This window comes from Passer montanus, unplaced genomic scaffold, assembly GCF_014805655.1.
Source record: "Passer montanus isolate IOZ18808 unplaced genomic scaffold, ASM1480565v1 scaffold2, whole genome shotgun sequence".
In the NCBI taxonomy this organism is placed as follows: Eukaryota; Metazoa; Chordata; class Aves; order Passeriformes; family Passeridae; genus Passer; species Passer montanus.
Window position 1 is genome coordinate 3,221,816 of NW_024366591.1, and position 52,427 is coordinate 3,274,242.

At 40.1% G+C, this 52,427-nt stretch overlaps 2 protein-coding genes across 4 annotated transcripts in view; one reads left to right on the forward strand and one right to left on the reverse strand.

Moving 5' to 3' along the window:
• Window positions 1-142, reverse strand: part of PIK3C2A (phosphatidylinositol-4-phosphate 3-kinase catalytic subunit type 2 alpha) — a 51,714-nt gene extending 51,572 nt beyond the window's left edge. Inside the window, exon 1 of the mRNA XM_039707048.1 lies at window positions 10-142. The gene's annotated coding sequence lies outside the window, so the exon portion shown is untranslated. The remainder of the gene's footprint in view (window positions 1-9) is intronic.
• A 17,171-nt stretch (window positions 143-17,313) lies between these two features.
• NUCB2 (nucleobindin 2) lies at window positions 17,314-45,503 on the forward strand. 3 transcript variants are annotated; one of them, XM_039707418.1, is made up of 12 exons: window positions 27,574-27,735; window positions 28,342-28,449; window positions 29,166-29,292; window positions 31,983-32,086; window positions 33,699-33,884; window positions 34,524-34,615; window positions 36,686-36,743; window positions 37,856-37,948; window positions 38,951-39,040; window positions 39,573-39,743; window positions 40,049-40,130; window positions 41,856-44,619. In XM_039707418.1, exons 1-12 carry the CDS (start codon window positions 27,592-27,594, stop codon window positions 41,966-41,968), a joined length of 1,368 nt encoding a protein of 455 aa, XP_039563352.1. In that variant the 5' UTR covers window positions 27,574-27,591; the 3' UTR covers window positions 41,969-44,619. The 3 variants fall into 3 exon arrangements, with proteins under 3 accessions (XP_039563351.1, XP_039563350.1, XP_039563352.1); XM_039707417.1 differs by lacking the exons at window positions 34,524-34,615; window positions 36,686-36,743; window positions 41,856-44,619 and adding exons at window positions 17,314-17,438; window positions 44,976-45,503 and having other exon boundaries at window positions 27,592-27,735; XM_039707416.1 differs by lacking the exons at window positions 34,524-34,615; window positions 36,686-36,743 and adding an exon at window positions 17,314-17,438 and having other exon boundaries at window positions 27,592-27,735.
• The last annotated feature ends 6,924 nt before the right edge of the window (window positions 45,504-52,427 follow it).

Here is a 52,427-nt window from a genome sequence, read left to right on the forward strand (position 1 = left end):
CCGCCTCACCTGAGCCCGCACCGCCGCGCCCCGGCCCGCGCGGGGAGCCCGGCCCGCCGGGGCGGCCGTGGGGGACCGGGTGGCGCTGGGGTGACTCTCCGTCATTTCCTCCCGTTATCGCCCGATCTTCCCAGGAATGCTCGGCATGACTGGGAACTTGCCCAACGCACCAGAAACGTCCGCCGAGGGGGCTGGGGCCGCGCCGCGGACACAATGGACTTCCTCAGCCGCCGGCTGCGGGGGAAGGGCCGGGACGCGGCCGAGCGCCCGGTGGGGCTGGGGAAGCCGGGGAGCCCCAGCACAGGGACTGAGCTGCGGGACGAACACCAGCAGCGCTGGCCGGTGCACGACCCCGGCGGTTTCACCAACGCAGAATTTTGCTTAACTAACTTCAGAAATTACTTGGCCGGCAAGAGCAGATTCCTGTTGTCAACTCCAACCTTCCTGACATACCAAGATGTTTCAGAAAGACCAAATATTTTGGTTTGACCTTCACAATAGCTTCAAAAGAACGAAAGGCTTTGGGTATGCCCAAAAGCATTGCATGTGGGATTTCTTACAAAGTTTAGACAATGGGCCTTTCATAAGATCACATTAAAAGTTGTCATGGACATTTAAATGTAGCAGTATTATTTTTAATGTAGATGTAAAAGAATTCCAGCGGGAATAACTTTATATTCCATCCACTCAGAGATTATTTAAAATAAGAAAAGTATTCAGTTTATACCTATTGGTACTTTATTCTGCACTTTTAGCACACTGAAATTCTGAAAAATACAGAACACTTAATGAAGCATAGAAGACACATGAAAAGAAGACACATCAGTTTAGAAGCTACAATATAAATGAATTCTCAAAAACTAGTTAGGAATACATTATTGGCAGTTAGTTACATTTTTACTGTGGATATACATAACCCATCATTTTAGCATGTAAGCATTTCCTACTAGATAGATCTTGACACCATTAAGGTCAATGAAAGTCCTTGAAGGTGACTTCAACATGAGCAAAATGGGGACTTGGAAGACTGACACAAAATGTGTTCCTGGAGAATTATCACAGACATGACTGTAATTACATAGATTAAAAAAAATTACCAGAGTTCTTACTATCTTTGTGATCTAAGCCATCAGGAATTTTTCAGGGTGACAGTTATTAGGAGTAGAAGTCAATCCTTTCTAATGCCATTCCAGTTTTGACAATCATTAAGCAAATTCTGCTCCAACTTTGAACACAGAGTGAGGCATCATCAGAAGAAATCTACTCAAAAAAAGAAAGCTTGAGGTTCCTTTCTAGATGCTCTGTCCAAATCCACCTTCTTTTCAGATTACATTTTATACTTTTTGTCCTGGCAGTAGTGTCTCCTGGCCATCTCCTCTGCTCTGGTGATCCTGGCCAGGAGAGTGCTGTACTTGGAGCAATTAGTGACCCACATAAATGATGCTTTACAGAGGCACAATGTCCTTCTGCCTGGATCCTGCTGCAAAGCAGCTCCATGGTGTTTGTGCTGCTTTCCCCTTCACGTGGTCACAATAAACTGCTCCCAATTGCACCTATGACTCACTGGCTACAGGGTTTAGTCCTGGGATAACCATTTGTCGGTGTTTCATCCACTGCTAAGTAAAGGAGCATTAACCTGCTTAGTCTGAACAAAGGCAGTTGCCACACCCAACAGTTTCAACAAGATCGTGTTGGATTGAGGTATCTTTAAGGTCCCTTCCAACCCAAACCATTCTATGATTCGATGATCATGGCTATTTGATTGACCAACACTATGTTATTACATCATATGTGACAGTAGATCAAATATGAATCTTACTAGTTGAGATAGGAAAGATGACTTGGTTCATTCTGTGGATTAGTGAAGAATTTCAGTCTATTATCAAGCCTATCAGTGTCACTGTCACTGTCATATTTTCTGGAAAAATCCTTTCGGCAGGAAAAATCCTTTCTCTCCTGGGAAGCTGAAAAGCCTCAGAGAAAAAGGAAAACAATATTATCTCATTTGCTGCTCCTGTGTTTTGATGCTTTGGAATGTGGTTTGCACATTGTTTACCAACAGGTGATTGTTTCATTGGTTTCATGTGAATTGTGTTTGTTTTATTGGCCAATTTCAGCCAAGCTGTGTTGGAGTCTGGAGAGAGTCACGAGTTTTCATCAGCCTTCTGTCTGTATCCTTTCTGTATTCTTTAGTATAGCATTCTTTAACACAATATAGATCATAAATTAATAAATTAGCCTTCTAAGAACATGGAGTCAGATTCATCATTTCCTTTTTTCTTCTGGGAACCCGCAAATGCAAGATGTCACTCTAACTGTAAGAACTGACTGTGCCTTTACTTGGAAATTATTTCCTTCTTGTCAAGAAATTTTCTTGCTATTCCACATTTAAAAATAATAACTTAAGCCCATCCTTTTTAGCACTATCTCATTTTTAAAGGTACTCTGAAGGTACTTCATGTTAAACAGGCGCTGATTTCATATTATCACACTGAATACAAACTGAGTGTGCTATTACTTCCTTTGCTTTCCCAGAGTCACAGAATCATTACAGTTGGAAAATACTTCCAAGATCACTGAGCCCAACCTTTGACCAAACACCGCGCTGTCAACTAGACCGTGGCACTCAGTGCCATGGCCAGGCATGGCACTTTAACACTTTAACACCTCCAGGGCTGGTGATTCCACCACCTCTCTGGGCGCTCTCTTCCAGTGCTTGACAACACTTTCAGTGAAGAAATTATTCCTAATGTGCAGCCTGAACTTCCCCTGGCACAACTCCAGGCCATTTCCTCCTGTCCTGTCGCTGAGAGAAGAGACCCACCCTCACTTGGCTACAACCTCCTTTCAGCATTGTAGGGAGCAATAAGGTCTCCCCTGAGCCTCCTTTTCTCCAGGGTAAACAACCCCACTCCCTCAGCTGTTCCTCAGACCCTTCAACTTCCTCACCCTTCTCTGGACTAGCTGCAGCACCCCAATGTCTTTCCTGAATTGAGGGGCTCAGAACTGGACACAGGATTCAAGGTGCCACTTCAGCTGTTTGTGGGCTCCAGGGGGGACAATCACTGTCCTAACCCTGCTGGCCACACTACATGTGACACAGGCCAGCATGTTGCACTGAAGAGCAACTCCAACACAAGCACTTTTGCCTCTGCTTTCATTGTTTCTCAGCTATATCCACAATACCCAATACCAATTATCAGGTGTACTCTGGAAGTGGTACCAGCCAGTTTTAGAAACAGCATTTGTACGTCAAATGTCACATAGCCTCTCCACAGCTGGGCAGCCACAGCAGCTCTCCTTCAAGAAAGACAACTGGTTGGCCTTGGAAGCTGAGCTTCCAGGCAAAGTGACACTATTCCCTAGAGAGCTGACTCAAGAAGGGAACAATGGCATAGCCTGCAGACCTGCTTAGGAATGGATGATTACAAGTTAGCCATTCCCACATGCAGAAGTGATGCCAGTCTGAAGTATTTCTCACACAGGAAGTTACTAATGTGCCCATGTGAAAGCACTGCACAAGGTGTGTGTCTCAGCAGCCTCACTGTCTTGTTCCTGTGTGTCTTCTCTGTGATACACAGACCAAATGCCACAGTTGCCCTTGGCAGTTTTCAGGAGATAAAACTATGATAAAAATGATATTTTCACTTGGTAAAACTATGTCTTGTAAAAAACACTACAATTTATTAAATAACATTTTAATGGCAATTTAAATTGCATACCACAGAATAAATGAGAGAATTTGTTTAGTCAAATATTTGGATATTTGGTCAAATATTTGAATTATCCCATATCAAGTAAAGTGCTGTGCTCACTATGCTGATAGTCAAACATCCCAAAAGAACTGACACACAGCATATGCAAAGACCAAATCAGCTTGTGTAACTAACAATATTGACACTGGTATTAACTGGAAATATGACAACCTGTCACTGGTAGATCCTTTTTTAAACAATATCTAGGATACAAGGAAGCCTGAAATATACCGAGATCAAAAGGACGCCTACACATAACAAAGCTTAACAAATGTGTTGTGGTGACTATAACACATGGGAAGTAAAAAACAAAACAAAACCAAAACACACAAAACCCAAAAAACAAACACACCCCATCAAAACAAACAAATAAACCCCCTAAAACAAATCACTTTAAAGCAAAAATGTCCTTAATTTTCTTCTCAACGTAAAATGCATTTATGTGCCCCCCAAACTTAACAGGTGAGTACCTTGAGCTACTGGAATTGCTGCTTGCCTTTAACTAACTGGAAGGAAGAAACTTGATGTCTATTGTTAGAGTGTCCTTTCTGTAAATGACAAATTGTTAGTAGGAGCACAGGGATTATTAAAGGACAAATGTGCTTCCTGTGACAATAGGAAGACAGAGAATATCCTACCAAGGACAAAGACCTCTTCACAGAATCCATGCCATGTACCAGAAGATGGTAAAAACCCCACACCCACTTTGTGCAGCGTGGAAATTCCCAGGATTTCGTTCACTGGGGTGTGGACTGCAACACAAAGTTTGGATTTGAAAGCAGACCAACTCAGACTATGCAGGAAAAGAAAGTCATGCAACTACATCTACAACTCCAGTATGAGGCTGCTCTTAGCATAGTTGCTAGATTCAGTGGTGTTTGAATTAAAGACAGAACAGCTTTTATCTTGTTATATTTATCTTGTTATATTTTCTTAAAGAAATTGTGTTAAATATGCTGAGAAACTAAGCCTAAACAGACTAACCACTAAAAAATCTACCAATCCTCAGCTAATCAAGACACTGACAGCCTCATGGTGACCTCTATAAATTTAAAGGCAACAAGTTTTAAGAGCTAATTTTGGAACAACTGGTAATTTGTATCAAAATTACAGTCAGGCAGTTTTTAGTATCTATAAACTTTTTTTTTTCTCTAAAGACCAGCAGAGGGAGACAGGTTCTGTTTTACTCTGCAAGAAAACAGAAGATTGTTTTACTTCAAAACCGACACCTTCTGAAAATTCACTATCATTTCCTGTCTTAGGCTTGCAATGCCTTTTCTTGGTCATTTTGAACTCTATTATTAATACTCACTTCTTTTTTTTTTTTTTTTTGTTCTTATCCAAGCTTAAAAAGCTATTGCTTTCATCTGAAGATGTTTAGCCACAGCATGTTCCTGTTAATACTTCCCTATGGATTCCTCTCAGGGAGAAAGGAGATATCACTGTGAGTAATGACTGAAAGAAAAATTAGGCTGTGGTTTTGTTTTTGTTGTTTCACTGTCATGCAACAGTTTGCATGTGTTTGCAGCATGTCTAAAGTCTGCATATGGCTCTCAAAATCTAAACAATAACTCCGGCTGGCTTTACATATGTGTTCCATATTTAAGGACTAAATATAAGAAGAAAGTTCTGTTCTAAAGTAAAAACCACAAAAACAACTCCTGGTGGTTTCAAGTGCAAGTAAAATGTTCTCATGGGTTAATGTCTTAGGACCCAGGTCTTGCTTCAGGAAATGGGAATTTAGGCATTACAAGCCAAAATATTACTACAGATCTTGGCACAGAAACTTAGGTATGTCTCATATGGTTTAGGGAATATTCTCTACAAAATGACATAACAGGGCATACATTTGAAATTAATAAAACATTTTTCATATTTTTCTGTAGTTTTGCAGATAAGTTATGTCCAGAAGAGCTACTAGAACAGGGACCTGAACAGAAATAATTTTACACATCACTACTTGTTTCACTGTAAATAGTTTGTGCTAGTCTGTTTTTGTTTTTTTTTTCATAAACTCCCTTTTGCAGATGGTTTATTTACTCAGAGAAGAAACCATAAGAAATGCTTTTTGGATAGAATGCGTTCTAAGCAATATGCACGACTGCTATCATTTTAAATAAATCTTAAAAGAAAAGTTTCTGAATATTCCTAAAATAGAGTGGAAGCAGAAGAGTTAGAAAATGCATGCAAAAAGTGTGTCAGTGCTGCAGTGTACTCAGGAGGTACTGTGAGTAGTTTTTAGTCTGTAGTGTGCTGTGCTGAGGGCTATTCCTGTGAGAAAGGTGCCAGAAAAACCTGTGTGAGAAACTATGGGCAACAGGATGCGTGCCTGGAAATAGCAATCATTCCTGGGGTAAAGATAATTGAGGTAATTGGGAAGCCTGCTAGTATTTAAAATCCCAATCACAACCAGTCATGCTTAATCAGGCATCCAAAGGCAGAGGATGATAAAACTGCATATTGAATACTCACTTGAATTATCCCATATCAAGGAGTTCAAACAAACCAACCAGTACTACCAGGAGTCTTACACAGGAGAGAGACTTCCCCAGGCTAAGAAAGGGGTTATAAGGTCTTCTCCCAGCTGCCCATATTCCTTGTAGCTCCATGAAAGATCAAAGCCCTTCCCAACAAAATCTGGTGTTTCCTTTCTGGTACAAGCTAATTGCATGAACTCCTTGTAGCTACCCTATATTCCTCAGTAAAAAAACTTCACATTTCTTTAAGCATTGCAAGCCCATGAAAATATTCTAGTATTAAAAAAGTATTGAACAATTCCTTATGTCATGCTTTTCTTGTAGTCACACAGTGTATATGGTAAAATGAAATTTTCCTGTCAAGTACATTCACTGAGGTGTTTTCATATCCCTGTCAAAGTCTAAATAAGTTGTGGGTCTGGCTCTTAATTCTTGTATTTTGGTATAAAATTTTTTTGTAGTTTTCATAGGGGAAGTTAAGTACACAACATGTTCCCTCAAGGACATTTGTAAAACCAGTTTTCAGGTTAAGGGTCAATGATCCAAGTTCTGGAAGCAGCAAAATTATTTTTAAATGCCTTAAATCCTTGCCAATATTCTTTAGTTGCTAAATAGGCATCTACTTAGGGATGACAGTTATGTAACAATGGAGCACTGGCACATTATTCAAAGGGATTTATTGCTTTCCTTTGCTGCTTGCATTCATGAGTAGAAAGACACCCATGCTTGAGGGACTAAACTGGAGAGAGCTTTAATGAACATTATCTCTGAGTTTGGTGGAAAACTTTCCAGAGAGATTGCTGTGGTCAGCCCCCAGAAAAAGGAACCAAATAACATCAGAGGCCAACAACATTAATACGTGTCACAACTCACTGAACAAGTCACCACAGAGTTTGTGTGCGTGGGAGGGAAAAAAGGCAGTGTGTGGTCATGTGTGCACAGCTCACTGAGAAACTTCAAGGGAGGGGGGACAGCTGATGGACTTACCTCAGGGTTCTGGCCTTGTTACAAACCCCATCTTTGTGGATATGCCATCCCATTGAACAGCTCCACCAAGTGTAGCAGAGCTCTGTCTGGATTGAGCTGGAACAGCCAAGTGTGGGTGTGCAGAGCACATTGGGAATGTCCCTTCTGATCTTCTAGGGTGCCAGAGAAATCACCTGTCAGATCATCTTCACACTCATCCTCCTGCAATGAAGCACTGACACATCAGGCTGTGGAGAAATACATCCCTTGTCCTAAGAACACAGGCAGTACTGAAGCATTTGGAAATATTAATGTTAAGAAGATTATTTATTTTCCAAACGTAAATGCAGTGTTAAGCCTTAAACAGGAATGGCCCTTTGCTTGAGACATATGTTGAAGAGTAGCTGAAGGATGTGTTAGAGGATATGCATAAGGAATGACACCACAGTATTGGTTAAGTCTGCCTATGATACCATACCTTCAAAACTAAAACCTTCAAGCTGAAAGAGAGTAGGTTTAGATTAGGTATTAGGAAAAAAATCTTTACTGTGAGGGTGGTGAGGCACTGGCACAGGCTGCCCAGAGAAGCTGTGGATGACCCATCCCTGGAAAAATTTAAGGCCAGGTGGGATAGAGCTCTGAGCTGCCTGCTCTAATGGAAGGTGTCTCTGCCCATGGCAGGGGGCTGGAGTTAGATGACCTTTAAGGTCCATTCCAACCCAAACCATTCTATGATTCTATGATACTTAGTTTGCCACATGAAGCAGGTATTCAAGATTATGTGTGTGGTGAAAGTATAGAGTGGTTTAACAACTGTTAGAAGCCTCTAAATCAAATCAATTTTAGCTACCCTGTTTTAACTAAATCCCAGGCCTTTCAGAAAAAAAAAATTGTGTATATGTCACCTGCAAATGTTACTTCTACTGGAATACTACATAGTCTTCTGAGAGAGTTAGAAGCCTCTAAATCAAATCAATTTTAGCTACCCTGTTTTAACTAAATCTCATGCCTTTCAGAAAAAAAATTGCGTATATGTCATATGCAAATGTTACTTCTACTGGAATATTACATAGTGTTTTGGGAGGGCAGAAATTCATTATCCAAGTCAGGAATCACATCATCCAGCATGATCTTGGTTTTGTGTTTAAATCAATGGAAGTTGTGCTCTTTTTTTCACTGAAAGAACAGCATAAAAAGAACAAAACTATCTTTGCCTTATTCCACAAAAAGCTGTGGATGGATCCATGTGCAGTGTTTTGGCATCCCCAAAGGTACCTGGCTGAATACTTAACCCATGGAAGCTACACATTAAAATACCACACTAATGAAAAGTTACATCCTCCAGCTATTTATCCATTCTCTGTTATCAAGGGCATCATGTTCTCCTTAGTATCACATCATTAAAAACAAGTCCAACTCCTGGTATGAGGTTGTGATACAAAATGCCCACCTCCCATGTAATATTAAAAACCTTTAAAAATCCACAAGGTTTAAGTCAGAAAAGCCAGATTTTTTCTAAAACCTGGTAGTCCTTGTGAGATTTAAAACCTGAATAAAGATTAACTACATTTTTCTGAAGCAGCAGAGAATACACTGATCATCCCTGACCTCTCTCTAAGGTTAAGAGATACTTTAACAGCTTGTTCTAAAGACAGACAGAAGTATACTTTTTTGAACTCTGAAACATTTTGAACTCTGAAACAAAATACATGAAACATTCCCAGCCTTTTAGATAATTCCCTGGATATTTTTGAGGATGCACACAGCTTTCACTAAAGGGGGAAAGTACAGATTGGAGACAGTTGGAGTTCTTTTTTTTCTTTTTAAAATAAATTGATTTCTATCACAAACCTTACAATTTGGAACAATCAGTCTAAAAATCCTGCTCTCAATTATACCACTTCTCGATCCTTATTTTTTCTCATCTCCCAGTTTCATAAGCTCTGCAGCCACTGCACAGTTTTCTGAGGAACAGGACAGATAGCCTGACAGCTGTAGAGGGCTTACCCTGGAAGCATTTAAAGAATCCTTCCTTAATCTGATTTTGGTGGAAATTAAGCTTTACTCATGTTCTATTTGCACTGAAATTAACAGGCTTGATCTCAAGGATGACTAAAACATCCCTGGGACTTTGGAAAGGGAAGGAGGGAGGGAAGGAGGGAGGGAAGGAAGGAAGGAAGGAAGGAAGGAAGGAAGGAAGGAAGGAAGGAATTCGGTGACACTGTGTACCACAATACAATTTGTTGAGATTCCATCCAACCCCTGAATAAAGGGGATTTCCAGCCACCCCTGGAGTATTTTCAGCCACTGAAAATCAGGCCACATGGTGGGATGTGGTTAAGACCAGAACTGGAGTATCCAGCTTACCACAGGCTTTACCATAATTATGAGATTGTTTCCAGATAGTTCCTTTTAACACTAAGTTTCTTTAGAAATACTAATAATGTTTTAATTTCTATTCAGGTATCAAAATTCAGAGAAGTCACTAACCTTTTTGAGTTAGGGAACAACATTCTTCCACTGCTGCCCTTTCCCCCCTTTCTTAAATAAGCATATAGGTTAAGGAAACTCAAATAAACCTGATAGATTATGTCACCATATACAGTTTCAGTGACCCAGCCCAAGGTGTTTAGGGTGAAAACAGACTAAGACTCTGGAACTCATTAGAAACCACAAATTTAAAATTAAAGAACAAATATTGTGTTACACTCTTAGCTAAGTGCACACATGGAGATTAGAGAGGACTAATAGAGCATGACTGGCACCTTTGCAAACACAGGACTTCAAAGATAAATACATTGCCTGCTAATGGCAAAAGGCAGACAGATGTGATGACAGAGGGAAGGCTTTTTTGAAAAAGCTTTATTGAAAGCTTTTTTTTTTCTAACCCATGTTTAAACTGGATATCCTTCTGTGATCATTAGCACTGGAAATGAATGTTTCAGACTGTTGTAGTGAAGGAAGATTTAAAAGAATATGACACCGATATCTTCACTTGCTTTGAAAACTCTGAAATCATTAAATAACCTGACTGCTGTCTACTACTCTCCCATAGTGGTACACAATCAGAATATTTTGATGCAAGATATCAATTCTTGCCCCAAATTTGAGTCCTATGAGGGACCCAGTGCCTGCAGTCGTTAATGTGAAGGGAGTTTTGACTTGACCATATGATAAAACCTTAAGACTGTGAATATCTGAGAAAAATTTGTGCAATCATTTCAGTGGGTAAAGTTCCTTAAAAGCTCAGAAAATGGTATCAATTTAAAAATAACATGGGAAGCAGTATTTGTTTCCATGTGTGCAAGTAAAGCAATCCATTCAGCATGCAGACCACATGATTTGTTGGGTAGGCTGGGTAAGATTGACTCTTCAGGAGGACTTGCAGTGTTGTCCCTGTGTTCCTTTGGACAAGAAGTTTTGGGAAGAGGCTTAGAGGGAGAGATGAAAAGGGACTGTTGTGAGACAGGCCTTCCAGTTCCCTTGTAATGAGACAACTGAGCCTGCTCTATTTCTAAAATGCAATTACACACCTGTAGCCTGAGGCTCATAGAGTCTGATAACACTTTTACAACAAGGAACAATTGCAGGGCACTTTCAGATAGCCTGATAAAAGCTTTTACTTCATATATTACACTTTTATTGGAGGAGGATATAAAATATGGAAGGATGTGGGAATCAGGCCAGGAGATAACATCAGCAAAGAAAATAAGGTCTGGAAGACCTGTTAGAACAGAAGAACTGTTGTTGTCCTGATCTATTTTATAACTCATTTCCATCTCCTCTACGTTCCATGACTTCAAACACTGCAGCAGTTGCAGCAAATACCATAAAGAAGGGCAGCATTAGCTGCCTTTAATCCAACATCAACACCAGAAAAGTAGGCAGCAAGCAGCTAACCAGTTCTAGGAAGTTCTTAGCTGCTGGTTCACAGGGCAGTTTTTTCACTTCTAAGTTGTATCAACAAGTTGAAATTTGACTGGCTTTTTATTTCCAGTGTTGTTGCTGCTCCATGATCTGGAAGAACTTCTCTGCTTCACAATCTACGGAACCCTTGGCTTAATATTTCCCTATTTCACAGAATCAGTATGAACACTAACCACCATAAAATATTTCATATTGAAACTGCCTTTAAGAAAGAGTGAAAAATTATAATGTGATGGTCATTTAGTTGCACAATTGATTTGATGCTTGTCTTCCAAAATTATTTCAAAGGTATTACTTTGCCTTTCATATAATATTTCATTCTTGCTTCTGCAAAAACATATTCTTGAGAATAATTAGTCGTAGGATTCTGTGGCAATCTCGGTCTTCTTCCTCCACAAGGTTTTCTGTTCCCTTTGCTTCAAACTGTCCTTTCCCTGCTTCCCCTCCACCAACCCGTGGCATGAATTGATCAGGTCAACCACATAACTTTTCATCCAAATTAGATACATTCAGTAAAAGAACTAGTTAAGATACAAAAGCAAGTGTCTATATGGAGTCCATCTTTTGAAATAAAACTCAAGCTATGCAACAAAGTGTTTTCCTGATCTGAGATACTCTAGGGCACATAATTTCTTTTGCATTATGATTTATTTCCATTCCTCTGCAGCACAGAGAAACTTCTGTTTCCACTTTCTAGACACACAGCTGTGCAGAGGCAAGAAAATTACAAACAATGCTCTTTCAAATATCCTCACCCAGCCTTATTTTTATGAACAGTTTTGGATGTGAGGAAAAATATTTGCAATGCTGCATTAAACATATATGAATTAACAAAGAATAAAGATCAGTGGTTGGTAAAGTACAAAGGGTGACAGAAGCAGAGTGAAACAACTTTTAATCTGCTTTTATGTTCAACTAGGGTTTATGTAGGTCAATGCAAACCTTGCAAATTCCCCTCTGGCACATCGTTTGTAGAAATCTCCATTTAAAATTTCGTCAAAGAAAGGAAAAGTTGGGATGATGTCCCTTTCTGTAACAAAGTCACTGCTTGCCACAGATTATTTACACATCTTGCTCATAATACTACTTCTGAAGAGAAAGTGTTTCATCTCTGAGATAGACTAAATGTTTCCTGATGGCCAGGGTCCAAAACAACACAGGATGGAGAAGAGCTTACAACCATATCCTCCCATTCTTGTAACATTCAAATTTCCTCAGCAAGTTTTTCAGGAATAAGATAATGTCAGGGTCCAACAGGGACACCAACAATACTTTTTACTAAATACTGCTCTTTTTTTTCAGTGTGAGAAACAAAAACATATCCAGTCTATAACTCATTGTTCCAATGAGCACACAGATATATTTTGGGTGTTTTGTTTTCAATTTCCCAAAACTGTCAATATTGTCAGCTCTGGTCTACAGATGTCCACAAACATACATGTTTCATTTCAGCACAATGGGATGAAACAGTGGACAAAAGGGTGCTTCACGCTGGGGACAGTCTAGAAAGGCTGGGGAAATGGCTTCCAGACCAAAATACTCTTATTACTCTCTGACTCAAAGATTCAGCCTTCAGCACTTCATTCCCCATGGAAGCACAGCAGGGGAAAATTACTCAGACAGGAAGGGGACTGGGGAGTGAGAGCCACTTCTCAAACAGCTCTGTGGGGCAGAAAAACGAAAGGCCACAAATCCTCGTTTGAATCCTCCATTTTCTCATTTTACAAAGGGTGTATGTTTAAAAACCTAAAGGGAAAGGCAGACTTTTGGCTTGTACAATTCATGACAACATAAGGCAATAGCAGTTTTCATCCACAATGCTTAAAGAGCAGAACTGTACCTTTCACAACACACATAGGAAAGGGAAAAGAGTGCCCTAAACTTTAATCTCTTAAAATCTCTTTAACCTCATCTTTCCCCAAAACAAAGCAGTTAATAAGCTTAAACTTTTATTAACAAAGCAGTTAATAATCTTATACTTTAATTTGCATTCCAGCCCAAAACGGGGGATAACTCTTCACAGAGCAGAAGAGAGTTGAGACATTTCAACATGCAATACCAATGAAAGACATGCACCCATGTTCAGCATGTACCACTGAATCTGCCACAGGATTTCATTGGTTTTTTTCTTGTTATGACAAACTGTGACCATTTCTCTTTTTTTCCAGCATGCCACTCTTCATGGGAATAGACCTGCATGTCATACTTACCATACAGATGCACAATGGATTTATGCTGCAATGCTACAATTCCTTTCATGACATTCTATTATTTTCCTAGCAATTCTATTATTCCTAGCACTTGCTATTTTGATCTCCACTAAGCATTGCACTAACAATACCACAGAACCTTCTTATTACACATCCACAATCTGAGCAAAAAGAGAAAGAGATTAAAAAAGCCAAGGCTGCCTTTTCTTCAAGGCAAGTCAGTTTACATTACAGACATATCATTTACTGCTTCACCATTCAGCTACTGAATATCATGATATATTCTGCAGATATGAAACAAAATGTTTTCTTTTTGTAAGTAATTTCTTCTAACCTTCATCTAAGTAATTCCTTAATTCTAAGTTATCAGCAAACTTTCTCACATCATTTTGTACCCTTGTTTGGGAATTTTATGATAACATTGAAGCACAGGGGCCAGGTATAAATTCCTAGGAAATACCACTGCTGACTCCTCCTGCCATTAGTCCAAGGTTTATAAAAATAATAGTAAATAAATTCACTCAAACCCCTAAACATCACAAGAATAAGTCCCCCATGCTGACTGCCCCTTTTTGCCCATCAATAACTGGGTGATAACCACATGCAGATAGACACGACTAGAAAGCAGCTGGTATAATTTTAAAAGATAGACATTTAAAAAAAAATTACTACCACTGTAGATGCTTAGCCTCTGCCAAATATTTAGATGCCACTTGTCTGCTTTTTAATGAGAGGGGCATTTATAAACTGTAGATAAGTTGAAAGAAAAAAGTAATAAAATATTGGTTTGCATGAGAAATCAAATGAAAACCACATCAGGAATTAAATGCTACATTCTCCTTTAAGGAGACCTTCATATTCTTTCTTGTTGTGTGTGAGATCTGTGAGATGCACTGTATGTCTGTTACCACAAGCCTTTTTGTTCTACTTCTAAAAAAAAAATTACCATTACTGGAAATGAGAAGCCAAAAAATTGTTGTGATACACTTCCTGCTGCAACCACAGCAGGAAATGTACCTTTTACTTCCTGCTCTTCTTGCTGTTATCTCATTTTCAATGCACCCTCTCTTCAGTTAAAAGTACCAAAATCGATCATAACAACTTAGATGTCTCACCTCCTTCTTACACAAGGTATGACTCCTCTTCTGCCTTCTTTTTGTGACTTTTTCATGTGGCTTCAAGTATGAAATTATCCTTGTGTCCTGTACCAGTATTAATACTTTTCTACACCTTCAGGACACTTGTCCCTCAACTTTGCTCTTTACTTCCATATATATTATGGGTTCTACCTCAGTTCCAACCCTAACTCTCAGTTCCCTCTTGTTTTGGAGGGAACATCATGCCTGTTTCTCTGAACACATGTCCTTCTGTGTTTCTACAGCAAATTTTTCAGGCATGATTTGCTGTGGCGAAGCCAGGTTTGGCCATCACCAATCACCTCCTTATTTCCCATGTGCCTTAGCACAGTTTAAGAATTCCCATTGTCAGAGGGGTCATTGACACAGTCCCAGAAAGGTGGGGATGCACCTACCCAGAGGTTTTCCACCCTTCAGTTAAAAGTTTCCAGACTGACATGAAAAAACCATGTAAGTATTTGGGGAGAAAAATAAGTAGCACAACTAACTAGGCTATGGTACTTATCAGCTTGTGATTGAGAGAGAGTCAAAACAACCCTGAAACAGTCAAAGCTGTGATGGAAATCTTCTCCAGTCTGAGCAGCAGCCTTGACAACAGCATGGGGCCTGTGAGAAGAAAACAGAAATGACCATCTTCCAGCTGATGTTTATTTGTTTCTAAAACTACAAAATCATAGAATAAGAAAGAAAAACAAAAACCCTTACACATTCTTAGGCCCTTTAGGTATTGAAAGCTAGTCTAAGATCTCCATGGAGCCTTCTCTGCTCCAGGCTGAGCAATCCCAGCCATTTTAGAGGCAACAGCTAGCTGGAAAACAGCTGCAGCTCCAGGAAAACCAACTCACAGCTGCCCTGATCCTCACCACACCCACCCTCTGCTCAGACACGAACACATGTGCACCACACCAACCCTCTGCACACCTGCACTGCAGTGGCCACGTGTGCTCGTTGAAAATTACATAAATGTTCTAATCAGTTTTCAATTAATTTTTAAAATCAGTTATAATCAGTATATTTATTATGAGCAGCATGCTAGTCTTAAATCACTTTTAGCCAGCACATGACCCTGATATGCTTCATTGAACAAGGCCTGGGAGAGAGTGAAGGATTGTTGAAATTGGATACAATCACAGAACCACAAAATAAGCTGTTGGAAGGGACCCACAAGGATCATGGAGTCCAACTCCTGGCCCTGCACAGCACCAAACCCAGGAGTCATACCACGTGCCTTGAGAGCATTGTCCAAATGCTTCTTGAACTCTGCCAGGCTCAGTGCTGTGACCAGAACTGAATTTATAGACTACACAGACATTTTGCAGAAAGAAAATCCAACAAAGACCCAGTATATGTGTGTTGGAAAGTCCCTAATGGAGGAAAAAGATACTAAATATATGGACTAATCAGCATGAGCAGTGAGAAATCAATACCCAGTGGAGGATAGAATACTAATGAAGGACTTGTGCTTTGCTCTTCACACCAGCAGAGAGTGAGGGCACAGGTGGTGTGCTGTTGAGGGGACCCCACAGGATGAGGAGGCTCCTGAGGGGAGGTGGGGGACAGTCCCTGTGCCCAAGGGACAGCCTTCTGTGCAAACAGGGAGCCCCAGGAGAGGGGCCCTCACCCCCCTGGCCTCCCCCTTCTCCCACAGCTGGGCACAAATTAGAAAAGAATGCTAAGTCACAAAACTGTTTCTACAGTGAACTGTAGTGTAGGAAGACAATTTTCTAATCTGGAGCAGTATCTCTGTGAGAGAAAGGGAAAGCTCCAGTCGGTGTCAGCCCTTTTGCTTTAACAGCTTTGTAACCACAGATGTCACCACAGACACCTTACATCCCCATTTTATTTTCACCTGCAGAAATTACAGCTTTAACCACCACTTTGCCCTCATTATAATTAACCCCCAACCCCGTGGCAGTTTTAAGTTTCTTCCCTTGGCTGAGCAAATCCCTCAATAATTTATTTTAGTTTCTGATTTGTATAAACTATTGCAATAGTTTCTTAAAAAAAAAACCAAAAAACCCAAACCTTACCTTGTACATACTCGTAAATCAGAATAACAGAAATACAATGCACAAAGTTTTTCAATTATTGGTACACATTAGTACATCTCTTTAAATAGGAGTAAAGGCTTACAGTCTTGGGATAGCATTAGAGGTTACAAGTAGAATTTATACTTATTCCAGAAATCACTATATTATAGGAAGCGCAGTGCGTTTGCTGTAACAGTGGTACTTACCTATCCAATAAAATAAATTGTAAGTATTTTTGAGCCCCTTTAGTGCTGAATAAATGCTTAAAGCACACAGAAAGTAATAGCCAAAAAAGCCGCCAGGTAACACACCTTGAAACCAGGTGGGAATGGAAATCCACAAATCAAACCCTAAGCTTACACCAAGCATTAACAAATGCGAAGGTCGAATATGATTTCCTAAACTCTTAAACCTGGGTTATGGTTTAATGGGGGTCAAGACATTTGTCCTCTGAGGGGAAGCGAAAACCAGTCTGAACACAGCAAAAGCTCAAATGAGCGAAAACAATTAGAAGCAGGAAGGAGCAGTCCTGGGGAAGGACTGCCTGGGAACTCATTTTCAAATTCCCACACGGCAGCTCACGACCGGACACGGGGCAGTGCCCGGTGCAGCTTTGCAGAGGAGGAGCTGGGGACAGGGAGCGAGCTGTCACCGAGACACAGGGGCACGGGGCAAGTAGCCCAGAGGGGTACGGGGTACGGAGCCCAAAGGAGCCCCGTGGCCGCCCTCACGCCGGGGCCGCCCTCACGCCCCGCCCCGTCCCATCCCCGCCCGGGGGGCGGGCGCTGTGCCCATGGCAACGGGCGCGGGACCGCCGCGGGGCTGTCGCACCGAGCCGCGCCGAGCCCAGCCGGAGCCCCCCGCTCGTACCCGCCACCGGCGCGCACCCAGCCCGAGAGCAGCGGCGGCTCCTCTCGTGCCGCAGCGGGACCCGAAGGTAGCGCCGCCCGTCCCACTGCCCCCGGCGGCGGCGCGGGCGGAGGCCTGGCGGCGGGGCTGTCAGGGTGGCGGCGGGACGCGGGGTCGCGGCCGGGCTGGGGCGCGGGGGCTGGCGGTGGAACCGCAGGGCTGGCGGGCGGGAGCGGGGCGCAGCTGAAGTTCTCGCGGAGCGGGCGCCGGGAAGGGCTCCGGGTGTGGGCTGTGTGTGTGCCCGTGCCCCCGGCGCTCGCCCCCCGTCCGGCGGTGCGGGAGTGACGGCGGGCCGAGCGGCGCCCGCAGAAACGAAAGCAGAGCTGGCGGCGGCTGAAATGCGGAGCGGGCTCGTAATTGCACAACCGCGGGGGAAACTTGGGCAGGAGGCTCGGCGGGTTTCACTGGAAAGGGCACAGCTCTCGAGCGTTGCTGTCTGGAGGCGAGGAGCGGTTCGGGTTGGAAGGACCTTGACGATCATTTCGTGCCACCTTCCACTATCCCAGGCTGCTCAGAGCCCCATCCAGCCTGGCCTTGAACACTGCCAGGGATGGGGCATCCACGGCTTCTCTGGGCAACCTGTGCCAGTGCCTCACTGCCCTCACAGGAAAGAAGTTTTTCCTAATATCTAATCTAAACCTGCTCTCTTTCGTTTTGACGCTATTCCCTGTTACTACATGCTCTCTTAAATAGTTGCTCTTCATCTTTCCTGAAGGCTGCTTTTAGGTAGTGAAAAGCTGCCATTAGGTCACCCTGAAGCCTTGTCTTTTCCATGCTGAGCAATCCCCATTCTCTCAGCCTTTCCTTTTAGGAGAGGTGCTCCATCCTCTGATCAACTTGGTGGCCTCCTCTGGACTGGGGTCCCAGAGCTGACCACATCTTACTGTGCTGTTGCTCTGGTACCCCTGGAGGAGCTCTGGAAGGTACTGCAGTGCCAGGCTGGCTGCTGCACTCAGATATAATTCCAAAAGTGGATGTGGCTGCAGAGAGATAATATTTTTTGCTGAAATTAACATGGCTAAGGCTTTCAAAAGAGGGGTACTGCAGTGCCAGGCTGGCTGCTGCACTCAGATATAATTCCAAAAGTGGATATGGCTGCAGAGAGATAATATGTTTTTGCTGAAATGAACATGGCTAAGGCTTTCAAAAGAGATTGCATTTGGCAACATTATTTAGTAAGCCCGTATGAGAAAAAAGCCTTCGTTGTTTGACTTACAAGTATTTGCTATGGAAAGATAACATCCAGTAGTTTCAACATGAAACTATCACAGTATCAACAGTGAAGTGCCTGTGCACCCATGGTATCAAGTTCAGTGTGGAGTTCTGTGTTTTTTTGTCATTTTGTTTTCTCTCAGTGTCAAGTCCTGTAGCTGACTCAATATTAGTGCACCTCTGCTCTGAATGCTGAAGTGACTGTCCCTGTCGACCAAACAAAGCTGCACAGGGAAGATCCCTATTGTAGAGACTGGATAGGACTTAAAAGACCTTGAAACCAGGATTTGTTGTAACCTTTATACTTAAAACTCACAGAAAGTGTACAGGAGAAGCCCACATTTCTGTGAGCACTTAAGATCCTGTTATGTTTCTCACTGTCATTTACTGCACAATGATCTTGCTCAGTCACAGTGGGCCACAGATTACTAACCTGGTTACATACAGTGCCTCCTAACTCTCTTCATCTATTTTCCCTTTTACTTGCTTCTGTAATCTCCAGGATGGTAGCAGTATTTTGTTTCAGAATAAAAAATATAATTATACAAAAAAAATAACATAGGTTTAAACAAATTGTGTTGATGTAGAGCAATGTGAATCTCATTCCACTTCTAACCAAGACAAACAAAGAAAAGGGAGAAATAAAACTATAAATTTATATTGCCTGTTGGGTCTGCTTAAAACTTATATTAGCAATTGGATGCAAAGGCATCTGATGTAAGTTTGTTATCACACTACTTGAGATACCATTATTTGGTGTCTGAAATTGTATTCAGAAAACCCCACTAGGCAAATAAAACAGAGCAACAACAACAACAATAATTATTTTTTAATAATACCAACACAAAGTTTTCATACCTTGGCTGTGCAGTACTGGTAGTGCTGCTGACATAAACGTTCCGTTCATATAGACCAAATTAAAGATTTTCTGTCAAAAACTCCCCCCTTCCTGCCAGACATACCTAACTGAAATTGCAGCCATGAAAGTGGAGAGCAAGTGGAGTGCAGGTAATAAAAAATGTAGAATATATTGACTTAACTGTCAGAGGTGTGGAAATATTGACGCAGTAGTTTCAGAGCCGTGCTGACTAAACAAATGCGCTTTACATAAGAAAGATAAAATAATTTATTGTTCAGTTTGAAGCCGCTATCAGGGCTTCCTGTGACTTGAACTCCTGTGTGGAGGTGTTTGATCTAGTGAGGCATTGTGCTCCCTGTAGTGATTGCTCAGTAAGCAGAAAAGATTCCTCTGAAGTTGCTGTCAGATACGTAGCAGACACGAGCCTTTTGCATAGGGGTGTGCTTTTATGTAGATAAAGGCATGACCAGGTGCTAATGCCAAACCAGATGAGATCAGTCAAAAGTCATGTTCCTTTCAATAGTCTTTGCTCTTCCATCTGCGTGTGATTTGACAGTTGGAAGAGCAAAAGAAACTGCATTTCATTAGAACTATTTTAATAATATTCAGTTGTAAATATTATTCTTCATCGTAGGTAATTCAAGAGAAGTGTAGACTCTTTTTATGATTGCATTTCTCCTGCTAGTCTTTATAAAAGTAGAATGGGATGTTGATGTGTGTTTTTGTTTCTAAGCAAGTAGAAATCAATGGGAATTAACAAATTGTGAACATAAATCTCCTTAAGTACCTAAATATTTTTAAATCTGGCTCCACATCATTAGATCTAGATTTACTCTGGATAACTATTTTGTATAGTAATGTAACTATGTAATTTGTAACTATTTTTCCCCCCTTTTTTTTCAAAGGTGGGGAAAAGGTACCTTGGACTCCTGGGGCATTCAAGGCTTGCTTTAGCATCATCACTTGTTGTTGACTAGAGCAAAATGCATATTGTTAGAATAATTGAAATACTTTTTGATTTGAGTTAGAGTTTAAGCTAATTCATTGTTTGCATGTAGTAGCACTTTTGAGGTTGCTGTTGACGTCAGCACTGACAATATTACCATTTGCATTTATGAAAAATGAGACTCCAAGTGTACTGTTGTATTATGTTCTGTGTGAGAACTGAAATTAGAGTGAGCTATAGTTGTAGCAGCATTTTTTTAAAATTTCCTTTTGAAGCTGATAAGATTTTTATAAAGTGTGCATTGAATTCAGTACAAGTTTTTGCTTGACTATTGGCTTCATAAATCTTCTGAGGCAATCTTGTTGCAAAGAGTTAATAATACCAAGCAAGTTGCTTTGAAAAACAAGGCTAATATTTCAACATTCTTCCGTTACTAAGGTAGCTTTATAGACAGAAGTATTTATTTTTTTGAAGCAAGGAGAGGGAAATTCCTTGGAGGCAGGTAATATTATAAATATATATATGTGTGTGTGCACACAGGTTTTAAATTATGAACCATTAGCATTGCAGCAAGAAGAAAAGTCTTCAGACTTCCCTTAGGACTGAGCTAAGCACGTGTGTAGCATCAGCCATACAATTTGCTTCTGTGCCATCTTTCTTTCTGGACACAGTTGTGTTGCTTCATGATGTTATCCTGTACTGTGTGTGGTTTGAACATAACATTGCTCTTTCCCACTCGAGCTTTCATAGTTTGTGTTACTATTGGATGACTCATTTAATAAAACAGCTGAAGTGCATTTTTTAAAAGGAGGTTCTTTCAGTAAATGTTGTACGAGGCGCAGCTGAGGCATGCTGAGTTTTCTGGGAAGCTGAAAAAAGCAGCTCTTCCATCAGCCAGCTTTTAGTTGTAAAGAGAATTAAGTAGCTCAAGTGCAGTGAAAAGGTAACAAGTACAACTCAAAAGAATTAAAGTCAAATAAACAGGATGAGAAAAAAGGATTCTGCTGCCTTTATGTACTTAAACAGTACTGTTTAATAAAGAACTATTTCCATGCAAGATTAAAATGCTTCTTGAAAAAATAAGGAAGGTCTCCTGGTGCAGAGAACTGAGTGGGATGTGCTCTAACAAAAGATTAGGACAGCATGGCCAATGTGAAACCTGTTGGCTGTTGGCCAGGAATAAAAAGCAACATCTGAATCATACAGTTAGTGAACGGCATTGACAGAAGAGAAAAGAAAAATACCTGAAGGATAATGAAACTTTATATATGTATAATTATATAGCAATAATAGCTGGCTTATAATAGTTAGTAGCTTGCACATTAACTTCTCAAAGGATCAGTTTTCACTTGGGAAGGGAAGGGTGCAGGTGTTTCTGTGTTTGGAACATTGACTTGTATGGGAAAAGCTATTGCAGCTTTTAGCCATTTCCTCTGCATGGCATTTCCTGCTCATGTCTTCAAGGGGCAAACCCAGTGTGGGGGACTGGTGACCAAGAGAAGGGACACCCTCACCACAGCCAGAGGCTTATGGCTTAACAGAGTGAGTGCAAACAGGTTTTTCCACTTGCTTCTCAAAATTTCTGCCACATGTCAGCTGTGCTTATGCCAGATTAACTCACTGGACAAACAGAGTGAAGAAGATGCATTAAGTATTGGTTCATGGACTTCCATACCCTGCTTAAGGTATGATAGCTTAGGGTGTTTGTGCAGCAAGACAGACTGAGAGGAACTAACACTGGTGTTTCCAAACAGAATATGGCAGAAGAATAATCTGTTTCTGTCTAATTTCAAACATTTAATGTAGTTTTTTTAAGGTTCTGTAAGTGGATCAATTTATAGATTTGCAAATAAAGAAATGGAAAAAGCCAATGGAATGAAACATTTCCAACATTTCCTATTTAAACTGTGATATATGGACAGGTATATTGCTGTTTCAGAGAGGTGAAAACAGATTGAAGATGTTAGGTGACTGGAGCAGACTGATGAGAGAATACTTTACATCTCATTCCAGTACTGAGGGTGGAATATTCTTAGAAAAATAAAAATCAGTAGGTATATTTTGTATATTTCCTGGCTTTTTTTTTTTTTTTTTTTTTTAATTCCGCACTGCCTGTGAAGATTGTTCATTTCTCCAGTGTACAACATAAAAATAGAAAGTCACATTATGGTCATGACTGTAGAGAACATTACTGTTATCCTGCACATCTGCACTGTGTCTCACACAGGTTTAATTACTTCCATATCAGATAGAGCAGGCATATGTGAAATCTGTGAATGGGTAGGTTTATTGTGTATTATGTGAGTCCAGATTTATGTTTTCATTGCTCATCATGGTACACATGGGTTTGGCAAGTGCAAATGTGTGATGTGACATTTACAGTGTTGTGCTGTCCTGCATCATAACCATCCATTGAGCTTCTATGTGTGCAGACATTGCATCCTGATTTTACTGTGTTGTTTTGCCTATCTCAGTTTTAGAAACTTTGACATTGGGTATTACTTCTTTAAAAATATTTGTGCTTTGCTGGGAAGGTGATAGAGATACCAGTACCTGCATGATGCTGTTTTCTGGGCAATGGGTGCTACGTTAATGAAAAGTAATTTTTGAGTTTGTATAGGTGTTTAGCAGCTTCTGTTACTGTTGCTAGAACAAACTTTAGAAGTCGCATTTTGAAGTTACCTCTCAAAGCCTGTAGCTCTTTATAATTCAAGTATTCAATCCTTTTTCACTGATGTTGATAGGAATTTGTGATTAACAAATGATCAGGATTGCTGACAGGCAGCCTGCAGCTTTTCTTTTCCAGCTGTATTTTTCTGTTCATGCAAGTACATTGGTGGCTCTGTTTTCCGCTGACTGTCTCATACTTTTAGCTCTCTGTTTTTTGAAATACTTGGAGAAGTTATTTTTCCTTTTCCCTGAAAGCTTAGGATATTGGCTTTGCTTATACACTACAGTATTTATCAGTTCTAGAGCACTATTTTTATGATTAGTTCTCTTTATGTACAAGTGGGAATGTTTGTTTTTCCCTCTTGTAAAGATAAGATTGATTTCTGATACCAGCAAATTACAGTTATGCTACCTTCACATCTAGGTGGGCTACCTGTCTTTGACTAAAATCTCTTAATTTCCAGATGACAATTGTAACATTAACTCTCCCCATCTGTCTTTGAGAAAGCAGTCAGCTGGCAGATCCATAACAGTTTATATTTCTATTAAAGCTTATAGAAGTAGGAATAATAACAATAATAGTAATAATAATATGCCACATGGCTGTGCATTACGCACTGCTGATGACAGTGAGCAAAGTGACACTGCCCCTCTTCTGCAGCACCCCCTGTGATTGCTCACTTGGTGGCTCTAGTGCAGAAAAAAGCCACAGTCCTGACATGGATGCACTCTGGATGCCTGGGAAGGGATGGGCATCCAGGATTGGGTCTTCAAAAACCCAGAACTCTTAAAAGCAGCTGGTAGCAGGCTGAGAGTGGAATGAACTCACTTGGAACAAAAAGGGGAGCCCCCACTTTTCTTCTCATCCAGCCTTTTCTCACTCTTCCCTACAGTTGCTGAATTTGAGAATTGTGCTGAGTTTTTCTGGCAGGTGATTAATGTTAGATTTTGCAATGGGGCTGGTTTCTCTCTTTTAGTACACGTCAGAGTAGAAGGTGCCCAGTGACTCAGGTGACACTGGCACACTCTAAAGGCTGACTCATGCCTTAGTCACCTGCTTTTCTTAAGGAAATTTTGGTGAGTATAGTCTTGGACTAGTAGATACCTAAATACAGTAACTCTGTCTTCACTAGGTAATTGTTTTTTATTCTAATAAATGTATTTCCAATTTACTTGTTACATCACAGTTGGGTTTCTCAAAATACTGTGGGGAATGCTGTGTTAGGCATAGTTGTCTGCAAAGTCAGCTGTGATGATAGAGATATTGTTTACTTACCCATTTTGGAGACTCCTCTGCTTTTAATTCTTCCCATTATGTGTGAAATTTTTTGGCTTGTTTTATCAAAAAAGCTGCAATAAAAACATCCAGTGCACAACCTGAAGCAAAACTGCCTGATGAAGTCTTCTGAGCAGCCTATTACATCAAATAGATATGAAGAACAAACTGATATCCAGTATAATAGCATGTAATTACAAAGCTCAATAAAACCCCACTGCCCATGAGCAGAAATTCCACAGAATGTCAGCAGAGCCAGTGGGACTTAGTTTGATTAGGCCTTTTGATAGATCAACTCTGCTGATACTGCAGAGGTACTTCAGGATGATACAGCTCCAGTTGCCCATCCCAAATCTGGAGGCGATGAGTGCTCCCTCACATGGGGTTTGGCAGACCAGCATGGTTACTGACATCTCAGGTGTTTCAGCTCCGCATGGACATTTTATCTGTCAGTGCTCCTCAGGAGCAAGAAAAAGTCTGAAAAATCTAAGTGTGACCCTCTTCAACCTAAACTGGCAGTCCTTGTCTCCATAATTGTTCATGTTACTAGGAGTTGTAGGTCAGGAGCTTTAAGAGATGTCTTTAAAATGGATCAAAGACCAGGTGTCATTGTTGAAAGTGTTGGCTTTAGCATTTGCCCTAGGCAAAGAATGAGTCAATGCCAAACCTGTGGGAAGCATCTGAGTTTCTGGCTTTCTCTGCTTCCCTGCCATCACCTGATGGGCTTCAGCATGCTCATTTCCTAGCCTCATCATGATTTTCTAAAACACTGTTTACACACATAACTAGAGCAGTGTATAATAATATTAAATCATTTTTATTACTATAATTTTGTATATATGAAAATATTTTGGTTGGAAAAAATACTCATCTATCAGGTTCCAGAGGCTACACTGTTTTAAAGTGAATACTTCAAACATACATGACCTTTTAAAAATGTTTTGCAAAATGCTGAGAGTGTGTATATATATATATATATATATATATATATATATAATTATTATATACTTGAAAAGCATTTTGGGGTTTATTAGTTTTGTTTCACATGCATTTCCTGGACTTGAAATATGCTTAAATCCTTTCACTTAGAAATTATCAGACAGCCCATTCATACTCTGCAAGAACTTCAACAAGGGGGGCTTTTGTTTTACCTGTAGTACCAAGAACTACTCTGAGTCTTGACATCTACATCAAGATTAGGAGACTTGAATACCTAGTACTTGTTAGTTACTATCATCATCTCCTGTGATTAAATCCTGTTGAAATTACAAACCTAGGCACAGCATTTATACAACAATATTCTGTAATTAAAAACACCCAACATACTGGAACCTTGGCATTTTTAAAAGCAGTAATGAATAACTAACCCTTTCACTCATCAGCTTTGTAAGTCCCTGCAAGCCAACAATTTATGCAGAGATATAGAAATTAACTTACCAGTTCCAGCAAATCAGTCTGGGTCTGGTTTCATGATGTTTGTTTGCTTGTTTTAAGGGCATAACATAGGCAAAGCTAGTCAGATTTGTGAATCTGACAGTAGTGCTGACATCCAATTTCAACTGCTCAATGTGGCAGCAACAATAGCTCCTGCTATCCCATCTGGTAATTATCAGATATTAATTATTTTTAAAAATGCAACTAACAGGTATTTGTAGAGCATAATCCATTTAGGCTCCTTTTGCTGAAGATGTGATTAAGAAAAAACAGTTTTAAAGAATTCACATAATTTTTTGTAATTCTTGATCCTTTGACATATAAAACAATAGATAGGTAGGTGGATATACTTTTATCTCCAGCTATTTCCTCATCCCTAACAAAAGAAATAATATCTCTACACAACTTTAATGCCTTTTTTTTGGATATGAGTGCTTTTATTTTCCTAGCATTGAATAAGGGGAATAAAGGGTGTCAACAATGCTTAATATTAAGTGTGTACCATTATCAACATTTATTGCCATAGTAAAGGGCAGCTTAACCCAGGCAAAAGCAATGCATCTCTGTCAAGTACCAGATCATGTAGTCAGGAAAACTGGCAGTGACACGATGATTAGTTTGTCCCTCTCTCCCCTCCCCCTGAAAAGAGATTTGTTGGTGGTGGACATAAATACTTTTGACAGAATTCCCTGCATGACTTGCTAAAGCACTTGTACAGAAATTCCTCTTGTAGCAGGTGTACTTTTGATTTATTTGACTGCATGTTTCTTCAATATTATGTCTTTTTCTTTGGCATATCTAAGCTAATTTTAGACAGACTTTGACTGACAACTTTCACCTCCTAGGAAGTGATATATATTACCAATGTAACACTGGAATTTGCTCAAACTTCCTATAGAATATCTGTAGATAGTGGAGTGTCACAGTCTGAACTGGCCAGATTGCCTCAAGAGCCTGACTTGCTCTCAGATGCTGGATTACCATCATTACATTTTTAGCTGGATTCCCTGCACTCACTCTAATTATTCCATCTTACCAGCTTCTGAATGAATTATTTTCAACCAAGTTTGATAGAGGGGAAGGAGACAAAGGTCAAGAACTCAAATTGCTCAGTGCTCATCAAATTATGTGTGAGTTAGCTCCACTTAAGACACTAAAGAAAGGCTGGGGAAAACCATCTTAATAAAGCCCTGGCCTCAGCAACAATGTCAGGTCATGTGAATACCATTTTTCAAAAGTCTCTACCCACCTGAAATACGGATATAACATGGATTGTAAAATATTCTTCCTGAAAATAAATTTTGGAGGGGATCTTGACTCCAAATTAGGCAAAGTATCGCAGTGTTGAAGCATAAAATCCACTGGCATTACTACACTAAGATCTGATTCAATGTCCCTAAATGATCTTTAGGAGTTTGTCAATAAATTCAGCAAAGGCATGATCCAAGTAGGAATGTCAGTATTAGTTATGTGAGACCTGAACATCCTAAATAGGTGTTACCATCTGTTATTGATAATACCTCAGCAGGTTACAAACCCCTCACCATTTACAACTTAGGTTTGGCACACAAGTGGAAGCCAGTCTCAGGAAATCTGTTTGCCTAAGAATGGCCTTCAGAAATTAAGGCTGTATTACTTCTTGGAGTTTTTGTGTTCCTTGAGAGCAGGACATTGTGAGGAAAGTGGGTTATTACAGGTATCTATGTAGGAATGTAAAAAAATTTTCCTCAGTACAGCAGGTTACTATGATGTATGTTAATTTTTGTGACCTGGTCTCATTTCAGATGAAGAGGTTATCTGTCCTGCCCCAGCAGTGTCTTCTGCTGATGACATGTCTCCTAATGGCCTTGGAAGCTGTACCTATAGACATAGATAAGACAAAAGTCAAAGCAGAAGGCCATGTAGAAGGAGAGAAGGTAGAAAATCCAGTAAGTATAAAGAAACTGATCTGAGATTAAGTGTTTATCCTAATTGTTAGTAATCTAGATATAGCAAACTCCTTTAGAAGGAAACTAATATTCCCCAGTGTTGTCAGTATGTGTGCCATCTACTGTGGGGATGTTCTGTTTAAATTTGCTCTTTATTTTTTTCAATGAGCTGCTAAAGGTGAGGTGGCACATGGAAGGAATTCCCAGATTACAACAGGAAGCACATAACTGTCCCACAGAGACTAACTTTGAGTGATTGGGTAGTGCCTTAGGAAATTCCACTCACTGATCCCAGCTCAGTATTTCAAATAGAACAGTAACAGATTAACTGCACTGTTTTAAAAAAGCCACACACTATATTAGCATGACAGATGCTTGTGTATTACAAGGATTCCTAATCACTTTTCTTCCTTGTCAGTTGCTGAAACAATGGATCATAAATTGCTATAGGGCAATGATGCAAATCTGAAAACACAAAGATATGTAAGACAGCATAGTGCTTTGTTGCTAAGGTTGAGGTGTCAGTTTAATAACTGTATTTAAACAAAACAATTGTTTGTGAGTGTAATCTTTCCTCAATTTCCCTTTTTTTTTTTTTTTCTGAAGGATACAGGACTTTATTATGATGAATATCTCAGGCAAGTAATAGATGTCTTGGAAACTGATAAGCATTTCAGGGAGAAACTCCAGACTGCTGACATAGAAGAAATAAAGGTAGGTTTGAAAAAAAGAGTTAAATTGAGGTTAATTAAATCCATAATCATGAGCCATGTATGTTGTATTCTTTCTTGCTGTGGCTGTTGTGCAATGCCCCTTCAGGAGCTAGAAATGTAGCAAGGGACAAGTAGGAAACAGTCTAAAGTGACAGACTCAAGGAGGAGATCCTGCCTTTTGTGTTTCCTTTAATCCCTCATGTTGCTGTTGGCAGCTTGTGGCATCTTTTCCTTCTGTGCTGTATCTAGGGTCAGCCTTGGAGATTCCTCTCCTTTTCCAGGTTCTTGCAATACACATCAGTGGCTGCTGCTGCCTTGCACCTTCCCTCAAGCCTAACAGCCCTCCTTGAGAGGATGAGGCACTTCCTGGGCTTCTCACAGTTCTTTTGAACTCAGTTGAGAATATTTGATCAAGAAATTCTTCACAAATGTTATATAGGCATCGCTCCCTCAAGGTTTATGGTCTTGCTCTTTGGAGGAGCAAGATGCTTAGACATTCTCTTTTCTGAAAGCTTTTAGGATTCCTCTCTGTTTCTATAACTATAGGCATAAAAATTTTGAATCTGCTCTTTGAAAAAATGTTGAGATTCTTACAGTGTGGGCTACAGTATTGCCAGAGACTGCCATTAGTCTGCTGTCTTGCAGTTTATGTCTAATGGGAATCCTAAAGGCTTCTTTCTTCCAGGGTTTATGCATGACTTTTTTGTTTTTTGACAGAGTGGAAAGCTAAGCAGAGAGCTTGATTTAGTAAGCCACCATGTGAGAACACGGCTGGATGAACTAAAAAGACAAGAGGTAGCAAGATTAAGAATGTTAATTAAAGCTAAAATGGATTCTGTTCAAGGTAAGAGTAGAGAATTTGTTTAGGTGAGTTAACAGATGGAATTGTGTTAGAGAAATGTCAGAGTCCAGCAGTTGTGCATTGTTTGTTGTCACCAGTAATGACTAAACTGAGAGTGAATGTCCTTTCTGAGCTGGCCTGGAGCCATTAAAGACCTGTCTTTATAGGAAACTGGGGAGAAGAGAAAAGCCATCTCTGTTTTATAAATAACTGAACTTGTTTGTCAGTGGTTTTTCAGATACTTCTACCTCTTATTTTTAACCTCTTATTTTTGTAATGCATCAGTTCATAGATTACTCACAGAGAACTAAAATGGATTCTGTTCAAGGTAAGAGTAGAGAATTTGTTTAGGTGAGTTAACAGATGGAATTGTGTTAGAGAAATGTCAGAGTCCAGCAGTTGTGCATTGTTTGTTGTCACCAGTAATGACTAAACTGAGAGTGAATGTCCTTTCTGAGCTGGCCTGGAGCCATTAAAGACCTGTCTTTATAGGAAACTGGGGAGAAGAGAAAAGCCATCTCTGTTTTATAAATAACTGAACTTGTTTGTCAGTGGTTTTTCAGATACTTCTACCTCTTATTTTTTAACCTCTTATTTTTGTAATGCGTCAGTTCATAGATCACTCACAGAGAGCCAGTAACAGTAGGACTGTGTTAAGAGAAAAAACATGACACAGTATTTCATATCCTTAGGGGGTAGAAAATAAATTTTTTTGTCAGTATTTTACTGTTGCAAAGATATTTGCAAGCTTTCAAGGGGGATCCCAAGAAATTGAATACATAATGTATCAAATAAAATACTCCCAGAATAAGGGTCTGTCTTGCAGGCTAAGCTAATTTAGATGTGGCAAAAAAATGTTTAATGGGGATGTTGTTCCTGTTGCAGACAAGCAGCCCACTGACATCATGGTGACATTCACAGCTAGGTGACAGCAGCTACTAATACCTGGGTGTGTGTACATAGTTGTTTTAGGTATTGTGAAGTTTAATGGACTGATTACTTCCACCCTTCTCTGCTTTCATAAATCAATAGTAACTAACAGAGTGTGCTTTAGAAAAAGATTCCCCCCAACACCTCAGATATTACAGTGTAAATGTGAGTTCTTACATTTGGGAACAGATTATTGCAGTTCAGAATATTCAGATGAGTATTAAGATGTAAAAACACTTAGCAAAGTTTATAGTCAGCTTTGCCCATGAGTGCTTCACATCATATACAAGTATGGCCAGATTAACTATAAAATACAGCTGCATCTACACACCTAGACAACATCTTGGAATATGCACAAAGAGCTTTAGAATAGCAGCAGGCAGAGTGATTTGATTTCCTTTTATTTGCTCTTGTAATCTTTTCCCTATACACCATTTAGTGTCTTAGTCTTCTGTCTGATCTACAAAAAGGAAAAAAAAAGGCACACACGCCCCTGCTCTTTTCTTTCCTCTCAGCTGGATCAGGTTTAAAAAACTCCAGACAACTAGACCTGAGATTCTATTCAGCATAAATTCAGTCCTCATCCAGATGTGTTTTTAAACATTTTCACCAAGATCCTTGACTGATCACAACATATCAGAAGAATGTTAGGAGTTGAATCTCAGATCATACAGTAATCTGGCAAGTAAATAGTGTCAAATAGAATTAATCTTTTCCCCTAAAAGTAAGAAATGGAGAAAAATGGGTTTGGGGGCTGTTTTTTTTAGTGTTTGTTGGTTTAAGTCTATTACTACACTTCTGAAAATGTTTCAAACACAGACAAAGGCACATATATTTAAACAGAAATTATGATCTCACCAGGGAGGAATGATGCCTGAAATCTGCCCTGGCCAGTGTTTGCTGTTTTGTGTTAATACAAACACGGCTTTGACTGTAAAGCAGATTGTTTGTGAAAGAACAGTGTATTTAAAAATGTGTTTTCCATTTTTTCCAAACAAAATATGCTTTGCTAAGTCATCTAGTAAAAGGTTGTCACACCTGTTGTACTTAACATAAGCATAAGAGAGTAGCATTAGTGTTCAGAGACCATGGTAACAGCTAGAGAAGCTGTGGTAGAATCGTGTTTAGTTTTAGTGCATTGTGTGTTGATGTTGGTGGGTATCACTCCTGTCACAAGGAAGCAAAAATGTTTCCAGCTTTTAGACCCAAGATCTGACTCTCCACTGTCCTGCACTTATCTTTTTTTCTACAAATGAAGTTAAATTATCTGCTTATTTGATTGGATACAATTTTACACCATATCCTACATAAATCTTTGGCCAGATGTGTCATTTATAAAACGTCCAGGGCAGTCTCCATGCAGGAAAAATACACAGTTTGTTAGCTTAGGTAGAGCACAATGTCAACTATCTCATTTATATAAAAGAGAATAATTTTTTTTTTTTTTTACTTTGTAAAGCTCAAATTGGTCATACTTTCTCTTGCTGAAACAGAGCTGTAATTTGTTCATGTAAAATGACTGGGTGCAATGCAGCACTGACCCATCAGAAGGAATGTAGTGCAAATTGCTATAAAGTTTATCAACCTTGCTCTAGGAAAACCAACTTTAGAAATGTTGTAGTTTCCTCCAGCAATGAAAAAATTATCCAGTTCTCAGGGAACCTCAGGTATTACAAGGCATAAGCTCCCATATGAAAGACTTCTTGATTGTTCTGGATTTCAAATTTATTTTAATGTTTTACATGTATACCTTGTTCTTCCAGACACTGGTATAGACCATCAGGCTCTCCTTAAGCAGTTTGAGCACCTGAACCATCAGAATCCTGACACCTTTGAACCTAAAGACTTGGATATGCTGATCAAAGCAGTGAGTGCCAGATTTGAACTGCTGTGGGGGTTGGAGTTTTAATTATTAGGCTTTTTACCTCTGTAAAGGAAAGTCCTTTCCTATATAGCACGTTTTATAAATGACATGCAGTTTTCATTTTCAGAGAAAAGTCACTTGTCTCCATGCACACTTGAAAACTGTTGCCCAGTGTGCATGGTGCAAAAGAGTCCATTAATTTTGGGATGTCACCTTAACAAGACTTAACATTCACATGCCAGTACAAGCAACTTTGGGAATAAACCACACTTTTCTGAGAGCCTTTAAATTAAATACAGGCGAGATAGGGGTGCATTGTTCCCACGTGGCTTTTTGTGATTTCTCTTTCTAAATGATATATAGGACTCACAGAATTATGTAAATAATCATCCCTGGCCCAGCCATATGAATTTTGGGATCTCCTATATATACATCAAGCTGCAAAACCACAGCGGAGTAGAACTTGAGATAGCAATATTAGAAGTTGCTTATACTGGGCATGGCATTCAGTGTCTGTTCAGCAGATTCAGTATCAGTCACAGGTGTCTGGGGTTTATTCAGGAGATGAGTTAACCTAAGCAGGACGTGGCTTTTTTCAGCTGCTAGAGAAAAATAGACTTCCCAGGGGGAAAAGTGTCTCAAATATACTTTAGTGAGCACTGTGTGTCTAGCATGATAATTTGAACAATTTTTAATACTTTCAAAACAAATTGAAAGATAAAATTTTCCAAGGGTAAAAAAATTACATAGAAATTATCTCAATTTTCTGTAGAATTATTTTTTATAGAGATATTATAATTTTTCTAAGCATTTCTGAGCATCTCTTCTGGGAAAATTCTGGTTTGCTTGGAGAAGCATACCCTTAACAAGATAGTTCTTTTTTATTACATATTTTATTGTTTTGTCTTCTCATTTCTCAGCCAAGATACTGACAGGGTGTAATGGATACTTCAGGGAGTCTTAGCTTTGGAATTGTTTTTTAAAACATACAGTGAATCTGAAAAGTAAAATGTAAATAATGAAGAGACAGTATTAGGTGTAAACATGTTACTTTGAAAAGCACTACCAAAACATCCTTTAGTACTTTGGCCTGTATGAAAAGGGCACAACTTTAAACTCTATACAAGAACTTGTCAGAAATTCTCCTCTCATACCTTTTCTCTCAATTTAATTGTTGGGCTTTTTAATTTAATCTGTATTAAGCTGGCAAACTAAATCCAATTATTAATGAAGGCACTTTGTCATTAAACTGTAGGATAAGCTACAAATGTTCTTATTCTGAAATGATCAAGGAGTTAATGGTACTGTTAGTGTAGGACTTGATTAACTTGAGTTCATTTATTACTCACTGATGAGAAGGGACACCTTGAAGCCTTCTTACAGCACCATGTAATTGCAAAAATTGTCCAACAGATGAACCATTACAAATTAACTTCTGTGAAAATGACCAAGGGAGGAGAGATGTTTCTGCATCACTGTCGTGTGAAAGGAGCCCCCAGCCAGTCTGCCCTGAATGGCAACATGGCCAGCCTTGCCCATGGATCTGAACAATACAGTGGTTTTAATGTCAGATTATGTTACATAATCATCTGTCTGCATATATCCCTATTTTTAGGCTACAAGTGACCTGGAAAACTATGATAAGACTCGCCATGAAGAGTTTAAGAAATATGAGATGATGAAAGAACACGAGAGGAGAGAGTATTTAAAAACACTGGATGAAGAAAAGAGGAAGAGAGAAGAATCCAAATTTGAGGAGATGAAGAAAAAACATGGAGATCACCCTAAAGTTCACCATCCTGTAAGGCCACAGCCTGTTCGTACTTGACTTGAGTGTGAGCTTTACTTTCCAGAGAGAAAGAGCTAATACACAGAAGGGTGTATTTGGTTTGTTCTCATCATTTGCCTCCTCTTACTGCATGGGCACAGTGCTGAGAGCATGACAAACCCCACTGTATAAACTCCCATTCTTTCTGTACAGATGTGCTATTTGCTGCCAGAATTCTTACATAGACACTGAAATTCATAAGGAAGAAGCCAGAACAGTATTCAAAACTGTAGGGATGCCTGCGTGGTATGCCTGGCCTGCAAGGAGCTGCATCACAGTACCATTTGCTCTAGGAAAGGCAAAATAATTCAGCTCCCTTCAGCTGTTGTTTCTGGATGGGGCTGTGTGGCCATGACTAAAAATTACAGGTGCTCCTTTCCACAAAATATGCATTTTCTTTACACTCCCTATTTTCCTGGGCCTTTCTGTCTAATGAAAGTATTAGACTTGACCGAAAGGGAAGGAAAGAAAATGCCACTGATTCCATTTGCCACGTGACTGACTAATCAGCAAATAAAGCAAGCCTTTCAGAGAAACCACAATGCAAAGGTAATGCAGGGAAATTACACTTAATTGTCTTTTGAATAGTTTTTCTTTGTAACCAATCTATAGGGAAGCAAAGATCAACTGAAAGAGGTGTGGGAAGAAGCAGATGGACTAGATCCTAATGAATTTGACCCCAAAACATTTTTCAAGTTGCACGGTAAGAGGTTTAGTTTGAATCTAACAAACAATTGAAGTGACTTTGTTACATTCTGCTGAGGATAAGTTTGTCATATGTTAGGATGAAGTCTTATACCTCAAGCAACTTGGATGAATCTGAATAGTACAGAGGAGAAAATATTTGTTACTGTTTGTAAATTTTGTGCAATGTTTTACATGGAGTTTAAAAACATTCAGAGATTTGTTGAACTACTCCTAAAAACATACAGGCAAAACCCAGGAGGGATTCCTTAGGGAAGTATGGGTACTTAGAGGGCTGTCCATATCTGAACTTTGCTTGCACCGTAGGTACTGGGAATAAATCCCCAGAGATTTGTGTAGGGGCAAAACCTCCTCTCATCATCTCTGCAGATAACTACCAGATGCCCCTAATCTTTGGAGTGGTCATAGAAGGGCCAAGGCTCTTCAGAAATTGCAATATTCCCTTGATAAAACAAAAACCCTCTAATCCTGCTCCTTAGATTTCTGAGGAATGGGCAGCTAGACACAACAAGCAGTAGCAGAGATAAGGATGCATCTCAATGAACACCTTGCTTTACATCTGATGATGTCACCAAGGAACTTTATGTTCTGATATTGTTAAATGCTTCATCATAAAGTGCCCCTGAGTAGATCCTGCCTGGCACTAAGCTGCAAAGGGTTGAACAGTACACAGAATGTGACTAATCTCAAAGATGATGATTTAGATAAAGAAAAGTGTTCTAGTTTGAGTCTAAATGTTTATCTCAGTTTATAACTTATAATAAGCATGTATTATAACAGAATCATAGAATGATTTGGGTCCTTAATCATCGTCCTAATGGGACCTTAATGATCATCTAGTTATAGTTCCTAAATCTTATCTCTTCTTTTGAAATCTCTTCTTTTGAGATTTTGAAAGATAGCTTTCTGAATTTTTTTGGTAGCTTGTTTTTGCAAAACCTACCAAAACATAAATAGCTGAAATCACCTGTTGCCTTAGAGCTTAGTATATAGAAAACTTTGAAGCAATTACACAAAAATACTGGGTAATAATTTGAAGTGGATATTTTCTTTTAATTTCAGAGTTAGTGTAACAGTATTCAGAGCACTAAATAGCTGAAATCACCTGTTGCCTTAGAGCTTAGTATATAGAAAACTTTGAAGCAATTACACAAAAATACTGGGTAATAATTTGAAGTGGATATTTTAATTTCAGAGCATAATGTAGGATAAAAGATGGATCATTAATTATCAAGTATTCTCCTCTCTACATTTGTCATGAAAATTCATTTTACATGTATCTCAAATACAGCATGTTTATATAGATTTTATCCTTAATTATCATCCTAATGGGATCTTAATGATCATCTAGTTACAGCTCCTAAATCTTATCTCTTCTTTCTAGAAGGAGACTTTGAAAGATAGCTTTGTGAAATTTTTTGGTAGCTTCTTTGTGAAAAACCTACCAAAACAGAAGTAGCTGAAATCCCCTGTTGCCTTAGAGCTTAGTATATAGAAAACTTTGAAGCAATTACACAAAAATACTGGGTAATAATTTGAAGTGGATATTTTAATTTCAGAGCATAATGTAGGATAAAAGATGGATCATTAATTATCAAGTATTCTCCTCTCTACATTTATCATAAAAATTCATTTTACATGTATCTCAAATACTGCATGTTTATATAGTATTTACATATTTATATGTAATTCTTTAAGTTTTTAAGGAGTCATATTGTCACTTAAAGTTTCTCTGCAGAATCTTGGTGCTTGCTCCTGAGTCTAATTACAAATTTAGTGGTTAAATGGGGACAACTTGTTCTCAGCAATATTTTTTGGCAGTTGCAGTCTGCGCAATCCTGTGGTGACCTATTTCAGTTTGCTAATCTAAGAAGTAGAGAGATTGCTCCAGCCTTGTCCAAACCAACCAAAAGTGACTCTCCAGCCAATGTCTGCTAAAAACCTAAGCAGCAGAAACAACCTTTGTAACCAGCTTCTTGTTAAATGTGTACACTGATCCTTACTTAACTCTTGGAGATCTATTACATGTATGACTTTCTATTTGTATTTTTGTAGATGTCAATAATGATGGTTTCCAATGATGGTTTCTTGGATGAGCAAGAATTAGAAGCCCTGTTTACTAAAGAGGTAAAAACATTACTCAGAATCTTATCTTCTATCAGTAAATGGTTACAGGGATGTCTGTTTTTCCCAAGTATATCTGGGAGCTTTGGACTGCAAAATAGAGTATTCATGCCAAGTTTCATGCATCCTTTATATTTCTACAAAAGTGTAAAAAGCAGGCAAAATAAAGTAGTTGAAGATTAGGAGTCAGATATCAGAAATCTAGTGCTCATGTATTTTTCTGCCCCAGGCTTGCTGGAGATTCTATAACTAATCTGCAGGATAGGTATTACCTGTGTAAATTGCAATGCAGAGAGCTGCTCTCCCTAGATGCAGCCTGATAAAGGTTCTGAAGCTGGGCACCTGTGCTCAGTCAGTGTTCATCAACAAGTCTGATGAGAAAAAGGGTCACACTTGTGTGCCTTGGCTCAGGGTCAGCACTGTGGAAGTTTAATCTCTCTTATGTCTGGCTAGTTTGAAGCACATGTACATCTGATAAAATAGACAGGCTCTTAGTTTTGTTTTCTGAAAATTTAACTCTGGTACAATAATTTGCCATAATCTCCTTCACTACAATGAAGATACAGTGCAGTCCCTTTTGACAGGTGTCTCACTGTTTTATAGTTTTGTAGTGTAAAAACTAAAATTACCTGTGGCTGGGCAAGTGAAGCCTGAGAAATGCCTGAGAAGGCCAAGTAGAAGCACATAAGCATGAACTCTCCAGAAAGACATTGTCCCAGAAGAGAAGTGAACCATTAAATTTGGCACTGAATTTGTCTTGTGATACCCTGAATGCCTTTACAGGGTCAGCTGCATGCCCTGGTGAAAAAGCCACTCTCTCCCATTCCAGAAACCGCTTGGAGCCTCTGCCTGCTTTGAATCAAATGCACGATCAGACTTTGCACACTGAGGTCAACTTAACTGTGACATCCACAGCACTGAATTGTAACAGACCACATGAATTAACTGAAAACTTCATTCTTAGGAAAGAAAGGCTCACTTGTTGCTTAAATACTGTGCCGAAAGAGGAAAATTGCACACACAGAGAACATCTCACACAACTTTTCCAGATACGCTCTGCCATTTGAATGAGCAGCCTTTTCTTCAAACTAACATGTACTAATTTTTAATTTCAGTTAGAAAAAGTTTATGATCCCAAGAATGAAGAGGATGACATGGTTGAAATGGAAGAAGAAAGGCTGAGAATGAGAGAACATGTAATGAATGAGGTGGGGGCTGATTCCCTTCTATGTTCAAAAAATACAGTTCTCCTAACATGAAGTGTTGTCCAAGAGCAGCAGAAAGGGTGGCTGTCACACTGAGAGCTGCTTGTGCTGGGATTGTGCCAAGTTACAGTTCTCAAACCCTGTCCCTGTATTCTGATGTAATGCCTGCTGACTAGTTTCATTTAAGGAGTTCCAGAGAAGGAATTGTTCTACAGCCTTGGTTGTTTGCAGATACTGAGATTCAGCAGAAATTCCTTGTGAGTTGTGTGTCAAACAAGGAAGACTCTAAATGTGCTTTGGCACTTGGCAGATGGGTGAGATTTAGGTGTGAGAAGAGGGAGGAGAGCAATGTCTTCTTTCATATAGTTCAGCTTTGTCCTTTGAAAAGGGGGCTCAGAGCTCAAGCCATCACCTGTGACAGTGAAAACCTTCACTGGGTCTGGAGACACAGGAGTGGAAAGGGGGCGTTTTGAACCACTGTGTTTTCCACCCATAATATTTCTGTATTCAACTGTATTCCTTAAACTTGAGGAACAGAGCAAGCCTGGTCATCTATTAGTCATAAAGGGAAGCATTTCCTCCCTTCCCCTTAAAGGATTCCAGCACAATTCAGTTGGGTGGGATTTTTGTTTTTCAAAACCTCCCCCTCCAACAGTGGAGATAATTTTGTAACTGTGAGTCAGAGTAGTTACCAGAAAGCTATAAAACATACTTCAAAAAAAATAAAAAATCATACATTCCACTATTAGTGTTTGGACTGTGAGCACAAGTGTTTCCAATAAAGCCAGTGAATTTTGAAGTAAAACGTCAGGATGTACTTTGTAGTTCTATTTTTGTTAAGATACTTAGGCTTGTGAAAGGAATTTTCAGAAAATGTTGTGGGCACTCCCTTGAAAATGGGACATATAAAAAATTGAATATGGTTATATTTGATTGATGAAATTAAAACATTAGCTTCTCCAAAACCTGTCCTTCAGCTTGAGCTTAATTTTTTGCTTCAAATAGGTTGACATCAACAAGGACCGGCTAGTGACTTTGGAAGAGTTCCTGCGAGCTACAGAGAAAAAGGAATTTTTGGAGCCAGATAGCTGGGAGGTAATGAAAATGTGTTCCAAGTACAACATGCAGCACCATTACCAGCACTTGGAGCAGGAAACCAAACGGCACGTCTGTGACCTTTGGTTTTTTTCAGCTCTGCTTTGGTATGTGTGTCGTTAAGCCCCTCAGCTGAAGGTAGCATTCAGCTGCCTAAATGTAATGCAGATGTGAATTCCACAAACGGAAAAGGTCTGGCGCCACCCCGGGGATTCGGGAAGAGCTTTTCACACGTGCTTTTCAAATGGAAATGGGCATTTTGTTTATGAATCACTTCAAAGGGAAGATAAGAGCTCAGCTGGAAGAAAGACGATATTTTTCTCCTACATCTAAATCCCTGGTAGAGCTTTGTTGAGGAAATAGCTGAGAAATGGCTATTTTGCTGCTTTCGTTGAGTGTACACAGTGTCATGTCTCACTATTTTGTTCTGAGGATTTTTTAGTGAACAGTGCCAGAATTTAAGTAAGAAAATAATAAAAAACACCCATGCTTTCCTGGCTAAGTATTCATGCTTGTATGTATTTTCTTGAAGACATTAGATCAACAGCAGCTCTTCACCGAGGACGAGCTGAAGGAATTCGAAAACCACATTTCCCAGCAGGAAGATGAACTTAGAAAGAAGGCAGAAGAACTTCAGAAACAGAAGGAAGAGCTACAGAGGCAGCACGATCAGCTTCAGGCTCAGAAACAAGAGCTTCAGCAGGTACATGTGTGAGGACAGCATACATCTGTTTTCATCTCTTCTCTGTCCTTGTATGTGTAATGGCTCTCCACAATTCCCAGCTCTGGAGACTGCCCTTGATTTCTCATATGAGTTCCAGCTGAATTCTAAGCTAATGGTACCACAGCAAAACATAGTCTGGTGTTCTGAATTAAAGCAACTCAGCACTATACCCACTAAGAAAGACCTTACATAACTGCAAAATTTGGTTTAGGTTTCATTTATGTCATATCAGAGAAAGGTGGCAAATTCAAGTTTTTCAATTGCTGTGTTTTATTTTTCTCCAGGTTGTAAAACAGATGGAACAAAAGAAACTACAGCAAGGAAGTCCTCCTGCAGGACCAGGCGGAGAACTGAAAATCCAGCCCCGTATGTGTCTTTCTGTGTAGATACACAAACTTGAAAATCAGATTTGCAATGTAAAAGTCACTACCTCCATATTTTCTGTTTAAATTATTAACTTAATACAGCTTTAATGACCTCTGGAGACAGGTTCACTAACCTATTTTTCAGAGGGAAGTAAGTACTAAGTACTCCTGAAATCTCACTGCTTTTAAGTCCATAGTAAAAGACCAGAGTCCTAGCACAAGGCATCCAGCTGGCAGAAAAGGAGGATTGCGTTGTATTAGTCTGAAATACTGAGATCTAGAGCATGCAGGGAAGAACAAGGACATACAAAAGACAAGGTCCTGTGATCCACGGCTGCATTGCAGTCTGAGGCTGCAGAGCAAATCAAAGCATTTAAAATCCTCAGTGGCCAATTTACCAGCAACTGGCTGTGGCAGGACACAAGAAGTTAGCCTTGGGCAGTATGAATGACCAATTGCTTCAACACCCTCAGGAGAAGGCAGTAGCATAAAAAAAATCACTGCATTTCATCACTGGTGGCAGCACAAGTCATGGATATGTTAGCACTTCTTATCCATAGCAGATTTCCCAGGGTTCCTTTGTTCTTTTGTGCTTTTTTTTTTCCTTTGGGCTCTGCTGCCCCATGCATCATAAATCAGCCTTTTCTTGTCTCTAGAAAGGCTGAAACTATGCTGGCTTTATTGGCTTCCATGTTCATGTGCTGACATGATCAGTGAAGCTCCAGAACTTCTTGACATTGATCTCAAATACAAGCTTCAGGTCTCTCTAGGCAGGATTTCGAGACTAGGAGCTCTTAACTGCTCCTGCAGGGCCAGCAGTGGGATTTCAGACCTCAGGAGCTGTGTGCAGTGATTACAGCTTATTTGTTGGGTACCCTGAAATTCTGCCCACTCAGTTCTGTGAAGGGAAGTGATGAGATTTCAGAACCTATTTAATTCTGACTTTTATTTGCTTTGAAACTCCCTGTAGGTAACTTCATTTTATGATCCTTCATTCCAAGAGCCTAAATTCCCCTTGCCTGCAGTAAAACCAGTGTGTGTGATTGCAGATGATACATCTTTCAGTACTAGCAGTATTGTAGCAGATAATGTTCTTAACACATACATTCTTTTATGTAAAATCGTTCTGCAATGTCATTTAATTAGGTGTCATGAGAATTCTTTGTATTAGCCAGAACTGGTCACTACTCATTCACTGAATCAAGCATGTCCAAGTAGACACTACTTGAAATCTGTAGGCCACTGGAGCTACTAAGAGTAATTTGAGGGGAAAAAAAATCCAGAAAGGGAGCTGCATGTTCTGAAATCTTCATCAAACTATGAAAATTAGTATTACTCAAACATAGGCAAAGAGATAACATTGTGAGAACTGATGCAGTGAGGAGTAACATACAGGAGCAAGTTGTTTATTTTTCAAGCTTCCCATATTGGAATTAAAGATCTCATAAAAACATGATTTATGAGAACAATGTGTTATGTGAGAATATTTCACAGAAAGCAGAAACAACTTGTAATCTAAGAGGTGACACTGACTAATAGTGCAGTCTGTTGGGTCTCAATCGCAATTCATTGTTAGGCACACAGAAAACTCTTGATTCCACTTGTAAACCAGAAAACAGAAGGTTTTGTTGGAGTGTCCCTATGCTAGAAACTTTCATTTAGAGAATTTTCATATTTGGGACCAGTTTACTGAGATGTTACCAAGGGTTGCCCTCTTGTTTTCCAGCTGCTGAACACAAAGCTGCAGATGCACCACAGCACCCAGCAGGAGGAGATCAGCCTTTACCACCAGGACACATCCAGGAACCAGCTGTCAGAACTGATCCAGTTCATCCTTAACCACTCGTGCCTCAACTTTATAGCATCTTTATTATTTGGGGAGGGAGGGGTGGGGGGGACAGGAAATCAGAGTGAAACATGAACTTTCTCCCTCAGACTGTAAAATCATCGGGAATGTCACAGATGAAGTATCAGTCAGATTTGATTTTTAAGTTAAATTAATTTTCTCTCAAATGCATTGGTAGGAAACACAAGGGGATCATGTAGAGGCTATAGTAGAGAAGGGAATTAAGGAAACCATTAATACTAAAGGTTTTTATGGCCAGGGGACTGAGCTGTTGAATTCTCCCCTCACAAAGAGGGAGGAGATGTCTGCCATTCTGTGTTTAGGCATGAATCAGGATCTTCTCAGAGAGGAAACAGGGAACAGGCCTGGATGTTAAGTTAGGTCTAGTTTGATGTAGAAACTCTTTCCAGAAATGCTGAAAAGCAAAAGATGGGGAAACAAAGACCATAGATAAAGGCCTATTTCCAGCACTACCAAACTCTTTCTTCTTTGAGACCAAATAAAAATGAAATTTCTTAACCACAGAAAATTTGCACTTTCTCAAATTTAAACACAGCAAAGAATTATGTGGAACAGTGAATATTTTTCATGTTTACAGAAACCTAAGAATTTCACTGAAAGCCTTCAAAAGGAATACTGTGCTTGTGTACTGATCTGAACCGTCCTCCTTGTTGAGATGAATTCTGTGTAGCAGTTGAAAGCTCAACTGGCCCTTGGGACAGCACTTTTGTCCCCATTTCTTTCATCAGATGCCAGCTGATCTCAAAATTTTGCATGTTATTAAGTAAGCTTTTTATGTTGATGGAAATATTGTGCAAAACAGAACAAGACTCACTGTCTTTTTCTGTGCAATTGTCCTACCTCCTGCAATAAAACCAGATTTTTCAAAGTGCACCATGTGCTTCAGAGAGCTCTTCTCAGACATGAATCTGGGATTTGTTAAGGGTCTCACTGTTGACTCTTATGAGTCTTTCAGCAGTTGGTCTAAGGTTAGGAAGTGTCCTAAGCCAGGGGTGCTACTTAACTGTATTATTTTGGCTTTGAACCAGGATAGGTCCCTAGTATTGCAAGCCAAGATTTTACAAGAGTAAGTTGATTTTCATGTCACTTTTATTATAATGCTGAAAAGGTGTGCCAGTGTCCCTGCTTCTCATTCATTTCAAACTGAAACTATCCTAAAGTGTAAGCCCTGTGTGGATTTCCTTGTTTTCTTGGCTTTTTGTGGTTGTTTTTTTGTTTTGTTTTTTAAACATGGATTGTTCTGATTGTATAATGCTGGCTTTGGACGGATACACACACCTCTGCCTGCATCCTTTACATTTCCTTCCTGTTCTGTGGCTAACTGCTGACAATGGCATTAAAAGAGATATTTTGGGGCTTGAGCAAAGAAACAGAAGCACATCTCTGTTACAGAAAGATGTTCCTTTCAGAATAAGACTCAAATATTTTAGGCAAACTCAAAAAAACAGAGGGCAATTGCTAGCATTTTGTATTGACATTTGGGAAATTTCTCACTTTGAAGAACTTTGGTTGATGGAAGCCAGGCACATTCCTTCCATGTTCAAGGCTTCTTTCATCTGACCTGGGTATATTCATGTTCTCCACACAATGCAGCAGAACTCAGTGCCAGAACAGATTAGGTTTCCTTATCTATTTTATCCTGTTGTCATGTTGCATTTCCTTCATTTATATGACTCAATTTGACTTATTTCTCATTTTCTTTTTATTCCTTATGCAAGTAGATGACATTTTTAGTTTGCAAAACCGATGTGTCCACTGTTTGTCATTTCTATGCAATTCTAAACCAGTTTGATTTGGTCTTTGTCTGGAGACTAAAATATCTTTCAACAGCCTCATCTGTCTGCAGAGGGGCCCAGACACAGTTACAGCTCCATGAACTTTCTCTGGGCACAGCCCTGGCTTTGGGGTTGCAGCCTGATAATGGGTAACAGGGTGAGGAGGGAAACAAAGAGGGAATTATTCAAATGTCGTGGTAAAGGCAAGGGGAAATCTTACTGTGTTTTCCCCATCCCACATGAAGCTTTACAGAGGACAAGTGATACAGCCACAGATGTAGAGATTCAAGGACTGAAACCTTTGGTGTGAAGGCATTTCTACCATACAAATCATTCCTTCAGGCTACTTCTGCCTCCTAAGATGCCATTAAATGTCACAATGACTTTGTAGTGTAATGCTCAAGCTTCAGTTTCAGTGCAGCCTCATACATTTGATTGTGAGGTCTTGACTCTGCTGTTGGCAATTGTCCCCCTTATCCTATTTACTTGCAAACATCCAGAGCTTTGTAAAGAATTGTAACTTTCAAAGTGGAAAGTTACAACCACAGAGAAATAAGGGACTGGAATGTCACGGGCACAAGTGCTTATGCCTGTATTCTGCTTTTCATTTAGGCGGTGATTACAACAAAACTGTAACTTTGTACAGACACCAGTTCCACCACAAAGATGCAGAGATTCAGTTTTGTACTTGGCTGGGATTTTGGTAGGAGGATGAAGGGGTAAAATTTGGTTAACGTTGTACAAATTCATATCTCTGGTGCAATATATGTAAAAAAAAAATAAAGCCCCACTCTGTACTTTGTATAGATTAGTTTTTAACTGGATTAAACTGAAACTCAGCACAGTGACAGAGGTTTAGTGTTTTATTTTTAGTGGGTGGGCAAGAACTGGGTTTGTATTCATAGAATCAGAATGGCCTGGGTTGGAAGGGACCTTAAATTTCATCTCATTTCAACCCCCTGCCATGGGCAGGAACACCTTCCACTAAGCCAGGCTGCTCAGAGCCCCATCCAGCCTGGCCTTGGACATTGCCAGGGATGGGGCATGCACAGCTTCTCTGGGATACCTGTGGCAGTGCCTCACCAGCCTCACAGTAAATAATATCTAACCTAATATCTAATCTAATCCTGCCCTCTTTAGTTTGAAGCCATTTCCCCCTTGTCACTACTCGTCCTTGTAAAAGTCTCTCTCCATCTTTCTACAGGCTCCCTTCAGGCAGTGAAAGGCCACAACTAGGTCACCCTGAAGCCTCCTGAGGAGTCCTTCCTGTTTGCCCTGCACTTCTTGCTTTCTGGAAAGATTTGAATTTAAAATAAGATGTAAGAGATGTGTTCTTCCCTGGCACCAGCTGCCTCACTGCAGTAGCTATTCATTAATTAGGTACTCGAATGCTCAATTTTCTATATTCATAAAAACACAAACTAATTAAAATCCTACTGTGCCACTGTGTCTTAACATCACCCCACGCTTGCCTGACTTTTTCACATTCAAAACAGAAGTTCCAGAGAAGGTGAAACACCCATGGCTTAGTAACACATTATTCTATAGGTTGCATTCTGCACCTAGATTTGGCACTCCTGGTCAGGAATAGCTGGGACAAGGTGTCTCTCTACATCCACAGGATGTGGTGCCATATGCAGCCACATTAGAATTTTCCATCTTGTGAATTTATCTGGATTAGGGAAAATATGATGTATGGTAGGGTTTTGTAAACAAAAGAAGCTTTGAACTAGGGCTTGTCCTTTGGTGATTTATGCAAAAGTAGGCAGCAGATGCCAAGAGCTGTCCCTAAGGTTGGTCCCAGTTGTAGCAAGGCTGTGAAATGAGAGTTCCATCTGAAAACAGCAACACTGACTGTAGCCGAGTTACATTTCTAAAAATGAATTATTTTTACATAATGAGAAAGGAGGGAGTGAGTTTGAGTCCTATTATTTATGCATCCACAGACAGCAAATATCAAAACCATCTACCATTAATTATCCTAATGTCACCTAATGCCTTAAAAGCTACACTTGTCAGAATCAAGTTATATCCAATAGTAACAGTTTTTAGAATTATACTATCAAAAACTGTGCTAAAAACACCCTACCTACTTGCTAGTAAAGTACAGTATCAATGAGGGAAAATAATTTTTCAGAGATAATTTAGTTTCTAAGCCTGGTATATTTTTCAGTGACAAAGGCAGGGATGGAGCAGCACACCAGAACTGACCTTTCCATTCTTTGCCCCTTTTCCATCAACTCAAGCAGCTGTTAGTCTGAGTGACTGCACAGCAGTCCCTGTGCAAACAATTTCTGTTTACTCAAACGTGTATTTCCTTAAACACATAACAGCTCACAGCTGGTCTCTCCCGAGAAACTGCCCACAGAGCCATTTCTGTGTTGGAGAAGGTGCCAGGGCACACAATGCACAGCTTCCCCTCCAATATCTCATTTCACACCCTCTCTCACTAGCTTATCACTGCTGTTAATACTGCACTGAGAAAAGGGCTTCCATTTCTGTGCTCCCTGTCACCAGGGACACGGCAGAGAGCGGGATGGAGGCACAGCCCTCAGCTCCTCCATGCTCATTCCAGGCTATCCCAATCCGCAAATCCACCTGGGAGTAGAGGATGAGCTGCTCAGCCATGGAGCCGAGCTGTTAAAATCAGGTTAGGAACTGTTGTAAAATAGCTGATAGGTCGTTAAGCACCTACTGTTAGTTTGGTTGTTATGTTGTAAAAGGGGTTAAAAGGGCAGTCATAAGGAACACGGTACTCAGGGTACCATAACACACCTCATCCTGCATCACCCCCAGGAGAAACCAGCCAGCCTGGACAGAGCTGTCATGGGCCAGTCAGCGCCTTAAACCTTCATGCAGATGAAGGATCCAAAAAGAAACCAGTCCAAAGGGACAGAAAAGAGGAAAAAAGAGGGGAAAAAAGGGGCTTCTGACCCACTGGATCAGTGCCGCTCCATCTGGGACATCGCTGCTGAAGCAGACCCAGCCCCGGCGCTGCAGCATCCTCCACGGGAGCGCTCCTGCTTGCCGCAGGCCCCCTTGCTTTAGGCCTTTCTTTTCCTTATAACAAATGCTGAAATCACTTTAGTATCGGGTGCCTGCTCTCGTTTTCACCAGAGCCCTCAGCACACTCCCGTGCCCGGAATTTCCATTCCCAGGAAAGGCAGTGCTCACTGTGTGAGCCCCGAGCGCAGCTCCCCAGCCCCACGGGCTGTGCAGACCTTGCCGGTGCTTTCTGTTCTATCCAACATGTACAACACGCCAGGATTCCTCAGCTCAGAGCTGCACACCATCCCCTCACTAGAGGGAGTCTCAAGACAAGCAGTGCTGAGCCCTCTCCGCGGCTGATTAAGAAGCAGAGTGGTGGCACAGTAAAAGAGGATGTTGGAAAGGGAATGATCCCTCAAAAGTCAAACAACAGCAGCTGCCGTGTTTCAAAAGGGCTTTTGTTTTTTCTTTCTACAGAAGGCATTGCTTACATTATGCTGTTTCCTTCTGAAAGAGACCCTGAAAGTGAAATGAGCACTAAGCTAATGATGTTCTTCCTGAATAGACACCTCTGTACCAGGCATCATCTCCGAGTGCAGTACACTACAACTAGGGAACAATGTGAGGATTAGTTGGTATTTAAAACCCCAAGATATTGACCATGAAAAGCTACTGTTTGCAGCTTTAACCCACATTCCTAGAGTAGGATCTTACATATTAGCAAAACAAAAAAGGCAACACCTGTATTTTTCTGGAGGAAACAAGATTATACAGGCACCAGTTCATGGTCACTCCTGAGGCTGCCCAAGAAACAGCTTCTCTGGAGGCATGTGCAAGTTGTTATTTTTAACCCTCAGGAGTTCTAAAGGTAAAATTTCCATATTGAAGCCAGCTTAGGGATGCTGCTTCACTTGGTCTCCAAAGCTCCCAGGGAAGTGTGATCACCAACAAAATTCGTAAAAATCATCCTGGTAAACATGAGAACTCGGATCAAAGAATAAGGAGTTGCCATCCAGGCACACCTTAAATTTATGAGCAGTTTCCCTTTATCCCTAGTTTAATTTCAGTGTCATGTTGCTCACTGCATATAAAGCCATTACTCAATTTCAACTACAACAGCTTTACAATTTTTAGCCTAAAAAACCCTCTTTCTATGCACTTTTCTTTTTAACAAGAGGAAAGTTAAGTGCTGTAGATATTCATTTATTTGTGTTCACTGAGTGTCATAAAATATGAAGTAACTTACGAATAACGTATGTGACTTCTTAGTCTAACTCTCTGTATTTTAATTTTCTACTCTGTTTTCAGATGAGAAAACTAACCAGCCAGTTATCCACCCTGATTAGCATTTAGTTCAATCCACAGGTAATGACAGTATCACCATAACAGTCTTTATTAATTTATCTATTAATTATTTACAGGTCCCAAGCTGCACTTCAGCTGGCTCAGTCTTGGATTAACAGCTGCTTGCCTTCCTCTTGGGCTGAGCTTTCCTGTACATTAAGCACTATCAACCACATCAGTGGCTGCCAGAGTCTGAATTTCAATTCTGACTGTATTACAATTTCTGCACTGGAAACTGTTCCTGCAGATGATTTTATTCTGAGGCTAATGGGAAGGATGAACAGCTGCAGCCAGCACTGGAATACTCCTTACCATGACTGGGATTTTACCCCAGCTCCCAAAAGCAACACTCGCACACCTTTGCTCCCGTTTGCTTAAAAGCAAAAAGTTTTCCTTTGGTCCCCTGGCAGCTGTAGTTGGGCTGGAGATTGCTAAACCATCTGTGCCTGACGTGGCACTGCAAACCTGGGCCCTGCCAGCTCCTGAATGTTTCATCACAGCTCAGCTTTCAGTCTAGACAGGTCCTAAATGTTTCAGATGTCTCCTGGGCTCCTCAGGACAAAGCCAGGGTGGCACCAAGTGTGCACAGAGCGTTTTCTAAAACTTAAAAACAAAACAAAGCCCCTCAAAAACGTATTGCAACATAGTAGCTATGAAACATGTTAAAAATTGTGCTGGGACTAGAGGCAGTGCATTCACATCCTGTCATAACTGACTGGCTGAATAGATGCAGTCTGACCCAAAAACCAGCTAATGCACATCCTCCTGCTCATGCCTGATGCACAGGTGTCATCAGCAGAACTTCAAAGTGATAACTCCAAACTGCTTGATGACATGGTTTCTTTATTATTAAACTGTGACAAACTTATGCATCTAAACAATCCTTTCACAAACAAATTCACAGAGAACAAACTTTGGAGGCTGCCTGGCTGTAGCTCTCAGTCACGTATCTGGCAACACTGGTGGACTAAAGGCTATTTAAGTAATTGCAGCTTTTCAACTAAGAGATTGTAATTGCACATTTTAAAGCAATATAGCAATAAAATACCTTAATGCACTATCACACTCCAGTATCTAAACCTTTGTAAAGTGAAGAACCCACTCACATTTATGAGCTGGGGCGGGGGGGAAAGCGAACTCCAGCTTATTTTAGGCAGGCACTTGCACTGTGTAAATGCAGCTCACTTCCCACATAGCCCCCCAAGGCTGCCCAGAAGCTGAGCTGGCTGTCCCACTCTTGGGAGAAGTGTGCATTCACAGACAAGGGTATTTCCCTTTTTTCCTTACAGCTCCTCGAAAAGTAGCATTGTTCAAAGGAAGCACAGAAAAGAAGCATTTGGAAAGAACTGCTCTGAATCATGAGCTTGTGGGCTTTCATCCCAAACCATTACTACTACAACTTTTTATCTGAATTATCCACAAGAAAGGAAGGTACGCATTTTCTTCTGATGTGCAAAGCAGTGCTGTGGGAGAAGACAAAGCAATTCTGCTGAAGAACCAGGGGGAACTGAAAGCTTTTCAGTTTCAGGGACATATAGAGGACAACGAGACTTTTGTGCACTGTTGGTCACAGCCAAACCAGGAAAAGCAAACACATCTTGGGTATTTCCCCAGAGGAATTTAACATCTGCACTGGGTCATGAAGCCCATCCTTCCCCAGTCCCCTTCTTTTTACCTGTGCTCTGGGCTTCCAGCATGGGTTCCTCTGGGGGCTGTGGTGCTCAGTGGCTGGGAGAGGGGGACACCCTCAATCAACACCTTGCTGTGCTCTCTTCTCTTGATAAAACTTTCTATAGATCTGGTGATTTGATTTTTTAGCCCCACCAGAGTTGGATGCAGTTCAGTGCTCAATGAACAGGCCAGCTGCTGTGAAGGCTCCTCAACTTGCACAGCCCATTCCTTTTTTCCTAAATCATTTTTTTGCCTAAAGAGTTCATATTTTTTGAGTAGCTCTCAGAAGGATCCTCTGCAGATCCTGAGGTTAAAGATCTTTTACTTGCTGCTGGAGACAAAACTGCATTGCAAAGACAACCAAATTCAAGCCCACAGACAGCTCATTGCTGGTGCTGCACACCCAAAGGGTACTGCAAGGAAATCCTCTCAGTTTGTGCTTTTCTCTTTGGTCCACTTGAAAGCATCTGGAGAGGACAGAGTGCCTTCAAACCCGTGGCAAACTTCAAACTCGTGGCTCTGCCATGGGTCAGAGTGGCTGCAGGTGTGCCCTGGGCGAGGTGAGGGCAGCTTTACAAGCACTGACACACCAGAAACACAGAGCTTTGACAGGGCTGCACCTAAGGAGCAACACAGGTACTGCTCCTGACAAGACTCCACAGGGTTTGTCACAAACTATCTTAATAAAGTATTCAGGAAAAAAACAAATAGAATCCCACACAGACCTGATTGTCCCACTGTGAGACATCTACAGAGCACTGCACTTGCAAACCAATGCATAAAAAAGAAGAAAAATGTAGATCTAAATGTGACCTGAAGATTAGATTAAGCTTAAAAAACAGAGCTAACCTGAGAATTTCAAAGTGTCCATGGCAAGTGTATTCCTGTCTACCCTACTGAAAATCAGAGAGCCTTATCCACTGAGCAATGGTCTACTTATCTTTGAAGGTTTCAAGAAATAGCTCTTGGAGTTTGTGAAGTGTTTTCCTAAGGAAGCATATTTTAATAGGATGACACTGACACTTTATTTTCTTAGAGAAAATAAATAGATTATTCCTCCTGCAGCAGGGAAGCCACTTGTACTTTGTAATTCCTAAGTTTTTTAATTGTGCTGGCATAGATGTTTCAGGGACAGGGGAAGGACTAGCAAGGAGAAGCTGGGAACTTCATAAGCTGGGGGAAATAAAACATGTAATTACATGGTACATTTGTTACAGAAGACTTGTAGTCGGATGAGGAGTAAATTAATATAAATATATTCATTTTCATAGCCGGAGGACTAAAGGTGAACTGTGTTTAAGCTGTCAACAAACCATTATTTTTCATATTTCTTCCTGAAACTGGATTCCTCTTGCTTCCTTTATAAATAATCAAATACATAAATAACAAGAGAAAAATAATCAAGTTTCTTTAACCTCCTTTTCACATCTTTATCTGTTTATCTAGCAGTAGGAAATACTCTATAGTCTCTCTGTGTGCAGAGAATAAGTGGTTTCTGACCTAAAGAGATTAAAATTCAGTGGTTACTGGAGGAGGATATAATCAATGTCAGATAAGAGATACTGAGCCACTCAGGCAACTGCTTCTACCTTTATCCTGTGCTTCAGATGACACTAAAGCTTTCATATTTGTCAAAAAATAAAGTTGTTTTCAAAGTAATATACAAAGCCTGGAGGAATCTATTTAACAAAATAAAAAAGAGAGAAATTTCTAAGGTACTCAGGCACATAAAATAAATCTGTTTATCTCTCACTGGAAGGGCAGCACAGAGCACTGTCTGATGCAATTTGTAAGGGACAGTAATTTTGTTTCAGTTGTACAGAGTCATTTGGGCCAGCAAGGTGTAACTCATGAGTCACTGTGCAAGCACAGTTCAGCCCAGGAGACCCTGGCTGCAGCTTTATATCAAATTATTCCATGCAGTGCTCCTCAAGATGTGTTCACTTGGGATATTATTTTGCTTTGCTTGAATTGTTTTATTTCAAGTGACTGAAGAATGGTGTATTCCCCACTATGAAATGCTGAAAGTGGTTGGGGAAAAAAATAAAAGCCACAAATTGGGGTTCTGTTATCTTTAATCCAGCCATTCCACCACCAATTTGCTTTCCATGAGATCACACCTGACAGGAACAATTTCTCTTTCCTTTACCCCCTTAACCACAAGATGTAATTTCATATTTACCCTGCTGTAAAATCCTAGAGGCTAGAAAGCAGTACAGATTTTGCATTTCATTCTTGGGGACCATTGGCATCAAACCTTTGCCTGGGTTTTTTAAACAAAAAAAACCCTTTACTTCTCAATTAGTTTCTATAAATCTTCTCCTTTTTCTGTAGCAAAGTAACAGAAAGTTTTAGTTGGTGGATGATGGTGATTGGGCTGAAAACAGCCTGCTCTAGTCAAGTGTTTAATTGCTATTATATTGATAGGAGTCATACTTTGGTCTTATTCCTGCTTTTATTCCAGAAAAAAAAAAACAAACTTCACAAACACCCTTTTAAGAAAGAGCAACATATCTCCCTTTTAATATATCAGTGTGACACACTTTGTACACAAATGTAAGTGCAGTGTCCCACTGAGCCCAGGTACAGAGCACCCAAACCCCAACACACACAATTCTTTGCTCATTCCTCTGCAATAAATCACTCAGGCTCA

Coding starts and splice junctions, on each gene's coding strand:
- NUCB2 (XM_039707418.1), top strand. CDS start 27,592: ATGAAGAGGTTATCTGTCCTGCCCCAGCAGTGTCTTCTGCTGATGACA. Junction 33,885..34,523: donor ACCCTAAAGTTCACCATCCT/GTAAGGCCACAG, acceptor ACCAATCTATAG/GGAAGCAAAGATCAACTGAA. Junction 40,131..41,855: donor AGAACTGAAAATCCAGCCCC/GTATGTGTCTTT, acceptor CTTGTTTTCCAG/CTGCTGAACACAAAGCTGCA.